Source organism: Nuphar pumila, chromosome 7 (assembly GCF_984573655.1).
Source record: "Nuphar pumila chromosome 7, dmNupPumi1.hap1.1, whole genome shotgun sequence".
Taxonomy (NCBI): domain Eukaryota; kingdom Viridiplantae; phylum Streptophyta; class Magnoliopsida; order Nymphaeales; family Nymphaeaceae; genus Nuphar; species Nuphar pumila.
The window spans coordinates 18166626-18238714 of record NC_143255.1 but is presented as its reverse complement, the minus strand read 5'-3'; the positions used below and the strand labels follow the sequence as shown (position 1 = coordinate 18238714).

General features: G+C 38.8%; 4 protein-coding genes and 1 long non-coding RNA gene across 6 annotated transcripts in view; 4 read left to right on the top strand and 1 right to left on the bottom strand.

The window, feature by feature from the left end:
* Positions 1-5213, top strand: part of LOC149831359 (sucrose synthase 3-like) — a 10763-nt gene extending 5550 nt beyond the window's left edge. Inside the window, exons 6-16 of the mRNA XM_090013836.1 lie at positions 1-62; positions 294-510; positions 701-796; positions 911-1084; positions 1248-1364; positions 1521-1687; positions 2189-2413; positions 3083-3404; positions 4030-4274; positions 4533-4671; positions 4928-5213. The exon at positions 1-62 is cut by the window's left edge and continues 57 nt beyond it. Of these exons, the coding sequence (XP_089869962.1) occupies positions 1-62; positions 294-510; positions 701-796; positions 911-1084; positions 1248-1364; positions 1521-1687; positions 2189-2413; positions 3083-3404; positions 4030-4274; positions 4533-4671; positions 4928-4960 (1797 nt within the window). The 3' untranslated portion in view covers positions 4961-5213. The remainder of the gene's footprint in view (positions 63-293; positions 511-700; positions 797-910; positions 1085-1247; positions 1365-1520; positions 1688-2188; positions 2414-3082; positions 3405-4029; positions 4275-4532; positions 4672-4927) is intronic.
* A 6820-nt stretch (positions 5214-12033) lies between these two features.
* LOC149831358 (uncharacterized) lies at positions 12034-22923 on the top strand. The gene is made up of 5 exons (XM_090012038.1): positions 12034-12141; positions 17867-18778; positions 19138-19338; positions 19433-19628; positions 22465-22923. Exons 2-5 carry the CDS (start codon positions 17912-17914, stop codon positions 22698-22700), a joined length of 1500 nt encoding a protein of 499 aa, XP_089868164.1. The 5' UTR covers positions 12034-12141; positions 17867-17911; the 3' UTR covers positions 22701-22923.
* A 1254-nt stretch (positions 22924-24177) lies between these two features.
* LOC149831357 (uncharacterized) lies at positions 24178-26346 on the top strand. Its single transcript, XM_090013003.1, has 4 exons — positions 24178-24205; positions 24295-24737; positions 26079-26162; positions 26287-26346. The coding sequence occupies exons 1-4, from the start codon at positions 24178-24180 to the stop codon at positions 26344-26346; spliced, it is 615 nt and encodes a 204-aa protein (XP_089869129.1).
* Positions 26347-27843: 1497 nt separating this feature from the next.
* LOC149831356 (uncharacterized) lies at positions 27844-37442 on the top strand. Its single transcript, XR_016433010.1, has 4 exons — positions 27844-27900; positions 28555-28644; positions 29516-29636; positions 35858-37442. It is a non-coding gene; the product is annotated as an uncharacterized LOC149831356 (long non-coding RNA).
* Positions 37443-39167: 1725 nt separating this feature from the next.
* Positions 39168-60196, bottom strand: LOC149831355 (uncharacterized). Of its 2 annotated transcripts, none has more exons than XM_090013837.1 (10): positions 60074-60196; positions 59789-59871; positions 50886-51990; positions 50700-50792; positions 50421-50588; positions 50172-50237; positions 41193-41258; positions 41047-41115; positions 40091-40495; positions 39168-39468 (listed from the first exon to the last, which is right to left on the bottom strand). In XM_090013837.1, exons 3-10 carry the CDS (start codon positions 51630-51632, stop codon positions 39424-39426), a joined length of 1659 nt encoding a protein of 552 aa, XP_089869963.1. In that variant the 5' UTR covers positions 51633-51990; positions 59789-59871; positions 60074-60196; the 3' UTR covers positions 39168-39423. The 2 variants fall into 2 exon arrangements, with proteins under 2 accessions (XP_089869963.1, XP_089869964.1); XM_090013838.1 differs by having other exon boundaries at positions 59826-59871.
* Positions 60197-72089: the final 11893 nt, after the last annotated feature.

Here is a 72089-nt window from a genome sequence, read left to right as displayed (position 1 = left end):
AAGGCAGAGAAACATCTGTTGAACCTCCCTGGAGACACACCTTATTCAGAATTTGAGTACAAGTAAGTTTCTAGTCCAGATGTAACTTAGAGGTTTATGTTTTATGCCTTGAAGATCCAGTAGCTCAACTTGAGCCTTGAGCAGCAACTCATACATTGCGTGCAAAAGCACGTTTATGTTCCAGCTATTATCTGCATGTTTTTGTAATTCTTAGAGGATGAGATAACAACCTTTTTAATGTCATTGTTTTGGAAGATTTAAACAATGATCTCCAAGTTTTCACATCTATGCAGGTTCCAAGAACTTGGTTTGGAGAGAGGGTGGGGAGACAACGCTGAACGTGTTAAGGACATGATTCATCTGCTTCTTGATATTCTACAGGCACCTGAGCCTTCCAACCTCGAAAAATTTCTCGGAAAAATTCCAATGGTGTTTAATGTTGTTATCCTTTCTCCACATGGATACTTTGGTCAAGCTAATGTTCTTGGGCTCCCTGACACTGGTGGCCAGGTACTCTTTCTGTTACAACTGATAGTTCTTATGTCTTACATTTCTTTCTGCACCCAATACCAGCCAGTAACAAGATAAGCATAGAGTGAAAGTAAACTAAAGGCATCATGGAATGTAAACTTGGCTTGCTCCTGATTTTTGGGATGGTGGATTCACCATTAATGTCTTCATCATGTGCTTTTACTTGCAGATTGTGTATATTTTGGACCAAGTACGGGCATTAGAAGCTGAGATGCTCCTCAGAATAAAGCAGCAAGGCCTGGATATTAGCCCTCGAATTCTTGTGGTCTCTCTCTCTCTCTCTCTCTCTCTGATATGCATTGCACCTACTTTCTTTTCTCTCAATTTTTAATGTTCAAATTCTTTTGAAGTATGATGTTTGTTGTTTTTTTGAACCAAGGTCACTCGATTGATCCCCGATGCAGTAGGGAACACATGCAACCAACGTTTGGAAAAAATTGCTGGAACTGAACACACAAGCATTTTGCGGGTTCCCTTCAGAAGTGAGAAGGGTATCCTTCGACAGTGGATATCACGCTTTGATGTCTGGCCTTACTTGGAGACATTTGCAGAGGTACAGAATTTGTGCTGACACCATGTTCCCTCTTCATTTTGATCCGGTGAATTTTGCTCAAGGCTTGTCTCATAGCTGTCTTGTTTTCTTAATGGCATTGTTTGGATATATTTCTCCTATAATATCTAGCCACCTTCCAACTCTGTTCCCCTACTGTATTCAGGATGCTGCCAGTGAAATTACTGCAGAGATGCAGGGAACACCAGATTTGATCGTTGGAAACTACAGTGATGGAAATCTTGTTGCTACTTTATTGGCACATAAGCTAGGAGTTACTCAGGTTGGTCTGAGTTTTCGTTTTAGTCCTCTTCTTTCTGCATATTCCATTTTTTGTAGATGAGCTTTCTATATTGCCTTTTGGATGATTACTCTTAGCTTTTATATGTATTTCTCTTTTCTTTTTCTTTCTTTTTTTGATTTTTTTTCTTATGTGCAGTGCACCATTGCCCATGCTCTTGAGAAAACAAAATATCCAGATTCTGATATCTATTGGAAGAATCTTGATGAGAAATACCATTTCTCATGCCAATTTACAGCTGATCTTTATGCCATGAACCATGCTGATTTTATTATTACCAGTACATTCCAGGAGATTGCTGGAAGGTAACGTCTTAAACTATTATATTTCTATGCTGAGATGTAACGAGTTGATCACAAAGTACTTCCAGTGTTTCCTTGTTTTTTTCATGCATAAAAATATAATATTAATTTGCTTATTTAAAATTATAATATTAATTGATGCATGTATTCACTCCATTGCAATTCTAAAAAGCCATCTTCTATATTTTTTTTTTTACCGATGGTGCAAACAATAGTCCATGCATCCTTTGTTTTAAAGAAAAATTCTTCTATCTTAAAACATAATAGATTAATTTTCAAGTGAAACAAAGTAACAGCTTGTGACAACATTTTTAAACATAAGAACAGAGATCTAGTTATTCATTATGCTCTATTTGCTTTTTCCTAGGTGTCTTTGCAATCTAAATCTAGCCATCTCAATGTTGAGTAATATTTTGTTTGCAGATTTATTTAGTTTCTGAGTGCTTTGTTTTCAAGCACAATCCTGGTTTGACAAGTATTACTTTCTTCCCCTATTGTTTTCAGCAAGGACACTGTTGGCCAATACGAAAGTCACATTGCCTTCACTATGCCTGGACTCTACCGTGTTGTTCAGGGTATTGATGTCTTTGATCCAAAGTTCAATATTGTCTCCCCAGGTGCAGATTTGGCTATCTATTTCCCATTTAGTGAGAAAGAGAAAAGACTTACTGCATTTCACCCAGCAATTGAAGAGCTGCTGTACAACCCTGAGCAGAATGATGAACACATGTAACTCCTCTACTTCCCACCTTTTGGTATTTTCTTTTTTTTTTCTGTATTTTTTGGAAGTTGTTTGCTCTTTTTTTATTTGAAAGGCAAGCTGGGGTTAGGCAGATCCCCACCAGTTACACAACATACCATTGGGTTTTGAACTTGCAACGCCCCAACACATGGTGACGTGCACTAACAGCTCCTATCAAACAAGTGGAGCCTCCGTCCCTAGTTGTCTGCTCTTAAGTGCTATATAATACCAAGACCTGAACACAGGACCAGTGTCTACATGAATGGTGGCCATGTAGAGGACTCTCTACGTGGCACTCCCTCATGACCGAGAGTATGGTTCTTATGGGACTGGATTAAGCTAAGTGTCTATTAGAAGTTCTATTTGTGGCACTTTGTTCAACTTGGTCTGGCTAATCTGAGTCCATTATCTAACTCGACAAATTGATATGCAGCCTAAGCTCATGTTTAAATGATGAAAAGTGGATAATTTGGTGTCTTGTTCATGCCTAGCTTTAAAGGAGCTTTTCTTTTTCAAAAACAACCTGATCAAGTTTGTGTTTTTCACTGCCAACTTGAGAGTGTCAAGTGGGTTGACAGTGATTTGTTATAGAGCTGTATGTTATTATCATTTTCTGATTCAATCCTTTAAATTGTGGTTGGTTACTTTTTCTTCAGAGGCACACTGGAAGATCAGTCCAAACCAATTATATTCACCATGGCAAGGCTTGATCGTGTAAAGAACATCACTGGCCTAGTTGAGTGGTACGGAAAGAGCAACAGGCTGCGTGAATTGGTGAACCTTGTTGTAGTTGCAGGTTACCATGATGCCAACAAATCCAGCGACAGGGAAGAAATTGCTGAGATTGAGAAAATGCATGGTTTTATTGAGAAGTACAACCTAAATGGCCAGTTCCGATGGATTGTTTCTCAAAAGAACCGGGTCCGCAATGGCGAACTTTACCGTTACATTGCAGATACACGAGGTGCTTTCATTCAGGTACGTGCATTCCTCTACCTACCTAAATTCCAAATTCTCAGCGATGATAGGTTTTGTTTGTTTAATCAAGGAATATTAACTTTATTAGCTTTTACGAATTTAAGGAATTTTAAAAAACAATGCATGAAATTTTTGAGGTGTTTGGGTTTTAGTATGTTTGAGGATCTTTTTGTATAAATGACCTGACAACTTGAATTACCATGAGTTTCAGCAATTTGCACCTCTAAAATGTTGCTGGAGTTGACATCCTGATCTCTGAAACCAGCAATGTGGCACTGATAGCCATGATATTGGTCAAGTCAGTGTTCACAGGGTTTATAAAAATGGGGCCATATTGCCTGAGTCGATCATGAGGTCTATGTTGTTTGGCCTAGTAAAGAGGCATCTTGGGATAAAGAATCACATATACAAATTATGTTTCAAAGTGCTCTATAAAATTTTACAATATAAGACCAAATTGAAATCCTAACCCTGCAGGAGGTATGTTTAATTAGGGGATACCTCTTGGAGACGAATAGAGTAAAACGCAGAATAGTTACAAGAATATGATAACACCACTCAGACCTTAAACAGCTGAATTTGGATCCTAAGAAAGAGTCTCATGGTTTGTTCCTTGTGCTTTCAGCCTGCATTCTATGAAGCCTTTGGGCTTACAGTTGTGGAAGCTATGACTTGCGGTCTGCCAACATTTGCCACTTCCAACGGAGGGCCAGCTGAGATCATAGTGAATGGCACATCTGGGTTCCACATTGATCCTTACCAGGGAGATAAGTCTGCTGACCTCATTGCAGATTTCTTTGAAAGATGCAAGGAGGATCCTCAACACTGGGATGCAATCTCCCAAGGAGGACTGCAGCGTATCTATGAATGGTAAGCACTGCTCATACAACTTTGTCATTTAATTTGATATCTCTTTTACCTTTTCTTTTTCAACTTTTTCCCATATGGTTTTGATTTTGAATTAAGATATTCAGTTCTACATGTGATCTGAAACAGCAACTTGAGTTACAACTTGGAGAAAACTTAAGTTGGTTTTCAAGCTTGGTGTGCATGTCTTTATGAAATTACAGACTATGGTTAATATCTTCATCTGCTGATAAAGTTTTCTTCGTTTTTTCCTTTTTACAGCTATACATGGAAGATATACTCAGAAAGGTTGATGACACTTGCTGGTGTCTACGGATTCTGGAAATATGCTTCCAAACTGGAGAGGCGTGAGGCTCGTCGTTATCTTGAAATGTTCTACATCCTCAAATACCGTGACCTTGTGAGTTTTTCTCAACTTTTGGTTTAAATTGAATTTTTTGGATTAGGAGTACCAAGTCAGACAGGTTAATTAGACAAGCAGATCTTCAGTTAGATTGGCTTTTATAATTGAGCCTGGTAGCTTGAAGGTACAAACTAAGTCTGTCAGTGTGCCCAGCAGAACTTGTGGCTTTGTGCAATCAGTTTGTTGTGCTGAAACTTTGGTTAAAGTTCTGGTGCTCCGACTCTATTTGGCTGATGAGCTTTCTTTCTTTCAGGCCAAGGCTGTGCCACTTTCCGATGCTGAGTGAGAGATTCATTCGAAGGCGATTTTGTGAGTCTGCGTATGCATTTGAAGCAATGGTGTGAAGCTGCATTTTCTTTTTTCCTCGTTGATCGAATAATAGCCATTCTCATTGAAAATTTTTATAATTTTCATTGAGAAATGGAAGCTTGTGTTGTTTGTTTATCATTTAGGTCTATCAATTTTGTTGTGTTCTCATTGGTGCAAGTTAATGCGATGTTATCAACAAGCATTTTAAATTATAGTCTTGGTCAAGAGAACTCTCTTTGGCTTTCGCGATTGATTTAAACAGCTCATGGGCAACCCGATTTGGTCCTCTAAATCAGATAACCTGTCTTTTTTGCACGAATCAATGGTTATATTGCACGGATCCGCTATCTTTTAGTCCAATACTGAATCCAATCTGCTATTTTCCTCCAACATCCAATCCATTTATATACTGCTTATTATGGTGGAAAACTCCATGAAAATAGCTGTATGTGCACAACTGTGGCTGTCTCTGTGCTTATGTGCATAGTTCTTGTGCATTTTGGTCCTTGTGGTTTGGAGTTTGGACTGGGCTAGACAGAGGTCCGGACTCGGTCTATTTTAGTAGCCGACAGAAGTCTTTGATCCTGCTGCTTGATTTGGGGTTGTTAATTCATCAGTCTATATTGTACCCATGTAACAAATATTGGCAGAAATTGAATATCTCGGGGTTATTTATAGGCCGTGAAAATTCTGGTAATATCATGAGATGCCGACATTTACAGTTAGGCCACATGCTGGCCCATCAACAGACCACTGCTCTAGCAATCTTGGTCCAAGCTGGGCCAAGGGCTTAAAGTTTGGTCCATGGATGTCTGCTTGAGCGAACAGACTTGTCAAGTGCAGCCTAGTGTTTCAATTGTTCAAAGCTAAGCTACTTTAGGCCACATTGCAGCGTAATTACTTGTTTAAACCCAGCCATTTTGGACCAGGTCACTAGCCGGTCAGCAAAAGCCAAGCCTTCCAATGGGCAAGCTTTGGCTTGGTTCAGGCCAGGTGGGGGCCCAAGTTAGTAGTCCAAACCCAGTCTGTCTAGGGTGAGCCATGGGTGGCGCATTTTCCAAACTGGCACGAGGCCCAGCCTATAAAAATCTTGTTTTCAGTATGATGCAACAGTTGAGAAATTATCATGCTTTTTATAACTTTCTATATATTTTAAATTTGTATAGAGAGAATTTTATCAATTTTTGCTGTCTACTCGACATAGCAAACCCAAGATCCAATTTTTCATATCCACAATCTGATTAGAAACAAAAACATGCAAAATCTTGACTGATGGTGATAAAGAACTAATCAATAATCCGATCCAAATACAGCAAGACCAAATCTGAATCCAAATATAAATCCAATTATGTAGGACTCAGTATTATCCACATTAAAGACTTGACCTGGAAATGGAGGAAAATTTAGTCAGGCGTAGTAGAAGCATAATGTTTGCATCCTCAAGCCACTATCCCAGTCAGCCATCAAGGCCACGTTTGTTTTGTTCACAGGTAGGACGAGCCATTACACTTGAGCAGGTGCAAGTTGAGATTGTTGGTCATAGGGTCAAATCTTGTGACTAACTTTCACAAGTTTCAAATGAGGAGCATTCCTGCTTGGAATTTGTAGCTGGAATGGGAGTCTATGCATTTGAAGAAGGGGCAGCTGCCAAATCCATGATTTAGTGTAAATACAAAGGAGAAAGGAGAAAGGGCCTCACTTCTCATCCCAAATGCATAAACTCCAATCCGAGTGCTGAGATTCCAAACAGAACCACCAAGGTAGTTTGACCAAGATTTTACCTCGGGACTGCCAAATGCATAAACGCCCATCCCAGCGCCGAGATTCCAAACAGGGCCTTACACCAACTTCTTGTCAATCTTATCAATGTTAAAGGCTTAAGTACTTAATGATAAGACACATAGATATGTTGGAGATGTAGCCAAGTTAACTTGTCAATGTTATTGTTGGTTGTTTTCTGAGAGATCAGTGTCTTGCCGGTAGAACTGTCCAACATTTTGACTTATATGTATTATCTTCAAAAGTTAAATTGTCTTTTTGGCTTGGAAACATGCAAGAGTATAGATAGGCCTCATCTAACCTTTAAAATACTTGGATTTTCGTGGTTAAGTATTCACAAAACTAGATTTCATCCATCCAACTTTCCAAAACCTCATTTCTTTCCCCATGAGCCAAGTTAACTTATAAAGAGTTTCTCTTACCATTAAAGAGTTGGCTATTGTGTATCAACTATATCTAGATGATTGGATTTAGAATCTTATAAAGCAAGATCCAAAACCCAATAAAAATCCTTTACCTATAGACCTAACCTCCTCTCTTAGAATAGAATCTGAATCAATAGTGTGAGAGTGCTGATATCGTGAGAGATCTATTTACCTTAGGTGTCCTCACCTTGCTGAGCCCATTAACCAATTTTAGGTCTAATCAACCCCATTGAGTTGACTTTGCTGGAACCAAACCTTTTTAAGCCCTTGCCTTTAAAACATACAAATGGATCAAATTAGATTTACATCCAATTACATGTTTAGCAAAAAATATTGATCTAAACAAACTAAAGGTTTAACCATATAAGATTTTGTTTGACTGGAAAACTTATTTTGATATATTCCTATTTATTTCAATGTTTATATCTTTCGAATTCATATGAAAGGTCTGACCAAATTCAACCGATTTGTAGTTCACACCTTTTCTAAGTATCGATCCTAGACCCACACTTAGAATTCAAACTTCAAAATCCTTTAAGAATGCATATTGACTTGATATAAAAAGGAGGAAAAAGGGAGGGGGGGGGGGGCGCATGTAAGGTATAACTCGGTTTATTGGAGTTGGGTTTTGTAAGACACATTCTTGAATATGCCTAAAAATTGGATTCAAACCTGCGTTAACTTTATTCAAATTTAAGTATGACTTGAAAATGTAGACCCATTGTGAGATAAGGAATTTGGGCATAAATGGGCTGGGTTTAAATCACCAACCTTTTAATTGGGTCTAAAAATTAGACTTGATTCCAGCATGATTTGATTTGTTGTTTTAGTTCAGTATAGGTGTAATTGAAATTATAGGGTTACATTACATAGCTTAATGAGTTTGGAGGATAAATTTGTCTATGGTATTTATTCAGTTTCAGTTTTAAACTCACATCACATGTTATTCCTTGGTTAACCCAAAGAGTTTGGCCTAGTGGGTTGGGGCCTAGACCGTTTGATGGCAGTCTAGGTTCAAATTCCATCGGTGTCACCCCTCAGCACATAAGACAAAACTTGCTACTCTTTGGGGTTGAGGGGTAAGCCCTCAGAGTTTGTCAAATTGAAAAGCATTTGTAAATTGACGTTACATATTGACAAACTCTAATATAAGCATTTGTAAATTGAAAAGCTTACAAGGACCACCATTCTCAAGTATTTCAAATTTTAGAGACGAAGAAACATTAGTTGGAAATTAATCAATTATATCAATTTAAAATGAAGAAGCATCCACGTTGTATGATATTAAACACAAATCAAAATCCATAAACCCTTAAACAATTACTAATTCAAATGGTTATACACTTGTGCTATGATAATGATTAATTAACTTTAACAATGTTTATATACAAGAATAGCTGGCAAGTTGAGTGTAAAATGGTTTTGGAAATAAAGCATGTTCAGGTTTGAGGTTGGTTCAGGTGATGGGTCGGGTTCGAAATGGTCCATGTTCGAGTTAGGTATGCAATGAGTTTGGGTACAAACCCATTTTCAATTTAGACACAGACTGCATGGATCGTTTGAATCTAGTATAAAGACAGGTCGAGTGAACATGATTTTGGATCTATATTTTTCTAGATATTCTGTCCAACAAGTCTAAGTTCCCAAACATTTCAAGAGAAGATCCAAGTCTGAAAAAATGGTCCAATCAGGACCAAAGTCCTCAGATTATGAGCTTATACTGAATAGACCTGTGCCCTCAGCATATCAGTTCTTGATCCATTCCAACCCTGATACCAGACGATGGGTCTGGACCCATACAGCCACCTCTGTGATGAAGCCAACCCGTCGGGTCTATATGGATTTGGATATCATACTCGAGTCACTGGACTAAATGGTACCACTGACTTGTAACGGAACCGTTCACAGATCTATAACACTGAGTCGCGGGGGCGGTTTTAAGCTGTCACATAGATTACTGGACACGAAGACACCGCGAGTTCAAAATTTTTATGGATAAAAGGACACGATTGTCGCCTCCTAACTACTATAAGAAAACCTCGTTCGGGAGATTTGTCTCTAGAGAAGAAGAAGAAGATGATGATGATGATGATGATGATGATGATGATGATGATGATGAAGAATAAGGTGAACAACGAGTCTGAGGGCGACTCCGGTCTCCTCCAGTCACAGATTGCGGCGTTCGCTTCCTCCATCGGCCTCGCTCCCTCCCTCTCTTCCTCTTTCCTCGATTCTGGGTTCAATGACACCGATTTCAGGAAGGCCGGCCCTCTCAAGCCCATCGGAAAGCCTAAATCCGATCCCTCCGCAGAATCTCCGTTGGGAAACCGGAAGGCGGGGAAGAAGGGAGATGGTAAGCACAGGGACACGGCATCTGAAAACAGGCCTTCAAAATCACGTAAAAGTCCTGAAACTAAACCCGAGGAGGTTGCATCAGTAAGCGCTAAGAATTTGCGGAAGAAGGCGCGAAAAGAGCAGCACGGGGAACGTAGGGTTTCTGATTCAGAAAACGTGAAAGTAAGCAACGCTGGTCATAAGAAGTTCGGTTTTGATTCATTCCAAGAGCATAAGGGTAATTCGACGGGTGATAGTGGGAAAATTCGTAGCTTGAACCCTAAACATAGTAAGGATGCGAACAAAAGCGGTGAATTGCCTTCGGATTCGTCGGCCAAGACCATGAAAGAGAAGTTTCCGTTGATTGGAGCTAGCGCACTGTCTCAGTATTGGTACGAGGACTCTGCAAAGTTGGAAACCCAAATTCTAGGTTCTGTGCGTGGAAAGGAGGATCCTACGATGGATAGAGATCAATGGAATTTGCTAATTCAGAAGAAAACTGAAGTTGCGGAACTGATAATGGAGCAATACAGTCATGATTGCGAGCTCACGAGAGCGAAGAACAGCGACATGAGGATGGTACCTATCAGTTTGATATCGATCGATTGGTTTCTCAATTTCCTGTCTCTCTCCATCTCTTTTTTCCCATGTCACAAGGACTCGCTAACATGGGTGCTGCACCCGTGTCGACGCGGGTGCGGGTGCGGCACCCGGTGTGGTCAACCAGCCCCAGGGTTATATTTGTCTAAAATGGACTTGATCAACATTGACCAAGTCCGTTTTGAATCATTAAAAAATCGTGACCTTTTTTTTTTTTTATGTTGGTGAAACAGGGAGGAAGAAGAAAAGAAGGAAAAAAAAAAGTGAAGAAACAAGAAGAAGATGAAAGAGGAAGAGTAGATGAAAAAAGGCAAAAGAGGAAGAGGAAGAGGAAGAGAAGGAGAAGGAGAAGGAGAAGGAGAAGGAGAAAGAGAAAGAGAAGAGAGAGAGAGTATACCTGTGAACAGCTACCTCCGATTCTTCTTCTTCCCGTTCATCAATCTGTCAAAGAGAAAGAGAGGGGATGCCCTTTCGATTGAAACCCACCTGAGAGAGAGAGGTTTAGTGGCCCCCACCTTTTTATTAAAAAAGGTGGATATCTAAACCCAAAATGAGAGAGAAGGGGTTTCGTACCCTACCTTTTTATTAAAAAAGGTGGGTCTGGATTAATTGTGGATCTTAATATAGATCCACACTTGATCTAGACCCAAACTCTCTCTCTTTCTCTCTCTCTCTCTCTCTCTCTATATATATATATATATATATATATATACCTTCCCGCACCCCGCACCCATTTTTCTTTTAAATGCCGCATCACCTCACCCACGCCCGCACCTGCACCTATGTGACAACTTTTTTCTGTTTTTTCTCTTCGAATTGACTGGTTCATTCACTTCTGAACTACCAGTCCCAATGGATTGGTTGAAACTCAGCTGCTTTGTATTCACCTTTTTGGTTTTAATAGCCTAAAAATACTCAGTAGCATGTGGTATACAAATATTGGTGTATGTTTCTATCAATGTTCCAAAAACAGGGCTGAGGTCCAAATTGTTATGATTGATGATCCAGTTCAAGAAACAATCAAAACATTGGGTCAACCTGTGCTAAACCTGAAATTTTCAAATTTAAAAGTTGTTGTGGCTTCAACAATCTCTTCCTCTTCCTCTAGTGTTACTTTTCATTTCAAGAATGATCGGTTTAGTCCATATCATTTTCATTCTATCCCACTCTCCCTGGACACTTCAATTGTCATGGGTGTTTATGATTAATATCTTTTTTAGTTGCTCTTTGAAATAGAGAGTTTAGCTTGTGGTAATGGATATAATCATGAATACGAACTCAAAAATTCTGAGAGATTCATGCTTTTGGCTTGCATGAGTTTATCAAAGACTCGTTTCAGTTGCCTTAGATTGTGCTTGGTCTACTTTTTTGCTACATAACTGTCTTCAAAATCCCTTATGTGAGTTATGAAGGAAGCTACAGGTTTATATTGGTCATGGGTTGAAAATGGGATTTTTATATTTCCTATATAGGATTGATTTGTGGTGGGAAGAATTAAGTACAAGCACAACAGATACACATTACCCATATTGGTGAACCGAAAGATCCATTTGCAACTCCTTGGTAAATATTACCCGAATGGTACTTTTCCCTATTTCAAATACTCCGTACAATACCTAATAAGTTAGAGTCGATTCCTTTTTTGTTCATAAATCCAGACCATTTCCATTTTTGTCAGTACAATACCTAATAAGTTAGAGGGTTTCTGTTTTTATTTTACTCAGAAACCAAAGGGTTTCTCCCATTCTTCGCCCCACGGTGACCCACGTTGCAGTACAACGATCGACGCCGGTGACCAGTCGATGACAGTCCCCTTCCCCGATGGCATACCGCCGGTGACACCCCCGGCATCGGCAAATCCAGATGGTGACGGCAGCCGGTGCACCAGAGGAGCACTAATGCCCCCCGATGACACCCCAGCGACGCCGGCAAAGCCACCGGCGACAGACGGCCGCCTCTGCATGCATATCGCACCACGACAATCAGCCTGATCCATTGGCGAACTCACCCTCGACGACAGGTAAGGGTTAGTATTTTTTTTATGGATCTGCCGTCGAAACAGCTGGTAAATCGGCGATGCCACCGGGCAGCCGGCGGTGCCGGCAACGCCGTCACTGTCCCTTCACCTCCCCGACAAAAAGCCACCGGCCGAAATCCCCAGCCCGACGGCTAAAGGGTTTTGGTGAAAAGGGGTTTTTTCAACCCTGCTTTTTTTGGCGACCAGCGCAACAGGTAAGGAGTTCGCCGCACTTCGCCTGCAATTCAGCGGTCCGGCAAAACCTCCTCCCCGGGCCGACAGACTTCCTTGCTACCCAAAGACGCAGGTTAAACCCTCGACCCTCTGCATATTTTTTTTTTTTATATATAGAGGGTCGCCTGAGCCAACCGTTGCCGAGAATGACTGTCGCCCCACGACGACAGTTGCCATCGTCTAGCAACCAATGTTGCCCCATGACGACGAACGATCATCGACTAGAATGGCTTTGTTGCTGATGAAGGTTGTCACCCCACGACGACGATCTGCCTCATGACGACAATTTGTCAGGAATAATTAACAGTCGCCTCACTGTGACTATCGCCAGGCCATCAATCTGCGAGTTAAGTCGCCCCAGGGCGACAGTGGCAGCAAATCGTCGGAAGGCCCTACGCGCCGGCACGCGAAGCATAATGCATGGAGTGTGGGCCCATAATCCAATGTTGGTGTTTTTTGTAAAACAAACACAAAAAACATACCTATATTCGCCATAAAGTACATGCAGGGAATTTGGCGTTCTCCTCAGCCGATCGACACCCACAATGAACCCATGATGAGCAGAACCCTATACCACGTAAACCGAATGTAGGATTTGGGTAGGATTACAGCTACGAATCTCTCATCATCTCCGTAGCATCCTACCTCCCTTATATAATTGAAGAAATAGGCGTTACGTGAATGTGGTCTCTCTACATTCATATAACTTTTACCTGCTAACCCCCCCCATTGTGTGGCCACTAACCTCCTGACCCACTAATGATGGTACCGGGTCACCTCATGGGACTGGGTCACCCTATGGGTTAGACACAGATGACCAAGAGGAAGCTCTAGCAGACTCAGCGCTAGAAAGTGATGGCGAGTACGACTATGATAAGCTTGATGCAGTTATTGATAATGATGATGAATTACTCACATGATCCAACCCACATGATGTAGCAGATACTCCGGCTAATGGGAATGATGATTTTGGTAATGATAATATAAATTTAGAAGATCTTCATATTGAAGAAGGCACTGGGAACAGGAAAAAGTGGAAGTCATCTGCGGCCTCTGCAGATAGACAATGCAATTTTCACTGGAGGTGAGGATGATGATGATGAAATTGATTTGGACACAGCAAAGCATCTAAGAAAAGGAAACATCAAAGAGCTCAGGGAAAGAAATCTGCAGTCTCTCTCTTTTATATTTTAATATTTTAATCTTTTGTATTATAAATTATGTATTCATTACTTATTTTTAATCAATTAAATCAAACCACGTGACTTGCTCGAGTCACTGGGCCGATCCTATCCAGAGTCTTTGAAAATGCCAACCATGCAAAACACTGAAAATCTCGTAGGAAATCAAAGACCACAAAGGTTCCTTATTAACCTTTTCCTGTGCTGTTCATACAAATACAATCCATCAATATTCATCCACAATCAGGGATCCGGATGGTCTTGGCACGGGATCCATCATGGCTGGCATTTTTGCCCCTATATTTAAAGAGTACAAGACCATGAATAGCCAGCACCTAGTGCTCTTTAAGTCTTAGCCCATGTCTGGATTATGAGCCCTAAGGGTGTCTCCCACAAGGCAGATCAGATATGGATCCAAAACCAAAACCCACTAATACAAGTTGAATACTGTTTCAGGTTGTGCATGATTCGACCTGTTTTCATCCCTGGGTAGACCCAGGACTGGACCTGCTAAGTATTCTCAAGTCTCAACAGCCAGCATCGAGGCTAGGGGTGGGCATCAGGTCGGCGGCCCGGTTCCTAACGGGCTTGGGTTTGAAGAGAAGTCCATGGCCCAATCGATTGGCCCAAAGGCCAACGTGAAGTGGGCTGAGTCTGATCCGGTCGGCCTGACCCAATCTAAAATGCATAAATGCTTGATTGAAATTATGGGTTAATGAGAATAACAAGTTTTTATGCAATTAATTCTTAATTAGCGGAACTAGTTAGATGAATAATAATAATTAACAAATAGCAAGTTTTCATGCAACTAATTAGGTAAATAATAATAATTATTTAAGTTTATATATAATAGTTATTTTTTAAAATATTTATATTATTAAAAAATTAATAAATAACTCAAGCCCATCCGGTCAGCTCAAGTTCGGCCTACATATATAACGGGCCGGATTTTGACCCAGTACCTAACCGGCTCGGGCCTAAAATCATGGCCCAAACCTGGCCCATGGCGGGCCGGGTCGGCTTGGTCCATCGGGCTGCCGGGCCGGTTGCCCAACCCTAATCGAGCCTGGATCCTGATGTAATTCAGGTTCAGGTTTTTTCCCGACCCGTTAAAATGACCTTATTTTTCCTCTTCTTCCCGCAATCGCTTTCTTATTGCCTTCAGAATTCCCTCAGAGCCACCCAATCTCGAGCTTCCCCCGGAGGGATATCTCTCGAAGGTTTGGTTTTTTCTCTTCCTTTTTTTCCTTTAATTTTCGAAATTAATTTCTTTTTTCTTCCTTTCTGAGATTCTCTGTTCGATCTCGTTCTTCGTCTTCATTCGTTTTCTTTGCTTCGATTGATGATTGTTTCATGAACCCTAGAACCTTGAATGATGGTGATGGCACAATTAATTCCCTTACGAATTGACAGAAGCGTGTTAATTGATGGAATTTTTGGGAATTTCGTTTGATTTTTATGTTTTTTTTCTTTATTGGGGGTGTTGATTTTCCGGGATTTGCGCAATTAAGATGTTAGGGTTTTTCTTTTCCCTATGATTATGTTCATGGTTATTCGTGAATCCTAGAATCGAGATGGACGGTCGTGCCCTTTCTCTGGTTTAGGAGAAGTTTTTCGGGTTCTTTGGGGGAAAAATTGTGTGCATGTGTTCTTTCTGTTTTCCCATCTTCGGTGATTTCCTTTGTTTATTCAAGGACTCGTCTAAATAAGAATTAGAGTTTTCAGGGTTTTTATTTCTTTGAGTGCACTCGCGAAACCTCGAATGGGAAAGCCTTGCAATTGAATTGTTGGATCTCAAGAGCAAATTTTTTTCTCCTCCTTGGTATATTTCGCTTTTCCTTGTAGTTCTAGTTTTCTTTGGAAGGAAGGATTTTAAGAGAATTAAGCGAGCAGCGGAAATCTTGAAGAATTCTGTTAGAATTTGATTTCTCTTATTCTTTTTACAGAGGTTACTATGCTAGATCAACGTACCTAGGCATCCTTATGGTAGGGTGTAGAGAATAAGAGCTTCTTATCCTGAAATGTGGATTGAGTTAAAGTTGGTTCTAAGGTAGGACAGAGACGTTTTGAGAGAAGAGTGCCCTTAGTTTTATGTCTTGCTGCTTTAAGTATGTAGATGTCTTATGGCTTGGGTGTGAAAGAACAATTATGGTTTTAGTTTTAGTTAATGGCATCAAGCCCCCCTCTTAGAGGACTCTATCATTTGCTCAGTGCCAGCACTTGGGTATGGCGGATGCATCCATTTTTTCTCAAAAAAGTCAAAGCAATGGAGGCTAGAATAAGCAAACTAGAGGGAGGGTTGCAGGATCACATCAAAGTACTTCGTGAGATGTGAGAGACACTTGCAGCAACGAGCATACTATATGAGAGACTAGCAACCTCAGTGACTAGAGAGAGATTGGGTCGGAAATGCACATGCAATAAGAGAAACTTTGAGGTCTTCAACATGATGGTAAGGGGTCATCTACCATAGAATAATCTACAATGTTGTAACCAACTCTCATTAAACAATTGGCATGGGCAGAAATGAAAGAACATAGAGACAAGGGCATTTATTATAATTGCCTTGAAAATGTTGATCCAAAACATCCCTGTAAACTCAGCAGCTTTTTCTTTTTCTTTTTGACAGTACCAAAGATGATCACATAGCTTTGTGTTCAAAACCTTGAGGAAAAGGTCCATTTGAAGGGGGGTGAATGTTAGTTTTCTTTGTTTTCACCAAGACTACTATACTAGATCAACTTGCCTTGGCAACCATATTCTAGGATGTAGAGGATAAGAGCTGATTACCTTAGTTGTCATAGGCGCAAGGCGGAGCCTAGGCAGTGAGCCCCTAAAAATGACTAGGCGGCCTAGGCGGGGCTCCAAATAATTTTTTTTTAAAACATAAAAATATAATAAGAAACCTGTATACAACATAAAATCAATCAACAATATGCAATAGACAATTAATATGTTGTTGAACACTCTAAGATGTTGAACACTCTAAAGCAATTATATTACATAACCTTAACTTGCTCAAAAAAATTAAGAATAAATTAACAATTGAATAAACAAACAATACAACTAACAATATAAAGACAATACACAAAAAATAAAATCATGTATACAAAAAAATTAACAACAACAATAGACATAATTCAAGCAATAGACAAATAATGTCTTCTTCTTCTTCTTCTCAACAATAGACATAATACAAGCAATAGACAAATAATATGTCTTCTTCTACTCAACAATTGACATAATACAAGCAATGGACAAATAACGTGTCTTCTCCTCCTCCTCCCTTTTCTTCTTCTTTTTCTTCTTCTTCTTCTTCTTCTTCTTATTATTATTATTATTATTATTATTCTTATCGAAGAAAACAAATGATGTCTTAAAAAAAAAGTGTAGACTCTAAAAAAAGCCTAGGTGGTTGCAGCCTAGGCGGCACCTAGGCTATAATATAGGCCCCCACCACCCAGGCAGTGGGGCTGCGCCTAGGTCGCCTAGGCGCCGCCTTTGACAACTAAGCTGATTACATAAAATGTAGGATTGAGATGCAGTTTATTCTAGGGTAGGATGGAGACGTTTTGAAGAGTGCCCTTTGTTTTATGTCTTTTTTCTTTAAATATGTAGATGTCATATGGCTTAGGTGTGCAGGAATAAATTTAGTTTTAGTACAGGACTCCATCAGATTCTTTGAGATGTGTCTTGCTGATTATGACAAGAAAAATTAGTTTATATATTTAATGTTTCATGAAGAATTTGGGTGTGTTTGTATAGACTGTTTGTCATATATATCACTACTTTTTTTAATTTCGTTTGTTTGTTTCTTTAGTATCTTTTTCATTTTTTTCATTAATGGGATTATGAAAATTGGTGTGGAATTTTAATGGAATTATTATCATTGGAAATCATTAATCTCTTGTCTCCGTTTAATCTGGATAGTGTCTTGGTTGAGGAGTCAACTACCATATCTCTAGGTAACAATTTTCATTGTGGGTTCTGAGAACCTATTGACATTTAGTGGTCATGTAGTAATTTGTCCTGATACTAATTTTTGCAGGGGCTCAGAATAAGCTTCTCGTGCTTGATGTCTGGATATTGGCCATTGTGCTATCCTTCATAAACAAAAGTTTTCATTGCATCCAAACAAGCTTAATACAATGAACTTTGCATCACAAACATCGAGATTGACCTCACAAATGTGACTTTATTAACAAAGTTTTCTTGCTGTTGGATTCTATTGTTTGTGTTGTTAGCATAAAATTTGTGCTTGTGTATTGTCTACTTATACTAAGCTGTTATAATGTGGTAACTACTATGTCCAGGAATCTGATCCTTTGCTGTTTAGTTTGCGGCTTGGCATCAAACTCATGACACCATCAGATGGACGAGTTTCACATTCTCAGCCAAGTCCTCTGGATTATGAAGACAGAGGATTTCGTTCCATCAAGAGTGGATGTGGACCTGTTTTTAGTCCAACCACAGAAGATGGCAATTCCTGTAGCCCAGCATTGCATTCACTCAAAGAGGAATATCCTTACCACTTCGCCCCGGATCCTGATTTTCTTGATGAAGAATCCTATTTAAGTGAGGATCCTGGAAATTCTTTGCAATCTAACCTGCAGCCGGAAGTGAATTTGAGAAATGTGTTGAGTGGGATGTTTGCGATTCTAATGGGTAAGAATAAGGATCCTGATTGTGTGGGTGATAATCAACATGGTAGTTCAAATGTATCTTTTCTAGGATCTGGGAGGAATGGTGATAGCTTTCTACACTCTTCAGTTTACATGCCAAGTGCACCTCCACTTGTGCTTGATCCAGATGAGAATGTATATCTTGCCTATCGGGAGATTCTACAAGCAGAACCGCCAGAGTGGCTTCCGGATAGTTCGGCAACTGCTTGCATGCAGTGCAATGCTCCCTTCACTCCCGTAACTCGTGGTAGACACCATTGTAGATTTTGTGGAGCCATATTTTGTAGAACATGTACAAAAGGAAGATGTTTATTACCTGTTAAATTCAGAGAGAGAAAACCTCAGAGGGTTTGTGACACCTGCTATGAAAGGTTGGATCCAATTCAAGGAGTCCTGATCAACACAATTAGCAATGCTGTTCAGACAGCGAAGCATGATGTCATGGACTGGACTTGTACGAAGGGATGGTTAAACATGCCTGTGGGTCTATCCATGGAACAGGAAATATATAAGGCAGCTAATACTCTGAGAAGTTACTGTCAGGTGAGTCCCCCTTGCTTGCCTACTAAATCACTACCCCTCTGTTGGCTTAGTGGAATTCCTTAACGTTGTCGAACCTGCAATAGTCACATAGAAACCAACTTGTCAGTTAGAATCTAAAGTCAAATAGACTGTCTTGTACGGACCAGGCTGGTACCTGGCAAAACAATGACCAAGTATGACCTAGAGCAGGTTAGTTCAGGAAGTGGCTTTGATTTAGGGACCTCCATCTCCTAAATTGGTTCTTTAATTGTAGTTTTGAACTTTTCTAATCTTTTATTAGTCATAGATGAATGAGAGTTCTTGGGGATATCTTCCATCATTTTACATGTCTGATCTGTTTGGCAAATTTTATTGTCCAGGCAGCAAGGTTAAATCCAGAGAAATCAATACCTTCTGCAATCCTTAAAGGAGCTAAAGGGCTGGCTGTTATAACAGTTGCAAAAGCTGGCATGCTTCTTACTTACAAGCTTGGTACTGGTTTGGTTGTTGCTCGAAGGTCAGATGGATCTTGGTCAGCGCCATCTGCATTACTTTCTCTGGGATTAGGCTGGGGAGCACAGGTGAAACATTTAAAGGAATCTTGGTTACTTTTCTCATTTTCAAGGAAAAAGTTTGCTGAAATGATTGCTTCCTGTGACGTCTGATGTGGAACAGGTTGGGGGTGAGCTAACAGACTTTATTATTGTGCTCCATGGTTCAAAAGCTGTGAAAACATTCAGCAGCCGCATGCATTTTTCTTTGGGTGCTGGTGTGAGTGCTGCAGCTGGACCTATTGGGAGAGTGTTGGAAGCAGATCTTCGAGCTGGGGATCGAGGATCTGGCATGTGTTATACTTACAGTTGCAGCAAAGGTATGCCGCTGGATTTTCTATTTTAACATATTTTTAGTTTCCATGAAGTACTTACCTTACAAACATACTGTTATTTCTGCTGTTATTTTTATGTAAGGGTATTGCTCTTGGTCTCACTGTTCTTGAAACAAAGTTGCAAATGATTAGAGATGTACTTTTGATGTATACTATAGTGGCCTTGGTCGAATGGTGCCACCTGCTGCTGGAATGCAGATTACTTTATGAGTAACTATATGATACACAGGGATAATCCTGGATGCTCACCACTCTTGAAGTAAATTTTGAGATGGTTGCCCCATGGATCTGCCTGCAAAAGCATTGTGATCCTTCATCTGCTAAATAGTGCCAGAGTCTGGTGTGTAGACTGCGGATAATTAGTGACATGTATCACCTTAGGAAAGTAGAAGTCAAGTTCAATTAGTAGGTTATTTTTTGTGTCCTTGGTTTGTTATGCACCAGTTTAATATGGTTCTTGTACTATCCACTCAGCTTTATTTGGAATTATGATCCATTCATGATTCATATAATATTAGGAACCATTGGATGTTTGGCTTTAGGTTTCTTCTATAGTTCCAGCACCCAGAGGAGTTGCATTTAATAAAGATATAGCAGCATACGAATTGATGCTTCTCTGGACATGGTAAATATCTCAGAAGTTCAGCATTAGGAATCAACTACTTGTTTCAGGGCATGATAAACATCTCAGCAACGCAGTGTTACAATTCAACTAATTGTTTCAGATTTTTTTTTTATCTCCTGAACGTGATATATATAGTTTAGTATTAAGATTCCAAGAAGAACAAGAATGCACCTTCTCTTCCTATCATGCTTCTCTCCCTTAGTCTACATCTACTTGATCACTTTGCTTTGTTCTACTGTAGAGCATCTACAAGCTTACTCTTGTCCTCCTTCCATGACATGTGAATGACACCCAGTAGTTGACCCAGTAGTTGAGATAGGCCCTCAGAGGAGGAAGAAGAAATGCTATTAAAGGGTCTCAACAGTCTTGCATAGGAATCTTTCTGGACCAGAGGAAGAAGAAATGTCGTCATAGTAAAGGAACTCTAGCAATGTCACATGGGTGCGGGGGTGGGGGTGCGGCACTTTCAAAAAACTTGGGTGCGGGGGATGCGGCCAAAAAAAAAAAATATATATATATATATATATATATATATAGAGAGAGAGAGAGAGAGAGAGAGAGAGAGAGAGAGGAGTCTTCTAAAATGTTTGACCCCTTCCTACATTCCTAATTAAAATAAGGAAGAGAGATTTCAGTTGGTAAAACCCTTGAGGTCCCCTCTGCCCACCTGAGGAGTACCACCTTTGAACTTTAAAGTGATTCTACCGGACTAGCATAAGACCCTGTTTAGAATCTGTAGCTGGGATGGGCGTTTATGAAGTTTATGTATCTGAAGAAGTGTCAGCTGCTAAATTCATGATTTAGCCTAAATACAAAAGAGAAGGGGCTTCCCTTCTCATCCCAAATGCATAAACGCCAATCCCAGCACCGAGATTTCAAACAGGCCGTAAATTCCATTGGTGGTGGCCACCTCCAAGGTATATAGCCATAACATTTCTCATCATGAATTTATCCTAGAAATTGGAGTCCTGTGGACTCAAGAAATTAATGTAGAATTAACTATTTAGAAATGCTATGGCTAGGTTCCCAAGCAGTCCGTTACACACCAATTTCTCATCAGTTCCCAAGCAGTCCGTTACGTCTTTGCTAGCCTCTAAGAAGTTTCTTCCCAAGATAAAAGTAACTAAAAATCATGTAGAATTAATTCTTCTTTCATTTTCCATGAAACCCCTTTAAGTAACCATTAGTGGTAACGTCCTTATTTTTTCCATGATGACGAGGAACATGTATCGGCTAGTATTTACCAACCAAACACAAGTTACAAGAAGCAAACAAATACTCCATCAAGCGGACATTTCTTTTTTTTTTTTTGGGGGGGGGGGGGGGGTTCCAAAAATTGGACACAAATGACCCTGGGTGCATTGAGCGCACCCATGGTCCGGTTGACCGCACCGGGTGCCGCACCCTCACGCGCACCCGCGTCGCGTCACGGCGACGCGGGTGCGGCACCCGGTTGGCCGAATCCCTTTGACTTAGAACTCAAGAGTCTTGCATATGAACCTTTCTGGATCACCTTTTGTGTAATTCAACACCGTGTTGGAGACTGTAGTTTCTGAATTTCAATCTTGAGGTTACTGCTTAACTTTTGTTTTGGGTGGCAGAAAATAGAATGCATAAATACTTAGTAAGTTAAAAAAATGTGGCTTTCATTCCATCTAGAACCAGTAGTACATGTTGCAGATGGCTCACTTCTTAGTGTGCTAGTTATCCTAATAGGTCATATTGACATTCTTTTTTGTGGAGTTCTCTATCAAGAAATAGGAAAATATGGGGACACTCTTACGGTAGTAAGATTGGAGTATTGACGTGACATACATGTGCAGTTGCATTAGTGCTATGAGGACATTGTGGGCTATATTGAGTTTTGGAGACATTCACTCAACTAACATGGGAAGATGATCCAAATTGATGCCACATTTCAAAAAATATATATACGCCTACTCATCTCCAGACCTATCTGATATCCTAATAATTCATCTATCTTAAACTTTATTGCTAAAGCCTGCATCAGCCTGGATACACCAATTTCTTCTACTGGCGCTTTAATGTGTAGTATGCTCTCTGTTGAAAGTGCGAATTCCTGTGTTCTCTTTCTTTTCCAATGAGAAGTTTAGTGGAGCTTGATATGTTTCTTTTTGGACTGCTCCTTTCGTAGGTCTTTTCTCCTGATGGTTGTATTCTGTTTTATGAAAACAGGCGCATTTTTGGGAATTTCACTTGAAGGCAACATTGTTGTGACAAGAATGGACACGAACTTAGAATTCTATGGTGATCCATATCTTACCACAGCTGATATTCTCCTCGGGACCGTTGATCAGCCCAAAGCAGCTGAACCATTATATTCTGCCCTCGGTGACATCTACTCCAAAGTTGATACTGACCTCAATGTCATCTACTCCAAAGTTGGAACTAAGATGTTGGCTTTTTCCTGATAACTCTTGTACATTGGTTACTACAAGAAGCCAACTTGTGATCATTGCGCAGCCTGCAGCCTGACCCTAATGGCAAAGACATCACTAGTTACTGTGCGATTCAATTTATGCTGTGTATAATGTTTCAAAGGTGCTGATTTGCTAAGGAGCCCAATATGTGTGGCCACCATGTAAAAGTGTATATATATGTTTGTGAAGAATAAATGATTAGTGAGTTAATTCGTAGATCACGTCATCTTATTTTCTTTGTGTGCGTCTCTGCATAAAGCCTGGTAATTGTGCTAAACAAGTTTTGATGGCCTTTGTCATCTTATACCTGTCCAATTGATCACTGGGAGCAGTGTGTTCTTGCAGCGTGCTAGTCCAAATCAATTGGCTCATCATCATTTGGAAGTGTTAGTCAAACACTCTGTGGATGCAAATGCTCTTAGTATTTTAGGTTGTGCTTGGATTTGAGTGCTCTCTCTTGGAATCGCCTGACCACTACTTTCATGTTTGTATGGACGTGAGAGAAATTTTCTCCTCTGCAGGTGAAGTCTTTCTCTCCAGGACCTCAGCGGCTTCTGCATATAGGCTGTCATGTGAAACTGGTCTGTTTTTCATGTTAAGGAGATCTCTCTCTCTCTCTCTCTCTCTCTCTCTCTCTCTCTCTCTCTCTCTCTCTTATCCGAATCCCTTTTGACAATTGACTAATATGTTCAAGAGAATCGGGACTAATTTCTTTCAAGGATTCCAACTACAAAATGGGCTGCTTGACATGATGGAATATGGAGACCATGTTTCCCTTCGTTATTTCTATTTTTCCTTTCAGATAATTTTGATGTTTGATTTTTGGTTTCTCCTTACCGTTTGTTTTTAACATGATGAAAACTTACCCTCCAAACTAATTAATTTTTATTGTCAATAACAACGCTTTTTAGAGTGCTTAAAATCGCTTCAGAAATTAAGTTGGTGTACGGTTGCACAGGGAAATTCAAGTTGCTGCTGGTGATAAGTGCCTCCACATAGTTGGATATGTAGTGGAAACTGGGACTGATGTGATGATTGAATTAAGGCTTTTTGTTCTCAATCAAGAGAGATAAAAGGTTACATCCTTCAATGACTTGGTCACTCATATCAATGTGAAGCACATCCAAAATAAGCCGCATTGGAAAGGATAATAAGCACCATGAGATCAAGCTACATCAGGATACCTTTCTACCATGCAGTGCAAAGGAAACTTGTACCTTCAGAAAAGGTTGGAAGGCGATCTTCAAGAAAGGAATAAAGATGAGGAGCTACTTTTACAAGGGAAGCAAGGACCACATTCCCCCTCGGGCACAAACTAGTCCTTGTGCATGGGTTGCATATAAAATCACTTAGCTTTGTGCATTGTTTGCTTATGGTAGCCATAGAATCATGATCATGGTATCCATGAGATCATTAGCTGATTTAGGCCGCGCAATCGAGCAGCACGTTAGTGATATCAATGGACAAAATGGCGACAACAGATGAAGAAGCATATGGTAGTTCACTTTTTGAAGAAAAAGACCATGCATGTTCATTGAGGTGGTGCTTTTCTTCCTTCTTTTTCTTCTCTGTCTTGCTGTGACAGTAGTTGGAGCAGCTGCAGGCATCATCTTCTTCCTGCTGAATCCCAAGAAGCCAGAATTCTCTTTGCACACGTTGCACTTCGATTCCTATAAGCTAGAAGAATCATCAACCTCTGATCTATACTTTTCTTCTAACATCTCCCTGAGGCTGAATGCTAGGAACAACAATAAGTTTGGGATAGGATATGATCCATCAGGATATAGTATTGTCTATACAGGGATTCCGATGGGAGTTGCCGAGCTTCCAAGTTTTTATCAACCAGAACACAGCGAGAATGTTAGTGTGGAAATGCTGGTTCTGTTGGATCGGCTAAACCTTCGTCAAGTAGCTGGTGAAGGTTTTGTGGAGAACTTGGCTAGCTCTAATGGCCTTGTACAGATAAGAATTACAGGAAACGTCAAAGCCTATGCGCTGATTTTGCGTACCAACTTCCCAAAGTTCAAGGTTTGATGATTTTTATCCCAATCTGTTATTCACAAAATAGCCACAGAACAAATTTTTCTTTTTTTACTGGGAGAAACCCAGGCTCGGAGACCTAGCCGCACTGGCTCAGCCTGCTGCAGTGTAAAACTCAGAGGGCTCACCCCTTGACCCCAGGGAATCGCCAAGATTCAGCTTACGCAGGGAGTGACACCTATAGGCTTTGAACCTAGACTGCCAGTCAAACGGCCTAGGCCCCATCCCACTATGCCAAACCCTTTGGGTCTTACAGATCACCATCTTCGTAACATCATTCCCATCACACACACACAGCCAAAGGTGCAGGTTTGGTCCAAACAGGCCTGAGCTGGGTTTGGTATGGCCTTCCTGATCAGGTTAATTATATGGCAGGATTTGGTTTTAGGTTTTTGCATCCAAATCTGAAAAATCCTAAATCCAATTAGTACTAGAATCAGCTTACACGTAATCAAGTAGGGAAAATAGGTACCCGGATTCAAGTTCATGGAAGGCATTTTCCATTCATGTCTGAGTCCAACTCCAAATTCAATTAGGCCACATCTGGTTATGTAGGATTCAGTAATGCTTACATCATATCCCAATCTGAACCATTTATATCAACATACAATGCTAAGTAGGGATGAAGAGGATGTGGGCAGCTTATGTTTGACCGGCTATTATGTCTGGCTTTTAAAGAATGAACCCAATTTTTGGATCTGTATCCGACAAATCTCATAGTGAAATCTAGGATTTGGTTTTGGTCTATGCCCCTGTGGTATTGGATCTGCTGAAATAAATCTATTGATTTTCACGTGTAAAAGGTAAAGTGGGTCTGGATCAAAAAAAGGTGTAGTTGGTTCTAGGCAGACCTTGGACAGAATCAAGTAAACAAATATGGTCAGGTCCAGTTTGGACATCGGTTGGAGATCCAACTGATTTGCATCCCTAATGTCAAGTGATAATAGGCCCCATTTTTTTTTTCTCTTGATGGAAAAATCCATTTACTGCTAGAAATGTTGCAATCTCAATTTTAACTAGAAGTAGATTTTTATGCAGCGGCTCTGATGACCATCCATCTCAACATTTCCCAAAGATGGACACCACACCCATCTCAAGAAATGGCAAGCTAGAAATGTCACTGCATATAATGTGAATACTTTTAACTAATGTATAAATCTTCTTTATTTTTTCACTTTTGAACTTTTTTTTTCAATTTTTTGTGATAGGCAAGCTAAGAGATGCCCCTGATGAGATCCAAACATGAGATTCAACCGAAATCTTAGCTCACTAATGCCTTTAATCCATGAGCTTCAAGTAGGATATTATTACAGGCTGTTGTTTGTGCAGGTTGCCGTTGATTGTCTAATATATGTAAGCTATGAGGATATTGCGTTCAACAAGGGAGTGTATGATTCTTTAAGCAGTAACAAGGTATCACTTTGATTCCAAACATGATAAATATAAAGTGCGATCTTGCAATGCATTTTTGTACTTGTATCATGTGCCTTGTGCTTTTTCTCAAGTCCTTTTCTCTTTGTGTTTTCAAATTTTGCAGGCTGCTTCTATGTACTTCCCATCTCTGAGGAAAAAGTGTTCAATTGCATTTAAAGTTTAATTCTACTCACTGGTGTAAATTTGTTAATAAATACCAAATTACATTCTCTCTCTCTCTCTCTCTCTGATGCAACATGTTTGGAGTTCATGAATATGAAGCATCTACTCTGCTAGCCCCATGAATTTGGAGTCATATTCAACTTTCATACTGAGATCCTTAAAAATGTGAAGGCACTTATGGAAGCAGATCCAGTGTTCAGGACAGAACACCTTATATTCTACCCAACTAAGGGGAGCCTGGTAACGACTACCCTTTTTCTTATAAAAAGAAGGGGGCCCAGTGTACTGCCCTCCCGATTAAAAAGGGCAAACACTTATACAGTGTTCGCCCCCTAACTCAGAACCAGGAGTGCTATCATCCAAAATACAACTGAAAATGATATATTGATAAGTATCAGTTGCCATTAAGTAACAGAGCCTGCGCGGTTAGGTCTTTGATCCTGAGGGTGGTTTCTTCGTGTAAATATTAAAAAAAGAAGAAGTATAGTTGACATCTCCAAAGTAATAAAAGTTGTCCATCATCATTTTGTATGGTTGATTTGCTGCTAGGAATTGACACTTGAATCTAACCATCTCTAGCATTTCTTCTATGACAATGTTAGTCCCAATCCTATGATGAAAATAAGGGGCGTTTGGCTGACACTCGAAATAAAGCATCAACCAAGCCCTTGAGCCCACACTCAACCTAGGTTCAGTCGTATCGCGATCTAGGTCTTGACCTGAGCTGGGACTTGGGACCATGACGTCCCAAGCCAGGCGAGTGTCTTGTACTTGGGGATGCAAATGGGTTGGATTGTTGGATATGGGCATAGTGATCAATTTTAAAACAAACTATGAATATGGTTAGCTGATGCATGGGCCAATACCATTGGAAATTTTACAAGTGGATTCGGGTCTTGTACAAATGACAGCGACTCTCAACCCAGATCCGACCACATTTATTTATGGGATTCTGGACCAGGATCCGAGAAGAACCAAAATTGCTTGTACCCAACCTGAACCTACTGGATGCATACCCATGTGTGACTGAGTCACTGACCATGTCCGAATTAAATCCCGGTCGGTTCAAGTTTTGACCCGAACTAGAACTCCAATGGATTTGCACCGTACCTAGGGATGTGAACGAACAGGATTTTATCCGATATCCAGCCAAATTGAGTTTGATAAGCCAAAACAATACACGATTATAATCAGATATGGTTTTGATTTTTGGTTACCGAATCCAAGAAATATCCGAATTTGACAGACATCCAAATCGTTTACATGTAAAATATCGGATCATCGGATCCGGTATGATCTTGCCACCATCCGAATCCGTTTAATCAACATCCAATTAGTCGAATATGGTATTGGCCACATCGGATCCGAATCCGAACCGTTTGCATCCCCACGAGTCACACCCGAGTACCTCTCGTGCGTGTGAACAGCAGCCAATAGGATTCTTGTGACACACGTGTACATCGCCGCGACAAAAGTTCCGCGGGAACCCTAATTTCTTGGCCTTCTTCTCTCTGAGGATTGGAGTACCCGCGACAGAGCCAAAGGGGCGACCATGGTAACCTCTCTCTCTCTCTCTCCATTAATGGTAGAGCTCTTTAGGTTAGGTCTTTTGCTTCGATCGCATTGAGCAGGGGTTTCATCTTTAGTGGCTTTGATGTTTTCGATTTAGGTTTTTTTTTCATTGCGTTGGTGTTTCCATAGACGGTGAATTCGGGTCTTCATTTTCCGAACCATACTGCGCCACTGTTTCACTTGATGGGATACTTCTTCGACTTTTATGGTTTTAAGCTCGTTCTTATTATTCTATGGTTTTCCTCTGTGAGTAAAAATATTTGATTTTGGGTTTGTTTTCATCTTGGAGCTTTTGGGAATAGTGTTTCTGTCAATTGTAGAATATTTTGGTTTTTTATCTTTGTTTCCTGGATCTCATTGTTCTTGTTTGTCCATTAATTGTGAACATTTTGCCCTTCTGTTTAAAGTTTCTTTTACCGGCCTTTATTTGCTTTGTTCCGTTTTCAATCGTGGCGCGATTATTAGGTTTGGAATATTAGTTCGAGTGTTCTTTTGTTCTTCCTTCAGGTTGTTCTGTTTCATTTTTGCCGGTTCCTATCTGTTTCATAAATTGTCTTCTTTTCTTTTTGCTGCTTCTCTGGGCTACTGCCTAATCTTGGTAGTTCGTTTCTCTAATGTTGGGATCGGGTTGGTGTAGGGTATCGATCTAGTGGCAGGAGGGAAGAGCAAGAAGACTGCTCGCACTGCCCCAAAGTCGGACGATGTCTATTTGAAGCTTCTTGTGAAGGTTAGAAATGTCTATCCTGTGAAATGGTTTTTGCATCGATTATTTTTTGTTGTCGTTGATTTTGTTCCCATGATGTTATATGAGTCATATTTGCGGGGTCTCTGGTAACAATGTGTTAATAGTGCGTGATTGTAAACATTAACAGTTATTCCGGTAATTTTGGAGGAATTGGTTGTTAATCCCTCGAAAAGGGTCTTTGAGAAGTATCATATTAAGCACACATGGTAATTGTTTTTTATTTAGATAATTCTAGTTTTTTTTCCAAGTTCTTTAGATAGTTCTAGATTTTCTTGTTTCCATGTTCTTTTTTCATGTTTTTATGGTACTTGTCTGTCGTTGCTACTGTTAGTCTGAACAAAAAAAGTCTTTATCATTCTTCTCCTCTGATTTTCTGTCACAATGTTTTGTAACTGGCTATATCTCTAGTCCATTGATCCCTTTTCAATTGCCCTTTCTGCAATATCATTATACATATTATTTTCTTTTTTCTTTTAAATTTCTTTTGACCAGCTGAAAATTTTCCGACTTCCAACTTTTCAGTTAGTTTTTTAAAACATCTTTCTTTGAGTTTAGGGCTTCATCTTGTGTGTGTTATGTTGCATTTAATTTTTTTTATATAGATATTGTCTTCTTGGAGCTCGTGATTTGTGAAAAGAATGACATTTAGGCTACCCCTATTCTTTTTACGTAAAAGAAGGTTTGAGTGGTCTTTAGTGGAATAGTGTTTTTATATGGAAAACATTAAAATTGATTGTGTATATTTTTATATATACCAATTTTATGGTTTATGCTGTCAAGCTTCTCTAAAAAGTCATGTCCAACATCATAATCTTTCTTTCTTTATTTCTCTTTATTTTCTTCATCTTTACAGGTTTCTGGTTAGGAGGGCCGGAAGTGGCTTCAATGCTGTCATATTGAAGAGGCTGTTCATGAGCAAGGTCAACAGGTCACCACTCTCTCTGATAAGATTGATTTGTTTCATGAAAGGAAAGGTGGGGATCCTCAACTTGTTTGTTATTTTATGTATTTTTGCTTCTCTTTTGCACATTCACTGCATTTACACTCTCCTAATTGTATCCACTTAAAATGTGTTACTTTTTTTGGATATATGGCTTATTCTAGCACAAAGTTACCGTAAGCTTTATGGATAGGTGGGAAGCGCGCTTCCCAAAACCTCTCTTCAGAAGTAAAAAAGAAGAAAAAAGAAAGAAAGGAAGAAAAAAAGAAGAGAGTGGAGGGGTGAGAGGAGGAAGAAGAAAAAAGAAAAAAATAAGAAAAAATAAAAAAATAAAAAAGAGGGTAAAAGGAAGAAGAAAAAGAGGAAGAGGAAGAAAAAGAGAAGGTAGAGGGGTGAAAGAAGAAAGAAGAAAAAGAGAAGAAAAGAAAAAAAAACAAGAAGGTAGAAAAGAAAAGCAAAAGAAGAAGAAAAGGAAAGAACAAAAAATAAAGCTTTTAGAGCATGTGGAAGAACAAAAAAATAAAGAAAAAGATACAAAAAATGACAACCATGTCCCTGCATCCTAAGAGGAGACAGCTTAGGTCGAAAAGTAGAGCCCTACTGCCTAAACCCATAAGCCTAGGCTGTGGCCCTACTCCTACCCTGCCTAGGTGCCACTTTTGACAACTAAGGTTTCATTAAGATTTTCTATCTTTTCCTCACTTCCAGATGTGTGACCTTAATGTTGTACACCCTGTGTATGCGTTTTGGGTGAGGGGGATATATTTGATATTGCTGATATAATAATACTATACTTCTAGTCAGCCTTGTTAAAAAAGTCTAGTTTTTTTTCTTATTCTGAAGCTGTTGCTATGTTTATCACTGTTTGCTAGATAACATGTTTTGTATCTAATTATTTCAATGAGTACCTGATTTTTGTGTTGTGATTTTTAGATATTTTAAGAACTTTACGAAACATAAAAAATCCTAATTTAACACCTTTTCCACTAAATAAATGTATCACTCACATATATGGGGTCTGATCTACAAAATATGCAAGAAAATAATGAATGACTAATAGGGTTGACTAGATAGTATGATACTCCATAGTGCCAAATAACCCTGCACACAAATATATAAATGTATCTATGTATTAGTTTGAGCATTTAATATGTAATAACTAACAAAGTGATTTCTTTGGATTTCCTTAATTTTGATTTCTCCAAATGAAAGAGACACAATTTTTATCTTTTATCCTGTTCTGTTACTAAAGGGTAGAGGTAGGATTAAAGAAAGATGGATATGGAGAAAATTCCTTGAATCTTCTTATGGATATGTGGCCTACATCTTGCTTAAGATGCCTTTTAAGGATAGCAGGTTCCATTTCATTGAGGTTATTCAAATCAGCACTAGATGATTGTATTCTATCTGAATAAACTGTTACTATAATTAGGATGACATGGTGGTACTCAGATCTGCTTACTAATAGCTTCATGAATCTGTTTCTTTAGGTGCTTGCTTTAGGTGTGGGATCTAGTTTTGCGACCTGTCTTGGGTGTCAAGGCATGTGCTCGTATGATATAATTGAGATAAGGTTGGTATCAAGTTTTTTGACTTGCAGAATACTTGGTGTAAAATGAATGGCAAAGTCATGGGTGGCTGTCATCTGAAGTGTTGGTGAAGCCAGTCTTAGATTAACCTATATAGTGGCGTCCTATAAAAATGGTTATATTTAACATAAAACCTCTTTCTTAAGATTTCAATGGATATATGTCAGCAGTTAGGCATGACATGGAATAGATCTAGTAGTCTTCATTCATTGGGTTTCTGCAGGTCATGATCTTCATCTTGGTTTTTTATTACCTGGAAGTCTTTCTAATGCCATGGTGATATTTGTCATTTTGTTGCCTCCTATGCCGGGTTTCCGACTACAGACTCTCAAATTTGGAATTAGGCATTGTCCTCATTTGCTAAGAAGCATCGTAGAATTCAGCATCATCAATTATTTTAAGGCCATTACCAGTTGACAAAATGTTGTCAGCGGATATATTTTGTTAAGAGAGTTGCACATTTTTTGGGTTTTACAACTCATTAAAGGTTATTGTCTCATTTGACATGCATCTAATAATGTAAATCAAATTTTCATGGTCCTAGCATACAGCCTTATATATGGCTCATGTCCCCACATATGATGCGGATTCATCAAGATATAAGTAGAAAGATACATGGAAAATAGTTTACACCTTATTGAAGGTCATTATCTCATTGGACATGCCTCTAATAAAGTAAAGCAAATCTTCATGGTCCTAGCATACAGCTTTAGATATGGCTCATGTCCCCACATATGATGTGGTTTCAACAAGATATAAGTAGAAGGATACATGGAAAATAGTTTACACCTTATTGAAGGTCATTATCTCATTGGACATGCCTCTAATAAAGTAAAGCAAATCTTCATGGTCTTGTTCCTTATGTCCCCACATATTATGTGATTTCAGTAAGAAGAAAGGCTACATGGAAAATAGTTATCATATTTAGAGACTGATTGATTGAGGGCAAATATTTCACGGAAATGCAGGTTTGAGTGCTGAGACTGGCCATGTCGTACAAAAGGCAGAAAGTGAGGATCTTTCTTTCCATGGAATATGGGATTTGCTGGGTCTTTCTTTCTTTTATCATTTTTTAGTGCACTGTGTAACGCCTCTCTGCATCCTTCAGCTTGTGACTCTCATATGGGATCAGATGACCATCTTGCATAATAACTCCGCCAATGGCAAAGTCTGAGGCATCAATGTGGACTTCGAAGGGTCTCGAATGATCAGGCAGTCGCAGCACTGGCTCCCTCACTAAGGCTTTCTTCAAGCCATCGAAGGCATCTTGGCACGCTCCTGTCCAGAGCCATACCCGATTCTTCTTTAACAAATCTGTGAGGGGCGCAACAATGAGGGAATAACCTTCGATAAAACGCCGATAATAGTTTGTCAAACCAAGGAATGACCGCAATTCTGGCACTTTGCTTGGCGGAACCCATTCTTGGATGGCCCTTATCTTCTGCCCATCCATACGCAGCACACCACGCCCCACAACGTGGCCAAGGAAGCTGATCTCCTCCTGCCCGAAGAGACACTTCTCTCGTTTGACACAGAGGTCATTATCCTTCAGCACCTGAAACACTGTTCGCAGGTGCCCGACATGTTCCTCCATGTTGCTGCTGTAGATCACGATATCATCCAGGTAGACTACCACAAACTTGTCTAAGTAAGGGTAGAAGATCTGGTTCATTAAAGTCGTGAAAGTGGCTGGAGCATTTGTCAACCCGAATGGCATTACTAGAAATTTGTAAGCACCATATCGGGTGACGCAAGTTGTTTTCGGCTAATCACCTTCGGCAATCCTCACCTGCCAGTAACCCAATCACAGATCTAGCTTGGAAAAGATACGGGCGCTGCCTAGCTGATCGAACAAGTCTGCTATCAATGGCAATGGGTACTTGTTCTTCACCGTGACCTTGTTCAAGGCACGGTAATCCACACATAACCGTTTAGAGCCAGCATGTTTCATCTGGAAAAAGACCGGGGCACCAAATGGGGCTTTTGATGGACGAACAATGCCTGCGTCCAACATCTCGTCTAACTGCCTGCGCAGTTCCTTCAGCTCAGCTGGCCCCATGCGGTATGGAACCATTGCAGGAGGCTTCGCTCCCGGGGTCAACTCAATCTTGTGGTCGACCTCGCGTCTTGGCGGAAGACGCTTTGGCAATTCCGGGGGCATCACCCCCCGAAACTCCTCCAATAGTGGGGCTAGGGTTGGTGGCACTGCTGCTTTCACCTTCTCTTCCTCTGCGCGCACTGCCACTAAGAATGTCTGCTCCCCATGCTTGACACCCTTCTTTAGTTGCATTGCAGACAACACTGAAGACTTGCCTTTCTGCGTAAGGCACTGCACTGTGTGGGACAGGTCTGACTCCATGATCGTCAGCGTGTTGAATTTTGGCAACATCATAACATTCTGGCTTCGCAGAAACTCCATACCCAAAATCATCTTGAAATCGTCCAGGGGCACTACAGAGAAGTTGGCTTTACCGACCCAACTTTCCACTTGAATAGCCACATCCCTTGCTTCACCAAGGATGGGTTTGGCTTCAGAGTTTACCGTTTTAATGGTCCTCTACTTTGGCCCATGCTTCAAGCCCAACCGCTCTGCCTCTTCCCGCGAGACAAAGTTGTGTGTGGCCCTGGAGTCTATCATTGCTGAAGTAGACTTTCCATTCATAATAACTTCAGCGTACATGAGTTCCTTACTGACCTGCATGTTTTTAGCTACACAACTTCTGGCTGCGTTGATCGATCGCATGACACCCATCCTCGGTTGCATGGTCTCAGTGTCGCTGCATTCAGTATCGCTGCATTCTTCCTGTGCAGCATTGGCTTGTCCGTCGTCCTTTATAAGGCGCTTTGGGCATTGCCGGGCGATATGTCTATCACCACAGAACCAACATGTCACAACCGCACCCTTGTTGCTGTTGTTATGTTTTGTGTAGTTCTGTTTCTTTTCGGATTGATGACGTGTCGACGCCTCAACTTTATCGTTGCGCTGCTCATCCTTCTTGCCTCCGTGGTCAGGCTTCTTCCCAACTTTGGTTGATGGGGTGAAAGGCTTGCGCTGAGTGTCAACTAAGCGCTCAACCGCCACATATGCATCTTCCAAAATACGGGGGTTGCTCCTTTCCACTTCAGACTGTGCCCGTGGTTGAAGTCCCACAATAAACCAGTTGAGCATGTCGTCTTCTGGCATGTTAGGTATCTCCAGCATAAGCTTCTGGAACGTTCTGACATAGTCTTGCAACGAACCAGTATGTTTGAGCTCACGAACCATCCGGTAAGCCTGTCTCTGCGCATTTCTTGGCATGAAGTAGTTGCGCAACTCTACTTTGAAGTCATCAAAGGTGTCTATCACACATTGACCCCTCTCCATGTCATTGCGCTTCCGCCTCCACCAAGCGATAGCATCACCATCAAGTAAGGCCGCTGCAGTCTTGATCCTCAGATCTTCGAGGGTCACATTTTGGATATCCAAGTAGTCTTCTACTTGGAACAAGAAGTTCTTAATGGCCTTGCTTTCGCGAGAACCATTGAATTTTGCGGGTCTAGGTACATCAATCCTTGATGGTCTCTCACCATTTCCGCCATTCAGGGTCACCGTCCGCTGCAACGTACGGTTTCTCAACTCAAGATCGGTCACTGTAGTCGTCAACGAAGTGACCTGCCCCATTAGTAAGTTCACCTGCTCTTGCAGGCTCGCCACCACATCATTCAATTCATTGAATGATTCACATGCGCGTGAAATCGCTTCATCATGCAAAGTCACATCTTCCACCAGCTTGTTAACAGTTGCAGCCAACTCTTCTTGGCCCCGAGGTGAACCCATCTCCTCAGCTTCGGCAACTGCCTTGTCTTTGGTGTTGCGCAAGTGTTGATAAAGCGTCACGATGTCTTGCTCACAAATCGCAGCCTGTCGGCGTGTCTGTCGACACCGACTCCAGAGTCCCTTCCCCAGCACGAGAACGGGCTTTGGTACCACTTGTCACGGGCCTATTTCCTTCAATGGGCCAGCGCGGCGCGACGGTCCTTTCTTACCGCCGCAAGCCTACTCGTCAGCTCGCTTGCCGGTCGCGGAAGCTTGTAATCAGAGTGCAAGAGAGCAAGAGAGAATAGAGGGAGAGAAATTGCAATCACAAGAAGCAATCACTACGAGGGTGAACAAAAGAAAGCTCAACGCATTTACTTCATTCACAATTTTGCCCGCAGGCTATTACAGTTCAAGTATACGGGCTGCCCCTTCGGGGTATTGATTCACCTGAACCGGGCAGCTTACATCAGACTCAACAAAAGCAAAACAGACTCTAAGCGCAACTGTACACTGTAAGTCGCAAGGGAACATGTGTTTATCCTTTTTTTTTATCAGGAGAATGATTGACTAGTTTAAGTACTTTAGAATTATTAATGTTCTTTTAAATATGGGACTGCGCTGGCCCTTTCTTTTCTTTTTTCAAGTCGGAGAATAATTGCTTTTGTTAATTGTTTACAACTACTAATATTCTTTATAGTTTAAACTGTTCTAATGTGTTATGATTGATTAGTTAAGTGTAAGAATTATTAACATTCTTCAAACTTGTTCTAATGTGTTGCGTGTATATTAGTATATTCTGTGAAGAAATTGACAAAAAACTTAAAATTGTACTTGTTTTACGAACTGGCTTCTGCCTGTCTTTGGCAGGTTCTTCTGAGGGGACCCAAGAAAGCAAGAGAAGCATTTAAGCACTTCGGAAAAGCGCCTGGTGTGCCTCACAGCCATACTAGGCCTTACGTTCCTCCCAAGGGCAGAAAGTTTGAGCGTGCTAGAGGCAGGAGGAATAGCCGCGGCTTTAAAGTCTGATAGCTTCATAGATTCATTTCTCCATTTTCAAATGTTTTTGTGTTTCCATCATTTTTGGATTGAGCCAGTAATTTTTGTTTCGGTTTGGTATAGTAAAATTACCTGGTATCTATTTTTGTTTTCAACAGAGAAAACTGGGGTTAGGCAGACCCCTACCAGTTATTACAACCATACCATTTGGGGTTTGAACTTGCAACGTCTCAACACAAGGTGACGTGCACTCACTGCTCCTATCAGACAATCAGAGCCTCTGTTGTTTAAAAAAAATTACCTGGTATCTTTTACATAGTTCTTTTCTTTTTTCCAAAAAAAAAAATATTGGAACAAAAGCATATTCATCTATGTTTAACTTATAGTTTCCTTTTATTTGTTCTGGCATTTTTAGTTCTTTCACATTCAAGAAGTTTTTCCGAAGGTTCACTGCACTGGCGAATCTTTTTTTTTTCATTTTAGGCCCTGTTTGGATCTATTTTTATTTATTGAGTACATATATAAATTTAAGCACATTGTATAAAGTAAAATCTTTCCTTTATTTTTAATTAAGTAAATGTTTGTACCAACTGTTTAAATTATAATGAAGAAAGGAAGATCAGTGGGTAGTGGTGATGGTGGTAATGGTAATGGTGGTAATGATGATGGTAATGGTGATAACGGTGACGGTGGATGGAGGTAGTGCCAATGGTGATTATGGTGGTGATGACAATGGTAGTGGTAGTGATGGTGGTGGGTAATATTGGTGATGACAGTGGTAATGGATGGTGGTTGCAATGGTGATGATAGTAATGATGCTGGTGCTGGTGGGTGATGGATGATGGTAGTGGTGGTGGTGGTGGAGTGGTGATTGTGATAATGGTGGTGGTGGTGAAGTGGTGATTGTGATAATGGTGGTGCTGGTGATCATGATGGTGAAAAAGTAATGGCGGTGATAAGGTGAAATGGAAGAAAATAATTTGTATAAAAACAAAGGTCTCTATACTTTTGAAAAAAAAGAGTGAAATTTATAAAAATTCTTTAAAAAAAATTAAAAGTAAAAGATCCAAACACCAAAACTTGCTATTTAAAATAAACATAAATGGCACGGAGCAATTTATAAAGCTATTTAAAATAAACATAAATGACCTATGACTTTCATAAGGCGCTAATATCCTTATAGCAGGCGTCTTTCAACGTGGTTTTCTGGATAGCTGGAGGAAAATATTTGATTTTCTGTCTGTTTTACTGTCTATTGGCGTAGTAAAACACTAGGTCTCCTTATCTCTCAGGGAGCACACTCAGCTTTGACATTGCATGACTTCCGTCCTTACAATTTGGTGATTGTGTGCAGCCCTTTACTAAGATGAGTAGAGCCAGTGCAGGATCCAGGATTTTGCTTAAAAGGGGGTAAATTTTTTTATAATAAAATAAAATATACAACTAAAATATAAAAGAAGGGGATTTTGCTTAAAGGGGGGGGGGGGGGATTTTTTATAATAAAACTAAAATATAAAGGAGGGCAATATAAATTTTTATATTTTGCTTAAAGGGGGGTAATTTTTTTTAATATAAAATAAAATATAAAACTAGAATATAAAGGGGGGCAATGTAAATTTTTATATTTTGCTTAAAGGAGAGCAAAATTTTTTTATAATAAAATAAAATATAAAACTAAAATATAAAAGGGGCAATATAATTTTTTGCAATAAAATGATGAAAATTTTCAGAACTTTAGGAGGGGCTCCCTCCTCCTCTCCCCCCCTGGATCCGCCCCTGAGTAGAGCCGTCGTGAGCGAGGACTTTCAAGGATGAGCAACCAAAGAAAAGTTGATGCTTTGGCAACTTTTTAACATCCTACCTATGGCTGTACTGCAGACAAGGATCATAACAAAAGTAAGCAGACCCAGTTTTAGGGCCGAACACAGGAATGTGCCTCTTAACAAAAAAGCTTGCAATTACAGGGATAATGTTATTTCCAAGATATTTCCCATCATCTGTTTGTACTTCCACGAACAGCATGCAAGATATCCTGGGCATTTTCCCTCATCAGGTGGATACCAAGACCTACCAGGTGCTGGTGCCCTGCAGGCTGATTGCCCTTTTGGGAGGGGCAGACCACGGGCCAGGTCAGATGTTAACCGGATGGCACGGTCGGGTGTAAGTGCTGTGCAGGCCATGTTGAGGCTCAAAAACTTCACAGGCAGCCTGCAAATAGCTGGCTCGATGCCCAGCTCTGGTTCCATGTCAGACTCATTGTAACTGTATTTACTGTTCCTAAATATGTGTATTGCATGCATATACTGCTTTTTTGAACCATATTTATATCCATATCTTGTTCCATATCCAACCCATTTAGCGTTGTTAGCACTACTTTGTCTAAATATGCCTGTATCATATATGCAAACATGTGGTGGATGTGCATTTGGTGTGGACTTGGGTCGAGTTTGACTTGTATGTTGATGAGCTATCGATAGTAAAGCTTCATATACTTGGAAATGGATTGAATTCCACCCTTATCGTAAATTTTCTCAGCCCGTCTACAGGCGAACATATTGGCGTATTGCTAGTGATTGATAACCTTGTGTTTTGAAACTACGCAGTAGGTGCAAATGTAACCATCATACCTAAAATTTAGCCAGATCGAACCACTCCACACCTACTTATAGCTGTGCCACAAGTAGCACTCAACCATCAACAGGCTTATCTTTCTTCCAGCCTTATTTTTCCTTTTATTCAGGTGTTTCATGATTGGCATTTGATGTTGGTTCGAAGTCCATTAGATTCGAATGTTTTGTGATGAAAGAATCATGAATTCAAAATCCAGGGGTAAAATAGCAGAGGCCAAAACATCCAGATTTTATCATGTTACTCTAGTTTCAGTTCTAGAAAACTATGCTATCGATTTTGACATTGTTCAAACCTTGAAAAGGATGGTTTATCAAGGGCTAGGAGCTGCATCTACTCTTATTAATAATGCCATGTTACCATTTATGCATGTAGAAGTAAACAACGAGGACAACACCAATACTAATAGTTATTGCTGTTTTTACAGATGTTTGTTTTCCAGCAGCAACTGTGAAATCACTTTAAGTATGGTTTTGGGCACCGAACGGTTGCTGGTTGAGTTTTGGAACCAGCTAATTCTACAGTAAAAAGGCAGTTGAGAAGGTCCGAATGAACCAACAACATAAAATCTATGAAACCATGTAAGTAAGCATCTATATATAAACAAGTAATAGGAACTACAAAGCTACAATACCCATTAAAGGGCTTTCCTAGCCATCCCTTTTAACTGAAATGGAAGTAAGCAGCCCTCAAGGAAAAAAAAAAGGTTTTTTTGCAAATTAGTCATCACTGATTTGCAAAATAGTCCCTGCCTTATGCTATTTTGCAAATCAGTCCCTCCCTTTTGCTTAACTCTTGCAAATTCGTCCTTAGGGATAAAAGCCGGCCCATCCTCTAAAGCAGCTGTTAAATTCCTATAAAACAAACAATTTTCCCTCATTAAAAGACCATTCAGCAAGTCGACAATGATTTTGCAAAAAATAATGCACAGAATCACACCTACGATAAAACTATAATAGGAAAAGAGAAAAACTATAACCCTAAGAGACGATGCCCAGATAAAGAGGGTTTCTACTAAAAACGACAACCAAGAAGAAATAGATTTTAGGTCAATAGCACAATGAGTGATGATACACAAATTAAAACCAAGGCAAAAGAAGTGGGAAAACTGAGAGAGAGAGAGAGAGATGCTGAGTAACCACGGGAGAACGCTGAAAGAGCGATTGGTTCACACTCAACAATTATGGCCAATCAGCATTTTAGATTTGTAAGGGTAAAAATAGTCAATTTATGCACCCCTCTAACCAATGTTACTCTCTAAGTACAGTTAATCTAACTTAACAACTGGTTTGCACCAACGTTGGAAAACGTAGGGATGGATTTGCAAAATAGCATAAGGCAGGGACTATTTTGCAAATCAGTGAAAAGGTAGGGACTAATTTGCAAAAAACCAAAAAAGAGGGAAAGGAAGAAACTTTGACATTTGAAAAAAACATAAAAGGGTAGATAAAACAAACATCTGAAGCTTAGTTAGACCTTGGGTTTTGAATCATCTTCCCGACTAGCAGTAGCAGCACCACAGGAACTGTCGGTGGTGCTTTCCTCTCTCTCACACTTGGGCAAGCTGTCTTTCACCAGCCACTCACTGCCAGAAGATGTTTCTCGGTTTCCAATGCCTGAAGATGAATAGTTGGGCATAGACACGTGTCCATTGCTCGTATCAGTTTTAGGCGGCTTGCTTGGAGTTTTTTCACCAGAAATGGCAGTGGCTAAAGCAATAGGCATGAGGCAGAGGCCTTTGGTTTGCAAATGCTGCATGGCCGAGGTTACATTGGACTCCATGAGCTTTACCACTTCTTGCTCAAATGCTATGCTTTCTTGTGATTCTGGTAATTCAGCACTGTGGGCCATAGAAGCTGACAGTTGAAGACTGCCTGAACCCTGGAAGGAAAGAATAAGAAAAAAGGATCAATTTCATTAGCAACTTGAAAATGCACGACATCAGAAATGCAAATGGAAACAAAACCATAAGCCAGAATCCAGATGTTGCTGTTTGGCTCCAAACACAGATTACATTAACCTCAGCATCTTGTTGTAACTGCACATCTACAAAAACATGCACCATTTACAGCAACAGCAGTATGTGTTGCTAAGAAAAATGACTGTTTTTCACTTGGTGAAAAAGAAAAAGGTAAAAGGAGGGCCATGATTTTATCATTTTTCAAACAAAAAAGGAAACGATTTGCATCCCCAAGTAAATATATCATGTACGTTCTGATTGAAAAATACAAACCAGAAACAAATAATTAAAAGCCAGAAAACTTGTAGCTAGTCCGAAACATAGTACATTGTTTTGTTAAGATCAAGAATATTGCATCGTTTATGCAATTATACAAAAAAAGCAAATATGGAAAAAATCTTACATCACTTCAAGCTCCAGACAAAGGTTCAAAAGTTAACAAATTTAAAAGAAAGCCAACAAAATATTGCACCTGGGATTGAGCATCTGTGATAAGGGGGACAACTGCTCCAGCCGCTCCCAGTCTGCTCATGCTCAAGACCTGCTTTGCAAAAGCACAAATCATCCATGAACTATAACTGGAAACCGAAGCAAAAAGGCCATGCATTAAGTATTAACCTTGACTTGCAACTGAAGAAACTTGACATAATCAATGATCTCATCAAGCATTGATGCCTTGTCAGCCTGCAGAAAGGAACGTAAAGTGATTAAGGACCAAATATAACATAAAACATCTGGACAAGGACAAAACAATCACCACTTTGACAATGAAGAAAAGCTTAGGGTTCAGCATAGAAAACATTGCATAGTTATATAGTAAAACTAAGCTACACTGCATAAGGAGATGGATCTCAGCAATATCTGCCAAGTCTGCTTAAGTGGCAAATATGCCCCCGGTTGATGCATCAAGTAGCCCAAGGTGATTTTAATTAAGGTTCCAGGACTCGTCAAACCACATCACCTAGATTTACTTGAAACTCAAACGTAGGCAACTAATAATTCCAATTAAATGATAACCAAGACAAAGAGCCAAACAGACAAAGTATTTAAAAAGCCATGCCAAGCAGCCAAACACTTGAAGCTATCTCGTGCCTTTGCACATCTGGATGTGCACACACACACACACACACACACACACACACACACACACACACACACACACACACACACACTGGAAATCCTGTGCATCGGATTATACACACATGTACCAAACACAAGCACATGGACGAGCATTCATGCATGAACGTGCATGCACACACCCACACATCCACACCCGCACCCCAGTATTACTATCAGGATGATATTGTAAAACAACTCAGGGACATTAAAACACTAGCTCTTTCTTTGGAGAACATTATGAAAAGCTCAGCCATTTTAAAAAAATTACTTCCAAAATGTCACAATAATGTAGTGATAATATGGATGTATTGTGAAAATAAAGCTTTTTTAACATTGGATAGTAAACATAAAGGAATCTTTAAACAGAAACACCAGAAACCTCCAAGTGAACCTATGTTCTTTTCTCCATTTCCCATTGCCAAATGAACACCGCACAGGAACAACATATCAGCACTTTAAACGTAAAGATCCTGAACAAAGTAGAGTAGCCGGAACATTCAGAAGTTTACATATTGTATTATTTCAATCAACCCACAAATAGGAGAAGCCTTGAGATATTCATGATGATGATGACAATGACCCTTTTGTTCTTTTCAAGGATATCAAGAGCGAGAACACATATTTTTGCCTCTTTCTTAGAGTTCCCCTATATACAGTTATACTGAAGAACCGACACATAAAATAAAGTGATTGGATTTAAAAGACCTGGAAATATCCATTTTTTGCAGAAAAGAGAAAACTCATGAAACTTGTCAATCTTTTCAAGTCAGACTGGAAACCGGGGATGTTAAAATTCAGGCCTTCAAATGCATGCTGCAAATTATACTCAACAGAACAGATCTATCATAAACACTATGCCTAATGGCATGTACAAATTATGATCCAAAATCCAAATCTAGTGCTTGGACCAAGACTTGTACATAAATAATGTCAACCATAAAACTTTTTTCATAATCTGATGAATGAATGCATTTGGTTTTGATGACTAAGGGTCATGCAGCACAACCTCAGCCCTTGGATAAGGTTGCAAAGCCATATCAGGGGAACCTGGGATAGCACAAGTTTGAATTCATCCAAGTCCTTGACAGTAAGTAAATCATGATATTTACAGTAAAAAAAAAATGTAACATGTTGCCTTCTAGGGCCCACGGGATTTGTAACACTCGTGATTTTCCCTAATATAAATAAATAAAGATGCATTTTATGTCCAATATATGTGTGCAAATTTTTAAATTTGATTTGTATTTGGATCCCGGATATTTTAATAATGGACATTGGATATATTGGATACGGATCTAAACCCTATTAACTGAATCTAATGTGGGTTTGGATTAGCTTTTTGGGTTTGGACTATTAATTAGGGAGTTCGGACCGGACTTAATTTGCTTTTCTGGATCCAATCTCTAATGGATCGGACCCATAGGGTGGGACAACTCTAGGCGGGCCCCACTTAGAACCCATTTGCCAATGTGGCAATTAATTAATTAATTAAATGAGAAGGTGAGAAAAGGGTGGGACGTCCCCACCTCTCTAACTCATAATCAATTTAATTAGTTAGTTAATTAAAAGTAAAAGTCAAAGTCAAAGTTAGGAGTCCTATTAAAAGTTAGGAGTTTTAAATAAGATAGGAAGTTAGAAAGGGGTTAAAATAAGGGAATTTTAAAACTTATGGTACTCTTTCCCCCATCTACACGGTTTTGGGAGAGAGCCCAATTCAAATGAGAAGAAGGGATGGAGAGGGTCTATAAATAGACCCCCAAACGCCCCCCCCCCCCCCTCTCTCTCCTCGTATTTTCTCTTTAATTTTCCCTACTTCTCTCATTCTTCCTCCCTAACCCACAACCCTAGGAAGAGGCCTGAAAATGTGTAGGTGTGGCAGCCATTAAAGCTGCAACAAAAAGGTGATGAAGCTTTGCATCTATATCAAACGTTCGGCGATTTTTCATTTTACGCAATTTTGGTAGGAAACCTTCGACTTGTGCGTGTCTATGTAGCACCAAGGGTGCATTCACATGTTGGAATAAAGTTTTAGATGTGTATTTAAGGTGATATTAGTCTCAGCCACGGGCTTGGATAGATATCTGGGGGTTTTGGAGGTCTACGAGACCTCAAAATGTGTATTTACCAAAAATGATTTATGAAAAAACCTTATATCTCATTCATAGTTCGTAAAAAACATTATTTATATTTCTAAATTATGTTGGATGTGCATTTGATGTGATCGACATGTTTAAATCATATGAAAATTAATATTTATGGGGTTTAATCAAATAAAATCTGAAAAAAATAAAACCCTAAATATGGAAAATTGATTTTGGGGATTTAGGGTTTCTTTTTAAAAAAATCGATTTTAAATATTATTTGTTGTTATGATTTTATGTTTAAATATATGAAAACCATATTCATGTTTGATTCATGATTTTATGGATGACTGAAATTAAATATCATAAATAAAATTATATAGTTTGTACTGATTAAGGTTTATGGGAGTTTTTTTCTGAAAAAATATGATTTATACAATTTTATTTATAATATGTGTTTGATTAATTCATCATCAACCTATGCTTTTTTTATGTTAGATCTGATATACATGTGCATGATTCTTATTCGATTCAGAATTAAATTCTATTTTTTCAATACGTGTTTTGGTGTAAGAGTGCCTATTTTGCGAAAAACTATTTCGGTGTGCTTCAGGATGATTAAATGCTTGTGATTAAATTTTGTACAACATGAAAATATATTATTTCATCTTAATTTGTTATTGATTGTGTTATATTGAATTAAAATATGAAAAATCATGTTTGTTTGGATTATTTTATAAAAAACATGCATTAAATATGATTTTTGTGTAAAAAGGCACACTATCTAGTTTTCACGAGCACATACACTTTTCAAGAACTTTATCGTATGCCCAAACAGTTTAGCGAAAAATTCCCAAATTTTTGAGGGACGTTTCAGACTTATAGAGGAAGTCTCAGGAGAAATTTTTGCTTCATTCGAGGTCCATGTGAGAAAATACGGCATTCGAAAGTCGAAACATAATTTCTATCCTGACAGAAATTTTGAATTCGATTGTCCTGTCTTGCTGATTTTATTATCCTTATTCTTTACCATGTTTATGGTTGAAAATTTTATGGAGGTTAGATTACATATTAATGAAGTTTCAATAAAAATTTAGTGCACAAAAATTTATTATGGTCTGTGAATTAAAAATCACAAAAGTTAGCTACGAAACTTGAAAATTTTTGGAGAATAACCTGTCCAAGAACCTGAACATGTTGTTCGTGAATTTTAATTCACAGCTCCGATAGAGTTTGTACCTGATCTCTATGGGAGATTGTTCCAGACATGTCCATCTATCTACAGTAATTTCTACATAATTTTTCTTATTCTATAAAACTACTGAATTGATGTTTCTTTGGAGGGACTGAATCAGACATGTCAATTCAAGAGTAAAAAAACCAGTTTCGGTAAAATAATTATTTATCTCCGCTCCAAACTCCAAATGAGGCAATATTTGTGGCTATGTTTAGCTAATACATTTGTGCATCTAATGTTAAATTTTTATGTTTTTTCTCACTGTAATCTGACCGAGACAGAATTTATACCAACTAATAAAATTCAGGAGTTCCGAGTTGGAACTCTTGTGCTCATGTTGTCCCGGTTTCGAAAGTGGACCAGTTGGGACATAGTTTAATTTCAAAACTGAACCAAATGAGTACATGAATTATTGAATATCAGTATGTATTCTCATTGATGTTTATGATATGCACTTTTATGGTATGCATGTGATATGTCTCAATGCATATAGGACTATGACGTGCAGTATGTGTGTATATGGTGCATATGGGGTTCTACATAAAGTGTTTTGAAACATAATATGTAGCCATGTGATTCTTGCATATGATATGATAATGTACATGTGATAGTAGTTAAGTGCAGTTTGTCATGACAGTGCATAGAATGACTAAAATTTGTCATGTGTGTGTGGTGCATAAACTGTGAAAATAACAAGTATGCATATTGATTCTGAAAGTATGAACCGAAGACACAAAGTGTGGGTGGTCAACCCAGCTGCACTGACCTATGACCTTAATAAAGAAAACTCTTTTGTCGATTTCTGGGAGAATTAGTCGCTAAAATCGCGGAATGATGGATCACATTTAGTGGTTTTGGGCGTATATGTTGGACTCGCGTGATCAAATGTCTCTTGCTTGCCTTGAAGAGGGCGGGTAGTATAACTTACGTGGACCCTATTATTTTGGTGGGTGAACCGAGTCCACGGAGTTAGGGAGCTAGACCACTTAAATATGTCTTAGGTTGTATATCCATGTCTCTGCAGAGTGTTTGGATCGATCTGGTTTGCTATCACTAAGGGAGATTTTCTCAGCATTAGACCGCTCCCAATAGGATTCTAACATACTCAGTCACTCAGTTAAATTAAAATACATAGAATAATATACCCCGAGTGGTCTAGAATGAGTTATAGTTGCTCTTTGTGTACCCAATAGAGATTTTAAAAAGAGAAACAATGCATTAGTTGAGAAGGGACACTTTACAAATATTGCATTCATTTCATGATTATGTTTGTGTTGAAAACATACTCTTGATTATGTTGATATTTAACCGTGATATGTTTTAGTATCATGTTTCCTGAACTTAACTCTTTTAGTTATTCAGTTGAATGCTTATGATTGTTTATTACGTGTATATGTATGCTTTGTGTTATATATATATATATATATATATATATATATATGCCTTGTTGATGCGTTTTCCTACTAACAGTGTGGAAGTCTCACCCTTTATACTTTAAAATCAACAGATACAGATTAGTTAAGCTGGAGCAACTGCGGGATGCTGCGGGGGTATCATGAGAACCAACTATTGATTTCTAAGAGACTTTTTTTGGATTTTTATATTTTTTTATTTAATTTAATTTAAACTCATAAACAATTGATTTATGAATAAATGGTCTAGATTTAATTATAGTTTAGTAAAGATGTTTTTATATACCTGTAACTCGCGTAGAATGTTTAACTGGTTTTAAAATAATATTTTTTGTTGTAATTTTGAACGTTTCAAATAAAAAGGGTTTTATTAATTGGTCATCTTATCTCGAATGTTATTCTAAGGAGCTAGTAAACGCCGATGTTTGCACAAACTGACTCATTAGAGCTTGATTCGGTTAAGGCAATATCATAAATGAGACTTTGTAAAAAAAATCATGTATTTTTTGGTTAAAATTTTGGGGCGTTAAAGGATTGGACTAGGTTCAAACAAGTAGGTTAGGTAAGCTAACTCAGTCAGAACAGGTTCTCGTCCTCTTGGCTTCTGAAGAGCTTGGGAGAAAAATTATTTTTCTCAAACCATTGCACAAAAAATTACCACATTTTAGGTCAGGCTTCTAGACACATGAAAGAAGGTCTTGTTAAAATTTCAGGGCCAAACTCCACAGGGAGTGGGATATGCAGGTTCGGGAACAAGCGATAAGGTTTAGGTTATGGACTGGGTCAAAACTATATTTTGGCTCTTACAGGTTGCACTAGAAAAATTAGATCTTTCGACTGGAATAGAGATAAATTTTGCTTTTTCTTGGGTAGGCTAAGGACACATTGGGGAAGCTATAGTTCAAATTTCAAACCTAGAATTGCTACGGTTAGAGAGATATGATGTTTGCAAGTCGGACTAGTTTATGCAGTTCACAACAAACAAAAACATGGCCAGAAATAGGTTCACAAGGTTTCAATGAGTACAAGAAGACGGTTGGGTTCAAGGTCTGGGCTGGTCAATTTACTAGGGTGCAGTTAGGCTTGTTGAGAACATCTACTACTGGGCTACGGGCTAAGAAAGTCGAGTGAAAGTTGGATTTTCCGAGGTTGAGTCTGAGCCACCGGTTGCTTGAGGTATGCCATACAAACTAAGACTTAGGCAACAGCCTAAGTCCTCTTGGTTGGATGACCTACTAGAGGTCTAGACTCTAAAGGCATAGAGCAAAAGAGAGAGAGATTGAGAGAAAGGAAAGACAAATTTGAGAGAGAGAGAGAAAGTGAGAGCAATTCTTCGGTTCATTTAACATACTCAAATGAAGAATCACAAGGCCTATATATAAGCACAAGATAGGCTATTTACAACCCCCACAAGTTACACAACTCAAATTAAATTGAAAGCTAAATAGAAAACAACAACAACAACAACAACTACTACGCCTTCATCCCAAAACAATTGGGGTCGGCGATATGAACCAACAAAGAAAATCAATTTGGGTCTTCCACATGAATCATTCTCCTCCAATCATTTCTATCAAATGTCATGTCCTCGGTGAGGTTCAAAGCATTCATATCCTTTCCTATCATCTCCATCCAAGTCTTCCTAGGCCTACCCCGACCTCTTTTAACTAATATATTTTCCCATTTCTCCATCCTTCTAACTGGAGCATCATTAGGCCTTCGCCAAATATGTCCAAACCACCGTAAACGATTCTCTCTCATCTTATTTTCAATGGGTGCAACGCCTACCTTCTTACGTATCTCCTCGTTCTGAATCTTATCTTTTATTGTATTTCCACACATCCATCTAAGCATACGCATCTCAGCTACACTCATTTTTTGAATATGATGTCTCTTGGCAGCCCAACATTCCGTACAATATAGTAAAGTGGGCCTAATAGTCGTCCTATAAAACTTTTCCTTCAACCGCAATGGCATTCTACGATCGCACAACACTCCAGTTGCACTTTTCCATTTCATCCACCCAACCTTTATCCTATGATTTACATCTCCATAAATTTCTCCATACTTTTGAATGATAGATCCCAAATATTTGAAACAATCATCCACCGGTATTTCTTACTCACCAAGCTTCACTACACTCCCATCACTACTTCGTTGCTTACTAAACCGACATTCCATATATTCTGTCTTACTCTTACTCAACTTAAAACCTCTTGCTTCCAATGTCTGTCTCCATAATTCTAACTTAGCATTAACCCCAGCTCTAGACTCATCAATCAAAACAATATCATCAGCAAACAACATACACCACGGCACATTTTCTTGAATTGATCTCATAAGGTCATCCATCACTATAGCAAATAGGAAAGGGCTTAAAGAAGATCCTTGATGTAACCCAACCGTTATAGGAAAATTGGTTGTCACACCTCCACAAGTGCGAACATTTGTTACTACTCCTTCATACATATCTTTAATTATACTAATGTACTTGAGAGAAATACCTTTCTTCATCATTGTCCACCAGAGAACGTCCCTAGGTACTCTATCGTATGCCTTTTCCAAATCAATAAAAACCATATGCAAATTTTTGTTTCTCTCTCTATATCTCTCAATAAGTTGTCTAAGAAGATGTATAGCTTCTATAGTTGATCTTTCAGGCATAAAACCAAATTGATTCTCCGATATCATGACAACCTTCCTCAACCTAGACTCAATCACCCTCTCCCAAAGTTTCATAGTATGACTCATGAGTTTTATACCAGGATAGTTTGTGCAATCTTGTATATCACCATTATTCTTATATAGAGGCACCAAAGTACTCTTCCTCGACTCATTAGGCATCTTATTTGTTCGCCAAATCTTGTTAAAAAGATTTGTCAACCATTCTAAACCTTTCTCTTCCAAGCATTTCCAAGCCTCGATACGTATACCATCTGGGCCAACTGCCCTTCTTGATTTCATTTTCTTCAAAGCCTCTGCAATTTCTTTCTTTTAAATCTTGCGCATGAAGTCACGATTCATCTCATGAAAAGGAATGGAAAAGTCTCCAAGATCCTGAGCATGACTTTCATTAAAAAGCTTATCAAAATAATCTTTTCATCTCTCCTTAATCTCCTCATCTTTGATAACACCTATTCTAAAATTGGATAACACTCTCATAACCTTAGGTAACACCTCCTTAGACTTAGGTTATTTCAGGTTAACAACTACTTGACTTGGCCAAACTTAGCCAAGCTAATTCCAACACCCATCTTACATTCTTAGACACCTCTACACGTCCCACCAAGCTCCAAAAATAGGAAAGTCGTCCCTCTCGTGTGGACCCCACTAGGGCCATCTGGTCCTCCTTGGTCACATCAGATCTGGGTCCAACCCGATCCGTATCATAACAGAAGTACGGTTGTACCAGTTTACAAATACCAACCTTATTAGAGGCTGTGCTGATAAAAATATTATGGGAGACAGTTGTAAATAATTCTTCATAAGAGAGCATGCCAACCAGTGAGCTGTTTGTTGGGTTAGTCAACAAAAGAATCAGGTCACTTGGTTGTGTCACATGATTCTTTTCCAATGAAAACTGAACTAAGAAAAGATCAATTCCAAGCCACCATGCATTTAGTGAATTCACAATATTGACCAAGTCCTTAAAGTATTAAGGTTTCCCAGGTTCTGACTAAAACATGACATAATGAAACTTGATAAATAAATGCAGTCAGTCCTATGAGAGTTTTGTATCCAAAGATACCTTATTAGGGTTTGGGACAAGTTCTTGTAAATTCTTCATCCTTCCAGCTATTTTTTCCCTCCGAAGCTGCACATCCAAATTATATTTTAATAAATAGATGCTCAAAATAATAATCTTACCCAAGAATAGACCAAGCTACCAACTGACTGCCCATAGAAACCACAGTCATAAGAGGATATGCAGCTCACCATGGATAACAAATTTACCATGCTTAAGGGCTTCTCACTCACAAAAGGGAATCATACTTACTCGTTCAGCAATACTGTGTGGATCAGTTGCCTGTCCCCGGCGTGCTCTGACATGTGGCCTTACAGCTCTATTGCAGTCACCACTAGTATCAACTGTAGGTTGTAAATGAGATACAGAGGCAGGGTTTCCACAGTGTTTCACAGAATTTACTTCACCAGACTGTGATAGCTAAGGACAAATAAGATGCAAAAAAAAAATCACAATTAGAAAATGGAATAAATGCAGTAAAACCAAAAAACCCATGTAAGAAATTAAGATGGCTAAGCAGAAAGATACTACTTTCTGACGAGGTTGCAACACATTTTGTGGCGGAGCCCCTTGTGAGCCAGAAGCAAATGATGGCAACTGAACACTTCGAAGGTTTTTTTTCTCCTGCATTATTAGTTAAACACATATTTATATGAAAATAAGATAAACATAAAACCAGAGAGGCATTGGACATCCCCACAAGAGGTCATAACTTACAGATATAATTGATATGTTGTCCAATGATGGATGCGTGTTGTCCCCAAGATATCTCTTTCCAAGAAGATCCCACTCAGTTTCTACAAACTCTCTTTGCAAATTAAAACCATCCAGCTTTCCTTGGCCCAAGATTGCAGGGAAAGTGGAATCACCTGCATATGATGTGTTCCACGCAGATGGAACTGAAGACATAGAATGAGAATCACCAAGTGGTTCTTGATATCCTGATAGTTCACAACTGTTGATACCAATAGAGCAGGCCTCAGGCAGTGCACTAACTGATTCCACTGAACCTCCAAGCACAGGAAGGATATGAGACGAACTATGAGGCACTGTAATTTGACTTCCTGTGTTCAACTGGAAACCTAAGGATCTAGTCAATGCCCTATCCCCAATTCCTGCCCGCAAAAGGAGGCAGTCTTCAAGAGACATGTCCACGTGCTGAGATTGTTGACCTGACACCAATCCCTTCTCATGGCTGAAGTTTGGATTGTCAGAAACAAATTGAAAAGAACTACCATCACCTGGAATCCTAGTCATTTCTTGAGAATGTGAGTTCCCATTAATATGACCTGAGGAAACTAAGCTAGTTGCAGGATTCTTCTCACCTCCTTGATATACACCAACTGGATGAACAAGGAAGCCATTTGCTTGATCTGTAGGGTTGCCAACCCAGGATGGTCTTTCTGTTGGATTTATGTCTACCCACTGGGGGGAGGAAAATAAATGATGAAGATAGTCGTCCATAATACTGTAATTATCTGCTTCTGAATTCAGATGCTTTCTGTGGCTGCGATTGCAAACTTTCGCTCTTCTGATAAGATTTCAAACAGCAAATAAGCTGGTTCTTGACAAGATAGTATATCGATACCAGCAATGTTATGCAACAAAAACAAAATAACTCATGACAATCTGTCAAATTTACGGAAAATGAGCAGCAGTCTGTTCTTTTACTAGAACATAACAATTTCCCAAAGTATCTACAGGAGCAGCAGATTTCCCAAAGTCTCTATGGAGACACCGGGTTTTGGGAATGGAAACTCATGTCACTATGAAGTAGCTCCTCTTCATTATCTTCCAGCTCTAAGGAGAAGCGATTATCACCCTATCATAACCAAGCAAGTTATTAAAATTCCAGCAGCTCACTCAAATGAATTAAGGAAAAACATCCAAAGATAAAAAGTAAAATTTTTCTAACAGTAGTGGATCTGATTGTCTAATATTTTTCTCCACTTGCTAGTTAAGTGTTAAAAGAATATTACTTAAACTGATATAGGAACAAATTACAGGAGCATATTGTAACAGGTAAATGTCAACCAATTTCCTAAACCACACAAAATCTATTCCCTTGTGCGACAATATTCTAACAAGATACTCGTATGATACTTCAAAGATACTTCAAAAGCCACCGTCAAGCAATGCACAGGTCAACTACTGCAACAAAAACAAACTGAGAACTTGGAAAGATCACTTTCTTTTTTTTCATTTTATTATTGGAAGAAGCAGGGGTGACTCACCTAAACAAATACGACCAAAGAACTGGCACTGGCAAGAGTTATCACCAGCGCATTATAATGAAATATGTGGACAAACAAATACAAAGTACACAAGCACTATTACAAGTCCAATGAAGAACAAAAACAAAAGCACTAAGGCACTACACAGGCACAAAGTCACTTCAAAGCAGAGTTACCGGAAGCGCCTAGCTAAAAGGGGAAGCGCGCTTCCCCGAAGCGCGCTTCGGAAGCGCGAAACGTCGCGCTTCCGAAGCGTGGGGGGAAGCGTCCCCCTTTTTTGGGAAGCGCGTTTCCCTTTAATGGGGGACGCGTTTCCCTTTAATGGGGGACGCGCTTCCCTTTAATGGGAAGCGCGCTTCCCATCACGCTTCCCCCACGCTTCCCCCTCGCTTCCCCCACGCTTCCCCCTCGCTTCCCCTGTTTTTTTCAATTTTTTTGTATTTTTTATTTTTTATTTTTATTTTTTTCGCTTCCCCCTCGCTTCCGAGACGCTTCCTAGGTCGCTTCCGAGACGCTTCCTAGGTCGCTTCCGAGACACTTCCCGAATCGCTCCTAAGTGGTCCCACGCTTCCCCGCTTCCTAAAATTTTGAAAGTGCCTCGCTTCCCGCTCCCGCTTCCCGTATCGCTTCCCGCTCCCGCTTCCTCAACTGGCAACCATGCTTCAAAGAGTCAAAACAATAATATAAGAACATAAAAAATATCATCTTTATTGAGTAGAATGCTTAGGAAAAGCATTAGAAACAAATGAGGGCTTTTATCCTTATTTATACCCAAGAGGTAGTCTCAATAGAGTTGCTGGAACAGTCCAACAACTAGAAATAGAGTTGTTGGACTGTTCTAGTTGGACTATTCCAACCAAGGTTGCAAGTAGTGTATCGTTACGGGTATAGGATGGGCCAATAGTAACACCATATCGTATCACAAACATATAATAAATTTTTAATAATTTTTTTAAAAATCCAAAAAAAATCAAGAAAACCAAAAATATTTAGTAAAAATTCTAAAAAAATCATCACATAAAATAATGATAAATTGCATAAAATATAACTATAAAATCATATATGAAGCATTTAGGTCTCTATGAGCTGCATAAGGCATCATCAAACAACAACTAATATAGGATCATAGATAATATTGTATGCATATCTCATAAGAACAATGCAAAATATTAAATATCTTACAATTAAGAACATACCATAAGACTCATACCATAGTTGGCAAACTCATGACCCGGAGTCGGATCGCCCAACCCTTGACTTGCGAGCCAGCAGGTCGACTCGGTAACTCGGACGAGTTAGGACAATGCATTTTCTAGTGTTAAGATATAGAAAAAATCCAAATTCATATTGTATAATCACTAAATTTAGCACATGACATCAATGACTAAGCTATATAAGTATTCAACTATACATAATTGTTAATATTTATGATTTAAAAACATATAATTATTTATAACAAGTATTCTTTTATGGGAATTATGCATTAAAATCATAAAATGCATGAAAAAAACACATAAGAGGCATGTGAATCGACAATCCTGAATCAGTGACTTAGTTGGGGTCTGAACCGGGTTGACTCGGGTGATTCTTGAGTCGACTCGCCAGGTTTGCCAACTATGACTCATACTTTCATATTACATAAACAAAAACAAAAAAACCAAGTTTATAAACAATTAAGTATTAAATAACCAAGTTTTTCAATAAAACATGCTACATCAATAATCATAATCATCTTCATCATCAATATCTTCTTCTTCTCCTCCTTCAACATCCACATCGTCTCCAAGATAGGTGGGGTTTTCATCATCTACCTCTTATACTCATTCCATGTTAATCCACTGAATGTCCTCTTCATTAAAAAAGTCTCTGCTTCGTCTTCAACTTATGCATCAAATTCATTAAAATGTTCCAAACTGATGAGATCGAATTACTCTTTGTGCTTCCTTGCTGATAACTTTTTGATTTGCCTAAAAAGATGACATGAAAAAATTAAAATTAGTTAGGTTTTGAATAAAAACGACAAATAAACTTTATAATTTTATATACCTCTACCTCAGTCGCAAGTTATAGTGAATGTATACGAGATCATTGAGCCTTTTGTCGTCTAATCTGTTTCTTCTTTTGGTATGAATTTGTTCAAAGACACCCCAATTTCTCTCGCATCCACTTACACTACATGTTTGACTAAGAATGTGAATGGTGAAAGCTCTCAAATTTGAAACATCACTTTCAAACCCAGCCCATCGTATGTTTGAAAAAAAAACAAGAAAATGAGAAATCAATAAAACCCATAGTTGGTCTGTCTTCATTGTCAACCAATCGAAGCACCTTCACCAAAGGTATAGTTATTCTCAACAACTTGATGCATGAATCCCAAAATTCACTTCTAAATACAATATCTATAATTTCTTTGGGCTTTCTTTTTGTGCATGGGGATATTCATTTCACTTATCTGATGAAAACATTTTTTTAGTGCAGCTCTATTCTTTACTAGAATTTGCATTGTTAAAAAATTTATAGCAAATCTAGTAATTGTACTACGAATCAACTCAACACCACAAGTCTACTTTCTCATTAAGCTCAAAACCCATGCATGATTGTAAATAAATTTAGTAATTTCTTGGCAACATTCAACTATCTAATGTACCTTATCCATGTTGCCGATGTCTTCAAGTATGAAGTCTATGCAATGGGTAGCACACGAAGTCCAAAAGAATGACCCAAAATTTTATGTCAATTCTTTACATGTTGCTCTATAATTTGCTACATTATCAATAATGAACTGTATAATGTTTTGAGGCTGAATCTCTTTCACAACTTGGTAAAAACCCTCAGCAATACATCTATTGTCTTGGGCGTATCAGAGAAATCAAATGATTTAAAAAATATGGTTTCTTTGGGGGCAATAGACAAAAAAATTTATCAAGGTCCTCGACTTTCTGTCTGTCCACCCATTTGCCATGATGCTACACCCAGTCTCTCTCCATGACTGTCTCATCTCATCACATTATGCCTTCACTTCTTTTATATTGGCACCTAAAACTTTTTCTCTCAAAACATGATATGAAGACATTTTATATCCAGGCCCGATACTTGTTATGACATCTGCTATGGCCTGAAAATAAAAGGAATTTGTCGTATTAAAAGGAATGCAGGCATCATAGAACCATCTCCCAACCGTAACATTCACCTGCTCGACTAAATGCTTAGTAGTCATAGCAGTACGAATGTTGCTGGTCCTTCGCTCAAATAACTCCCTCCTCTTCTTTTTATGTTCGCGGCAGCAACCACAACATTACTACTGGCACCAGCCACACCTTTTTTTCTTAGTTGCAAAACTTCCTACTTTTGATCCTATGTTATGGGTTGTAGGATCAAAAGTAGGGAGCTCATCTTAGTAATACACATCCTCTCAGGGCTCTGCATACCCCATTTATACCTCATTCATCTTTACTTGTCTTTTTCCTCTCAGATCATCAAGTAATTACTGACATTGCCATTTTACGACATCCGACAATTTCTTTGACGTGCATGCTTGTAAATTATGATGTATCTCGGCTAAATGATGCTTCAATTGAAAAAAAACTTTAGCAATAGTTGCATTTGATTCTTAATCAATTTTCACTCACTACTTGAGTGCTTCATTGCCATGTCAGATCCTCTGATGCCATCTTCCTTAAAACCACTCAATAAAAAGCAAAGAATAAAGATTTTTTATCTTAACCTACTTTCTTGAGTGAAAAAATGGTAGAAATGCACTATTATTTGAGAAAATCGCAAAAGTCCTCTCCCTTTCGCACAAATCGGCCTGCAAATCAATCTCACAAAATATGTGTGGGTCCCCTTTTAACAACCTTTAGACTTATAGAGAACTCAGCCCTCAAGAGGGCTTTTAAACCAAAAAAGAAATAGAGTTTCAGATCATTTTTACGTGTGCCAGACCCGTATCGTACGATATGCCTTGTATCGTACGATATAGGGTGTATTGTATGATACACCCGATATGGGTACGATACACACTCGCATCACAATACGAGTGTGTATGGTATCATAAACCCCAAAAGTAATAATATGTATCATACCATACAACACGATGCAGACAAGACAACTTTATTGACTAGTCAACTCTATGTTGATTAGTCCAAAAAGAACTTAACTAAAAGAGCCCCTCAAAACCAAGGCAATTACAAGAAATATAAAAAATCCAACGGGGGCTCTGCTTGTCTAGTAGGAGCAGCTAGTGCGCGTCACCTTGTGTTGGGACATTGCAAGTTCAAATCCCAATGGTATCGTTGTATAACTGGTAGGGGTCTGCATAACCCCAGCTTGCCTTTAAAAAAAAAAGAGCCCCTCAAATCCAAGGCAATTATAAAAAATATAAAAAAATAAATAAATACAAAATTGTCCATATAAGACAGACCTATATATAAAAATCAAAAAGACTAAAATGCCCTTGATGGGAATTACTTATTACAACAAAATTATATATATATATATATATATATACATATATTTTAACAACCCCTCTCAAACTAACAGTGTAAACACCGAAAGTTTGAAAATACAAAATGAAAATAAAGGAAAGGATCCAAGTCTTCAATGATAATCTTCTTCAAATGCCTACATCGGCTGTCTCCACCTTCATGATGCGTCAAAAATATAATTTCTTTCTTAACCCATAGCATCTTTAGAAATCTGTAGAGAGAACAAAACAAAGGTTCCAACTACACAAAGGAAGATATTCTTACCAAATAGTTATTAAATGAAAAACGTTTTAACTCAACAATTTAAAAAATAGATATAAAATACATGTATTTAGATTCAAAACAAATATATATATTTTGAACAAGAATAACTATGATTAATTCATATATATGAGGCGAATATGGTTAAGTTCCTCAACAAAACATAGAGATACTATAAACAAACAATTTTAAAAATGAATCAGCACCTTAAGCAATAATTTTAAGATTTTAGAAACATTAGTAACAATTCAAGCAAGGTACAATAGCCATTAAGGATAAACACAAGGAATATACTTCAAAATCAATTTTTAAATATTTCACAATTAGACAAACCATAATCATAAGAGTAGCATAGTTTTCAAGAAAACATAAATTCTGAACATATATTAGACATAAAATATCAATAAGATATAAAAAAAAATTAGCAATAAAGTCCTAAAGGCTTGAGTATTTCAAATAAGATACAACTCATACGACAAAAAATATATTAAATATAAGAACTCAAAGGAGCTAAAAGAAAAGAATAATTAATTAAATTCATCAAAAAAATGCAAGATAACCAACATGGAACAAATCTAAAAATCTTCAACATATATATTCAACATGCAATTAAAGATTATTCAATGCACATAATAATGTATGTATTATTTTCAATGAATAAACATTTTTCATACAGGAAAAATGGGCAACGAAAAAGATTCAAGTGCAGAGAAACCACATTTTTGACCTCCAACCCCAAAACCTCAAAATTCAAGTGCAGAGAACAAACACAAATGTCAGCAATAACCATACTAGTGACTATGCCCCAACAATACTGGTTATCTAGCAATACAAACCAGCTACAACCACAAGAGGTGCACATCTCTCACCTCACAACAATTGTAAAACTGCAAACAATAGCATCAACTACAACGGGTGCATATAACTCACCATAACCATAATTGTAAAACTAATAAACAAAAGTCTTATAAAAAAAATCACTCAAATAAGAGGGAAGAGTAGAGAAAACAAGATAGGCAAATATACTATAATGAAGACAAACTTATGTCAATAAGCAAAAAGTTTTGAAATAATATTCAAATCAAAGCAATAAATTTTGCAATAATATAAGATTTAATCTATAAGGACCAAAAAATAGTCACAAGCAAATAACAATACAGCCATCACTAACAAAAATCGATATGAGCATCCAATAAACAATAAAGGCCGAATAAACAATTGAGTGATACAACTCACTCATAGAACCAAAGGTCAATAAACTGTAAGTCAGAGCCAAGACAAGTGTCAATACAACATTCATAAACTTGACAATCTATACTGACAAGAAGATAGATGTGCACACATAACTCACCTCAACCACTAACTTCGGTTCCACAACATCGAGGCGCACAAAAACAATTGAGTGATACAACTCACTCAAGTAAAAATAAAGATTTAAGATACATACTAGATCAAGATCTCCCTTGAATCCAACTCATACATCAATCACGATTCATTCACGAAGCACGAACTTGAACCAAATAATCCCAAGACTTACCAAGAAAAATTTATTGGCTTTGATACCATGTAATGAAATATGCAGAAAAACAAATACAAAGTGCACAAGCACTATTACAAGTCCAATAAAGAACAAAAACAAAAACACTAATGAACTACACACAAACACAAAGTGCACATACAAGACTTCAAAGAAACAAAACAATAACACAGGAATATAAAAAAATATCATCTTTATTGAGTAAAATGCTTGATAAAAGCATTAGAAACAAATGAGTGTTTTTACCCCTATTTATATGCAAGGTAGTCTCAATAAAGCTGTTGGAACAGTCCAACAACTAGAAATAGAGCTATTGGACTGTTCCAGCAGCTCTATTGACTAGTCAACTCAACTCTATGTTGACTAGTTCAAAAAGAACCTAACTAAAAGAGCCCCTCAAAACCAAGGCAATTACAAAAAATAAATACAAAACTGACCCTATAGGACAGACCTATATACAAAAAGTAAAAAGATTAAAATGCCCCCAATGGGCATTATTTATTACAACAAAATTATATATATATATATATACACACACACACACACACATTTTAACAGGCATGACTGCAATATAGTCTCCACAAGCACACTTTGATGAAAAATTGCTTGTGCTAAATGATGGGCCGATGGTGATAATTATAGCCTGAACAGACTCTTAACGATGTGCTTTTGCAATCAAATCCAACCTTTTATCATTCGACAGAAAAGTTCAAGAACTAGCATTGACCACAACGCCATCAATAACTCAAGAATCACCAAATTGACATGAAATGTAGTCATAACTCTATTTACTGGTTTCTATTTGTTCTTCTTTTCGAGCTCCATACATCATACTACTTCAGATATCGGAGAGCTTAACAGCCAGTACGATCAAGAAAAGCCTTTCTCTAATCCATTTTAGGCACGTATTCACCAGGGCAAATACACCCCCATTAAGCAAAAAATAGCAAAAGTTTTTTTTTTCTTCCAGTATAACCAGAATGAACAAAATGAGGATCATGGCAATCAAGAAAAAAATTAACAAAACCCAAAAAATCATCTTAATTGCTCCACTCCATAGATAATCGCAGAAAGCACAGGTCAAAACGGAAACACAAACCAAACCTTAAAAAAGAAACACCGATTCAGAACTAAACCTCACTTTCAGTTCCACGTCGACCTCATTTACTCTTCCTCCACGCCACACCCTGCACAAAAAAGAAGAAACAATGACCCAGGGAAAAAAAAAGAAAAAAAACAGCCACTTTGGCAACTAAAAAATCACAAGAAACGCACGCCAAATCAAGTGCAAAAGCGGGCAATGAAAGGAACTCAATCGAGTTCAAAGAAACCCAATCAAACCCAGCTTCTCTTCTCAAAGGCTTAGGGTTTCCAGGAAAAGAAACGTACAATGGGCACTTCTCCGAAGCTAACGATCTCTTCCGTAGTCATTTTACGACCCTCCCTTGATCCTCAACTCGAAAGGAACTACTAGAATTCGAAGAGAGAGAGAGAGAGAGAGAGAGAGACCTTCTTCCCTATTTTCTTCGAATTTATGAGGAAGAAAACGGAAAATGCAAAATCAGACAGAGAGAGAGAGAGAGAGAGCTCTCGAAGTCAGCAGCTGCAGAACAGAATTCGCATTTAATTAAAAAAAAGAGAGAAAAAAGAAAAATGGGGAAATAAAAAATAAAGTTTGTTTTGAAAGAGAAAAAAGAAAGAAAGTTGGATAACAAAAAAAAACAGTTTAATTGATGCGGAAGTTTGCTGTTCTTCTTTGGAAATCGCAAAAAAAAAAAACATTTATTTTTTATTTGGATAAATATCTGAATTCCTTTAAAAAAGTTGAAGCTGGTGATCTTGGTCATGGACATAGCAAGGCCATGACACTTCAAAGGACCTTTTTACCCTTTGACTCAGAAGGGAGTGGTTGGTAAAGGTTTAGGTCCGTTTCTACTGAACCCATTGTAGTAGTGTTAGCAATTTCCTTTTTCTATATTTGATGAGACAAATGATCAGGTGATGTGTGGGGCTCTGATTCCAAACCCCCATAAAATCCAATCAAAAGAAGTGTGCAAAGTTGATAACAATTCCAAACACATCGTTTTTCCGTGTACATTCGTTTTCCAGAAGGTTAGAAGGCTGTCACATGGACACGAACATGGATGCAGATTTTATATGGATACGCTACACGAATCCTGAATTATTTTCTTAAAAAATTAGAGCCAGTTGGCGTAGTTTTTATTGCTTTAATCAATGTTATTAGAATCGGTTTCGGCTTTCAATTGATTTTGAATGCCATGCGCAATTTAGAATCGAACAGAATCAATCGGAATTGGTCAACATTTTACTAGAAGATGAGACGTGATTAAAAACAAAAATACATATATTAAGAAATATTTAAAACCTCTTAAAATATAAAAAAAAATAATATTGATAAGTCGCAACAATTCCTAGTATATCATGTGCGCCCACACATAGTGTTGTGTTTCTAGACACGAGGTCCTATATGGTGTCCCTGTGACATAAATAGAAGGCTAAAGGGTGTTTCATTTCAGTTCAAGTTGCTCAGGCCACACCATGGGGTCTCAAGCAATGTTATCAGTATCGGTGTGTATCGGCGGCATCATATCTGCCGATACACATCTTATCGGAAAAATTTCAATACGCTGCGGATTGACTATTTTTTAATAAATGTAAACAATACAAAAAAAATAATTTTTAATATTATTTTAATGGTTTAACACGCCACGTTATGATGGGCACTTAATAATTTTTTTATTATTTTTGGGCCGATACAAAGTGATTCAGTTGAGTATCGGTACAACTGAATCGGTAGCCAACGATTCAGGACCGATGCTGATACTTACAACATTTCAAGTTCTAATCTCGATGGCCTCCAAAAAAAAAAAGTTAGGTGCTAATGGTACCGCATTTTATTAGATCGGGTGCACGTAGTACCTATCTTCAATTTTGGATCTGCAAACGACCCGAGGTTTACTTTGCAGAGAGGTGAGCCAGTATGACAAATATCGGGAGAAATTGCTTGAAAGTTTAAAACAGCAAGATTTTTAAAATATTGCGAGATTTATGAAAAAACATAAATATCATGATTTAAACAGGATATTTAAGTTTTAAACGGCTATTTACCGCAAAAAAATCCTATATTTTTATTTTTAAATAAATTTTATTAATATTTTCTTATAAAAAATATTTTTTTTATTTTTTTAATTGATTTTTTATCGCCGAGATTTTGCCAAAAAATGCGAGATTTATGGAATTTTTTCAATTTCTTGGGAGTTTTTAAAAAACGAGAAATTGCCGATAAAAACTTTTGTCACCTCCCATTATGTGACCCATATTCCTAGAAAGATTCTTCATCTTAAAAAAAACATTAGAAGAACACCTTTCTGGGTTGGGTCTTGTCGAGGTGGATCCTACCACAAGTTAGGGTTCAGCCTAAACAGGCTGAGCTTGAACGACCCAATATTAGTTTGTTTTACCTCATTTATCAAGCACAAGCCGACTTCATCTCGCTTGACCGTAAGGCCCCAGAGGTCAGACGCTTTTACCCACACCAACCAAGTTAGCATCAGTTGACTTGATTCAGCACAGCATCTGCTCATCCACATGAATCAAGATGCCGGCTTTGACCAACCTTGCACCCATAACTTTTGTTAACGCGGCCGAGCTGGCACTTCCTGCGGCCTTAGAAACTACGCACCGAAGCACCGTGAAGGCTCGAACCGGTATTAGCCTAGACCCATGGATGAGTCCACGCTGGGTTGCAGCTGCACTGAACCACCTGATCACCAACTTGCCGTGGTCCTGACCCTGACTGAGTCCATATGGTGCAGCAGATAAAAGCACCAAATCTAATGAGGTAATTGACATCAGAGATAGGGGCATTTCCATCAACGTAGAAAATGGAGGATATTTCCGTCCTTGACTAAGGCAGGCAAAGCAAATTCCTTAATTTAACCTTTTACGATTTTTTTTGAAACAAACGCTCTTCTAAGAAGACCGAACCAGACGGGATAATTACTTAATGCAATGAAGTGGCAGATTTTTACTACTCCACGTGTCTAGATCTTTCTGCTCATCAGTTTAACTCAACCGTCCCAAAGTTAATCCCCTTTTTAATTATTTCTTCTTTTTTTAATGGCAAAAGTCAAAAAGTATGTGTCCCAATGCAACCGCCCCTACTAGATCCATTTTGGCCCGGATCCGATATTGATATGGGCCGGATCTTGATTAATCTGAACTGTAAATTACACTTCTAAATAATTGTGTTCAAATCCAAACCTGAATTTGAATGAGAAGGGATGAAGTTGAGTTGAATCTGGATCTGGATTTGATGACATAACAATGGACTTGGTAAAAGCAAGGCAGGGTAGGAATATTCTTTTTAAATATAAAAGAATAGGACGACAATTGGGTTAGGATCTGAAGGTTCCTCCTATCCAAGTTGGTATCTTATTATGTCGTTTTGGTTATAACCACATCTAAACCAGAATCCAAGCTGTGTGCTTCTTATGAAAAACCCGGATCTTGGTCTCATATTTGGTTTTTGATTTTTACTCAGATAGCCACGTGTCGGTGTAAAACTCTGAGTGCTTACCCCTTGACCTCAGAAAGTCGTCAAACTTCCGCTTACGCAGGGGGATGATGCCCATGGGATTTGAACCTAGACTGCTCGTTAAACGATCTAGGCCCTAGGTCGGTCTCATAATTGATCCTGCAAAAACACTGGAAACTAACTTAATTTGTTTTGGTAAAGAAAACAAAAAAACAAGAACAACCAAAAGAAAATCCACCCGTTATCATGAAGAGGGTCCCTGCATAGATCCAGACTCTGGTTTATTTTGTTTCAAAGAGTGGATTAAGAATTAAGAAGCAACAATTATGAAAATATGGGCTTCTGTTCATAAAATTCACTAAAACGTCAGTTCATCTGTACGCAAGCAAAAACTAATTATAGTAATTTGTTCCAATTCAAAACATAAACAGACTCAGGGATGATATTTATAAAAAGTTGATCCATGGACCTAGTTTGATTTTGGGTCTCAACAACTGGTTTTAAGTTGGGTAATATTTAAAAAAAAAAGTCAATCCATGGACCCAGTCACATTTTGGGTCTCATTCAACTGGTTTTAAGTTTATACACCCAATGTACAACTCAAGTGCACCCGTTCAGCAGAAGCATCTATTTTATTTGGGTTTACAAAAAAAAAAATATTTGATTTGAACAGAAGCAATATTTGGAAATTGATTTTGACTATGCAAAAAGTCAGACCATCCTGTTCTAAGTGGACCTTACCATTTAGTTGGATCCATCAAATATCCAAATGGATGGATGACTGTTAAGCTGGAACCAATAACACCCTCAAATCAACATCCAGTGAAAGGAAGCGCTCAGGGAAGCACGAATGAGGACAGATCAAGGTGGAGAATGCTGACGATCTCTGAGACCGGGAACTAGTGACAGACTCTTTGTGTGTATTGTGATCTCTATGTCTCTCCTGTCTCTGTGTATCCTCTTTAGAGAATGAGAGAGATCAACTTATGTTAAGCAGGGCCTGGAATCCGGTTTCCTTTCTTGGTGAAACGCCCCCATGATCTTTTCCTCTTACAATTCTTTTACATGTAAAATAGATTTATTCAATTTAATTTCAATTAATTAAATATATTAAGTTTGTTTTCTTTTAATGTTTTGCATGTTAGTTTCATTGCATGAGAGATGGGCCAACCTCTCAAGCGTTCAGGATTCTAGATTGTGGAGATGATCGCTCTCAACGGTCCTATATCCTCATAAAAGAGAAAATTCTCTTTCCTAATAAATGAATCAGTTTCCTAAGTGACCATATGGCCATAAATCTTTACATCTTTCACTTGGCCATAAGTCATTTAGGAGCGTTCACTGTCACAAAACCTACTCTCACTCTTATAGGATTTTATATTTATATAATCACCACCTCTTATTTTATTCACTTATATTGCAGATTTTATTATAAGCATCATAAGGATTTATTTCACTTTAAGTGAACTATTCACTCGTGATAATTTACACATACCCTAGTCCCATTTGAATCACTTCTTGCAAAGACATTCTCAATAAATGCCTTCATCAATGGATTGACTACCAGGTTTGACAAGGGTAAATAACTAAGTGAGATTTTATTTATTTTTATAATATCATGAACATAGTGATATTTTACTTTAATATGTTCACTCTTAGAGCTATAAGCTCTAGAGTTTATCAGGCTTATTGCAACTTTATTATCACAAAATATTCGAACTGATTTATTTGAGATATTGAATCTTAACTCTCTCAAGAAGTGGTCCCAAGAGAGGTTGGCGTAGTGGAGTGGGGCCTTGGCTGCTAGACTAGCAGTCAAGGTTCGATTCCCATGGGTGTCACGGCTTTGCACAAGCCAATGCATAGCATAGGCCCTGGGGATAGGGATCCTATCCTCAGAGTTTTACGCAGCTGGCATAATGACAGTAGGTATGGCAGGCTGAGTCAACACAACCACGTCAGTGTGGTTTCTTCAGGTTATAAATTCAAAAAAAAAAAACTCACTCAAGAACCAACTAATCCAATCCTTGAAGGTCGATGTTATGTTACAAGGTATATATTGAGCTTATTGAGTGTGCAATGCTACAAAACCCTATTTATTGCATGACCAAGAAATAACTCCACCTCTCAAAGTAAAGACACATCTAGAAGTGGATTTTTCATCATCAATGTTTTATGCAAAGTCAACATCAGAAGAACCAATAAGCTTTATCTTTTCTGGTAACATAACTTAAGTCTCTTTGTTCTCTTAAGATACCTAAAGATTATTTTCACTACTTTCCAATGAAGAATGTTCAAATTACTTTGGTATCTATTCATTAGACTCACAACAAAACTAATGTATGGTTTAGTGCACAACATAGTATACATCAAACTACCAACCGCCTGAGCATAAGGGACTTCAATTTTTTTTATCCATCTTTTGGACAATCATTCTTACTTAATTACATTAATTTCACAACAGAGGTTAACTTCGCTATACTGTTGTTCATTTTGAATTTTTTCAAAATGTAGCCAAGGTATCTTTCTTGTCTTAGATACAACAATTTAGCCAAGGTATCTTTCTTGTCTTAGGTAAAACAATTTAGAATGTATGTCTCTAGTGATTTTATTTCCAAGCATCTACGATGCTTCACCCAAGTCGTTCATCTTAAACTGAGAAGATAGCCAAGTTTTGATTTCGCTAATCATTCCTATGTCATTCCCTATTATGAGAATGTCATCAACATATATGGATAGAATGGTGTAGACACTCAAATTTTCTCAAAATGTCCAAAACCCCGAAGTCTTTTTTGGGGACAATATACAGTGTATTTTCCTCTTGTCCAGACCATCATCTCCTCAACTTTCCATCCTGACTCACTATCTTGTACTTGTCTTGAAGGGTGATACACTTGCCATCATCTGGCACCTTTGTTTTCATATATTTGGGACTCGAACAATGGGCTTGCCCTTGTTTGACCCGTCTTCCTTGTTCGGTCAGGCCCCGACCCATCTTTCTTATCCGATCGAGCCCCATACGATGGGTACCCCCATCATCCCCCCCTCTTTTCCTACTTAGCCAGGCCCCGGACGGTGGGTACCCCTGCCGTCCTGCCCTCTTTTTCCCTTAGTCGGGCCTCGAATGGGTGTTCCCCACCGTCCATTCCTCTCTCTCTCTCTCTCTCTCTCTCTCTCTCTCTCTCTCTATTTTGGATTGGGATGACAATCCATTCTACCATCCAGCTCCTTCCTTATCCCCATTTTGGTCCCAAACGACAGGGTTGTCGCAGTTCGACCCATTTTCTTAGTCCGGTCTAGCCCAAGGACAATGACACATGTCACCATCCCATCTTGAGACGACTGTTTATCTAGCCGTCCCAACTTGAGATGGCCAAACTGTTTTGCCGTCTCGTTCCTCAAATGAGGGATCAACACATTTGACTTATCCTCATCTTATCTATTTCAACCTCCTCCCTCTTGGATAATTTTCAAGAGGGGTGAACTCTTTTAGATAAGTCTTATCCCTATTTGTGAATAAACTTGGACCCATTCTAACCTACCCCTCCTGTCTGTCTTCCCTATTTGGTCGGGTCATGGATGGTGTCCTAGTCGTCGTCCATCCCCTTGCTCTTCTCAATCGAGCTCTGGATGGTGGGCACCCCCGCCGACCCGCCCTCTCTACTACCCTCTTTTTATTCTTAGCTGGGCCCTAGATAGTAGGTGTCCTCCGCCATCCATCCCTCACTCTCTCTCCATCTCGAATTCGGATGATGGCCCATTCTGCCATCCGACTCCTTCGCTACCCCCATTTGAGACATGAACGACAGGGTTGTCATCATCGAGCCGTCTTCTTGGTCCGCTCTAGCCCAAGGATGGCGACACCTGGTGTCATCCCATCTCAGGATGACTATTTTTTTGGCCATCCCAGCCTGGGACGGCTAAACCGTTTGGCCCCCATTCCAACCTCCCCCCTCTTGCACGATTTTACGGAGGGCAAGACTCTTTTAGATGATTCTTATCCCTGTTTGGGGATAGACTTTTACCCATTTGGATCAAATCTAAACCCGAAAGAATCCAATGACCTGTATCCTACTCAGAAAACTATAAATAGGGGTCTCCTCTTAGAACCCGATCATCTAGAATTTTTTTGTCTGAGCCCTGGCCCTAGAGAGAACAAACCAAGTATTCTCATACCATACTCTCTTGAGCTATCATACCTGCACTGAGGTGCTATCAAAGTTGCAATCATTTTCATTCCGCACAAGAGCATTGTTAGGATCAAGAAAGAACCTAAAAGTTAAACAAACCCTTGAGTATGAAAAAGGTAAATTTTTCATATCATTCATTTACAATCATTCTTTTATTTTGATTTTCATTATTCTAACAACAGATATTAATACACTTTGATCTTCATTGCATATTCAAGCATTTTAACGGTGCAATTCTGGCTACAGAGATCAAAAAACTTGTCTGGATCCTACCTTTTCGTTAGGCGAAGGATGATTAAGGCTCGTATATGACATCCCCACATTTTCGAAAAGTATTTTAACGAATCAAGGTAAGTCTCCCCTCTTTTCCATATTAAAAAAAAATTATTAACAGTTTTAGTGATCACGATGGGATATACTTTTCTTTGATTATTGTAGCTACAATCACATTGTAGAGAGATTTTGATCCCTAACCAGCCCAAAATCTCTATTTTTGGGTTTTTGTCTCTTTTCAAACAACAAAAAACCTCTTTTGTCATTCACTGACCTTCTGTTTTCCGACGTGGTGTCATCTGGCCACCCTGTCATCCGTTACCTGCCATTTGCAGACCTAATTTATAGGGATCTGCCATCACGACACCCCGTTGTCTGAATTTCTCCCATTGTCTGCAAAACTAAAGACATGTTACTCTATCTATTGGCATCCAACAACTCCATCGTTCAACAACTCTCGTTGTTCGACTTTCACCATCTACATACCGATTGTCTGTGGGATTCATTGTCTAGTCTCCTGCCATTCGGACATCCTACCATCCGGTTAGGCTCTGCCCTCTGACCTAAGCTTCCTCAAGACCGGTCTGTGACTGTTTGCGCCCTTCGCCCTCCTAGGTTTGGCCCTCTATCATGAGCTCCCCGGGACCTATCGTCTACCTCTGTGGCCGTCTGAACTTCTTTTGTCCAAGCCCCCTTATTGTTTGAAGTTTTGTCGTACAAGCCCCCTTCTGTCTAAAACCTTGCTACAGAATTATGTGATCACTCCACTATCGTTTTAGTGATTTCTTCAATAGGTTTTTATTATTTATTTTGTTTTAGGATCATTTTTTTTCTCTCATTTCGTATAGTTTTTGCATTAGCTGCATTCATTCATAATAGGACTAGGTTTTATAACATTATTTAGAGACCCTTGCTGGAGATTTTCATGTCATATAGAATTTAGAAAAATATCACCTCTAGCAAGTTAGGATTTTTATGTAAAACATTGTTTGACATCTCTTTGTTTGCTTTTATTTGCATCCCTCTTTTAGGATTAGAGCCTTTTTTTGAAATTTTTAAAAATCATGTCCTATCATTTGGATCTCCACATTCCGCCACTAGTGCTCTTAAGTAGTAAGCTTGAATATATTGGTGGTAATACCTTTTGAAGTCGGATAATCCATCTATCAATACCTTTAAGTGGTTAGCTTGGGTATATTTGTAGTGGATCTAAAAGAGAGCCCTGATCCATAGAACCTAAAGAGACCTTACAGATCCTGACGAGAACTAAGGTACCCATTGATTTAAAAAATCTCATTACTTATTTGGGTTTTTCTAAACCATTGTTTGGGGTTTCATGAATACCCGATCAAAAACCCATAATATGAAACCCCCATCCACTCCAGTTGAACAATCCCTGAAAAATCTCACTTACAGGATGTCATTTATGGGAACCCCATGTACGGGATGTCACCCCATATGATGTTGAACACCCTCCTTAGTGTGGATCCTGGGGAAGAAACCCACATAGATGTTTTGGGTGAGTCTGAGCGAGATTGAAAGAAATAAAAGGGACATGAGATCCTGAAACCCCGCTCCAAAAGGCATTCATGTTGTTCTCGTAAGGATCCTCCCACAAACTATGAGACAAATACCTCCAGTTTAGATGGGTCCACAAGAAGGATAGCTCCAAGGACCCCCCATATCAAATCTTCACCCATAAAAAAAAAAAATTTGTGGGCACATATAAGGCAATATATGGATAAAATAGCATAAATTCAGAGGAAGGAGGAGAATAAATGAGCTCAAACCATAAAAAAGATTCACAAAAGAGCAAAATATGAACAAAATGGGACAACAAATACAAACAAAAAGGTTAGGTAGGACCAATAACAGGAGTATAGCCAATGGGGTGAATCTCAAGTCTTAGATTGGTAAAGAAGAGTATAGACCCCAGGTGACCCATCCTATTCAAACCGTCATCCGAGTCAGACCAAAAAATAAAGTCCTTAGAGGACATAATCCAGAACCTCAGTGTCAGAATGAGGTATATTTATATGAATCAGAAGGAGTATTCTCTAGAATATTTTTTACCTGAGGAGTGTGATGATGATGATACTTCCCCTAAATTTTTAAAGTTCAGTGAAAAAGGAGATCCAAGAACTCACATGATCCTATTCATGAGAAGTGTAACCAAGTATCGAAACAACAATAGGAGAATAATCAACTGGTTCCCAAGAAACCATGAAGAGGAAGCATTAGAATGGTTTGCCACCCTGAACCTCCAAGGTACCTGGGAGTTTAAACAAATTATCAACATATTCATGTGTCGATTTTGATTCAATCTTGAGGCATTTCCCACTATTAGTCAATTGTATGACTTGAAGCAAAAGAAAGAGGGAAAAGCTCATGAATTCATCAATAGATAATGGTCTATGGCAAGCAAAATGAAGGGGTCAATTTCAGACTCCAATGCACTAATCATCATAATAGATAATTTTGCTCAACCGTTATTAATCAACATGGCTCACATGAAAACATATGTCGAGCTCATAAAGAAGGCCATCACCTTTAAGGTAGGGATCATAAGAGAAGTGTATGATGGGTTCCTGAGGCACAATAAAGACAATAACATCTACAAGAAATCTAACCCATCCAAGGGTCAGGTTAATGCTGCCTAAGGCCACCAAAAGCAGGGCAATTAGGGTAAGAAGGCGAGCAACCAGAGAACCATCCCCAAAAAGATGAACTCAAATAGAAATGGGTATGGTGAAAACCCAAAATGAAGAAGAGACCAAAATTTTTCAAAGTTCAAACAAGCCCAGTGACAAGTCCTTGATCTGCTACTACAGAATGACCTGGTGAAGTTGTCTGAAGTATCAGATCTGCACAGATAAAGGAGAAAGACCCATCCAAATACTGTCAATATCATCGAGCGGTGGTGAAGAATATGTCATCCTCGGACACATCAAACATGACCATATCGAGAGTGGCGTGCTATTGATTAATGAGAAACTACAGAACCAGGGCAACAATGACGGGTATTTTCAAGAGTCATTCCCAAACCATAATACAAAAGAATAGGTCCAAGCCTGCGAACCATAAAAGAATTGACTTTCAGAGAAGGCTATTGAGCATGGACTACCTACCAATACAGTAGTTTGCATCCCCCAGGCCTCCACATATAGTGGTCGTCCTTACTAGTTTCCTGAAACACCCCAAGTGTGCTAACAAGGAGGAAAGATGGTATAAAGAAGACATTCTCTAAAAAAATCATGAAGTATTACAAGAGATCCCTAATATCAGTGTAATTCATTTATAGCCACCATACAACGGTTACACCAGGGTCCCTCCCCCAACATCCTATGACAGACACAATCACAAAAAGGGACAGTCTCCCTACACTTTCTCTCAAGAAGAGCCAGCCGAAGAGTGATGTGAGTCAGATCACATGTTTGGGAAAGGCCTACCGACCAGAAATCCTGAGAAGAGCAATGCCCATGATGTCATGTTAGATTACTGCTCATCTCAAGTTCAACAAGGAAGCCATCGAGAAATCCAAGGAAATAGAAAAGAAAAAATACAATATTGAGACCCATCTGGCTAAGACACTTGCCAATATCTCGATATTAGAACTAATCAGGGTTTCTAAGGAACATAGGGAGATAGTAGAAAAAATTCTAAAGAAGGTCAAAATTTCGTCTAGCACCCAACCTAAAGGATTGGCAACAATAATCTCGTAAGTCATGTCTCATATGCCAATCACCATCTCAGATAAAGATGTCACAAAACCCTCGACACCTCATACCAAGGCATTGTACATTATTGTGCAAATCAATAGGATATCAGTTACCAACTGTCTAGTGGATAAGGGTGGTGAAATGGATATTTTCCCAACCATCACTGTCAAGAGATTGGATATTTCAAGAGCAAATTTGAAAAAACATGCGATCTAGATCAGCGGATACGATGACAATGTTACCACTATAATGGAGACCATAATACTGGATGTGGTGACAAGTCTCATTGTTCAGAAAATACTCTTTCATGTGGTGGATGTACCACCCTTGTACAATTTGTTGTTGGGAAGGCTATGCATTCATGACCTCAAAGTTGTCTCCTCCATATTCCACCAGTGTGTGAAGATACCATGGCAAGTCCAAATTGTGGTGGTGTATGTTGATGACCTTACCATCACGATGCAACCTATGTTGTCCAGACCAGAGAAACATATTAATATGCCAATTGTTTGGATGAAGGAAGAGAAGACATCATCATCATCTAGTACGATCATGAGTATCGCCCAGCTAAAGCCAAGTGTTAGTAAAAGACTCTTCTAAAAGGCCCAAAGTCTTTCATGTAGATGTGGTGATAAGTCTCATTATTCAGAAAACACTCTTTCATG

Bases quoted from the DNA above. Each gene is read 5' to 3' on its own strand.
- LOC149831355 (XM_090013837.1), bottom strand. From the start codon at position 51,632: ATGGACGACTATCTTCATCATTTATTTTCCTCCCCCCAGTGGGTAGAC. The intron at 50,589-50,699 runs GTAGTATCTTTC...ATTTGTCCTTAG, and splicing joins TGTTGCAACCTCGTCAGAAA to CTATCACAGTCTGGTGAAGT. The intron at 40,496-41,046 runs GTGCAATATTTT...CTTTCCTTCCAG, and splicing joins TCACAGATGCTCAATCCCAG to GGTTCAGGCAGTCTTCAACT.
- LOC149831358 (XM_090012038.1), top strand. From the start codon at position 17,912: ATGACACCATCAGATGGACGAGTTTCACATTCTCAGCCAAGTCCTCTG. The intron at 18,779-19,137 runs GTGAGTCCCCCT...TTTATTGTCCAG, and splicing joins CTCTGAGAAGTTACTGTCAG to GCAGCAAGGTTAAATCCAGA. The intron at 19,339-19,432 runs GTGAAACATTTA...GATGTGGAACAG, and splicing joins GATTAGGCTGGGGAGCACAG to GTTGGGGGTGAGCTAACAGA.
- LOC149831357 (XM_090013003.1), top strand. From the start codon at position 24,178: ATGGCGACAACAGATGAAGAAGCATATG. The intron at 24,206-24,294 runs GTAGTTCACTTT...TTGCTGTGACAG, and splicing joins AACAGATGAAGAAGCATATG to TAGTTGGAGCAGCTGCAGGC. The intron at 24,738-26,078 runs GTTTGATGATTT...TTGTTTGTGCAG, and splicing joins CCAACTTCCCAAAGTTCAAG to GTTGCCGTTGATTGTCTAAT.